The sequence below is a fragment of the Ixodes scapularis genome, unplaced genomic scaffold, assembly GCF_016920785.2.
Source record: "Ixodes scapularis isolate PalLabHiFi unplaced genomic scaffold, ASM1692078v2 PGA_scaffold3__209_contigs__length_174095766, whole genome shotgun sequence".
In the NCBI taxonomy this organism is placed as follows: Eukaryota; Metazoa; Arthropoda; class Arachnida; order Ixodida; family Ixodidae; genus Ixodes; species Ixodes scapularis.
The window spans coordinates 73,497,690-73,569,321 of NW_024609868.1; the positions used below are offsets into that span (position 1 = coordinate 73,497,690).

Here is a 71,632-nt window from a genome sequence, read left to right on the forward strand (position 1 = left end):
GCATGTTTTGGAGTCACTGTTACGTGATTTTTGAATGTACAAATTATTGCCGTTCTAGCTTCGATACAAAAATAAAGTTGTCTGGCAAATAAAGTTTTATAAAGTGATTATTGCAAATCGGTGCAATATTATGTGGCTCTTCTTCCTTAGCTTTATTCTGCAACTCTCGTTTATTATTCCAAGATACATAATACAACAGTTTGATCAACTTTGTAAATGTCAGTATAGAATAGAAAAAAAAATTGGATCTAAATTAAAGTATGAAATAGCTCTACTAAAATTGCGAACAATAGATATAAATCAGTGAAGATAATAAAGGTAAAGCAAAGAAGTGGCCGCGCCGCGCTGAGCTCGGGTGTGCAGCCACTCAGGAGTCTGCCCGTGCGGGCTCTGCTGACTCGCCGGCCAGCCGCACCCTCTTACCGGCGGCCAGGCCGCTGTGCCACCATGAAGTGGTCTTCTCTGGTAGCGTTCCTTGAAACTACGTCGTGCTAGAGCCAATGGGAGCCTCGTTCTTCAAAACTATGACGCGCGCCAGCCAATGGAAGTTCATCCATCAGATCGCTGCTACAGACGACAGGCTTCGCTACATTGGGACAGGGAAGTTTAAGCGCCGTTTGGCGCGGCTTCAAAAGCTGATAAAGCCGGTTCGCTCCATGGGACAGTTAATGCTTTCGCATTGAAAGTTGCGAAAAATATCGTGGGAAGCTTCAGAGCAGTTTGTTTTAAGTTTTATTTTTTCTCACAAACTTCCGATTTGCCAGAAAAGAGCGCTAAAATCTACTCACAGTGGCCGAGGCAGACCTTGTTGGTGTCGAAATCGATCAACTTCACGCGACCTCCTGGCATTATAATCATACTGAAAAAGATTAAAAAGCCAAAGTTGACGACGACTCTTTCGGGGGAAATGGAAGTGGCAGTGTGTACGGGTTAGTTGTTAAGCGCTTTAGAACACTGAAAGCGCGCAGAAGGACGATGACTAAGCAAAAAGATGTGTGTGAGATAAAGCTATGAAACCCTTTCAAAATTGCTCTCTTTTGGTGGATCTGAAAATACTGTACGGTGGCATCTGCATTGAGACACCGTTGAGCTCAACAGTCCTGACGTACAAGAGGGACACCCATTCGTACATATGTGGCTATAGGACTGCATTTTTCGCCGTGTTGACTGTTTAGTCATATATTAGGGTTTTCAAAGCTGTGAAGAGGGCTACCATACTTCTGAAAAGGGTCTATTACAGGTGATTTGCGCGTACTCACACCGCGGTACTTGGAACGCGTCTTTCATTTGTTTTTGTTGATAAACCTATAGATGTCTGCAAGCAGCCATGCTTCATAAATTTAGTCCCGCCAGAGTCGACGTGAAATGATGTGTTTGAGCACTTTTATGGCAACAGTGGGCACGCCTTATCAAGGCTTGACCATCAGACCAGCTACACATGCCAGCAGCAAGGTGGCGGCGCCCAGAGGACTTGTAAACATTTTGCCGTCCGTGTGTTGGAGTGCCCGGGCAACAAAATTTTTCATGGGACCCAGTGTTTTGTGCTATCAACCGTCGCGAACTTGGTGGTTTGTAGTAAGAGTGTTAGTGCAGAGGGCAGGCGGGGGCAACCATCGCTGTCATCAGTGTTTTGCGATTCGACGCTACTCGAGTTTCTGTTGGCTGGCCGACTACAGCTACCGCAGTACAGGCGTTGGCCGCATCCACCTCCACTGCTGTGCAACGGCCAGGGTCGCGAAAAGCGGCAGCTAGAAATTCAATTCTGTTCAATATAATTTTATTTATTCCAATTCATGGAGATGGAGGTAGGACAACAAGGTATTCCTGATGGCTTGACGTCCCTGTAGCATCACAACGTTCGTTGTGATGCTACAAGCCGGACAGCGAAGAGACAGACCTGGAAAGGTTGGGTCTACGTCTGTGGGAAGCACGTTTCAAGCACCGAACTCACACTCCTAAGAGGACGTTCAGCTTACTTGGACACCTTGACGTCCCTGTGCAGAAATCCCCGCAGATGCAGGTGCTCCAGGGCTAATATGAGCTGCGCCATTACTATCTGGACGTGCTCGATAGGCAAGTAGGCGGCCTTAAGGATCACGCGCATGACGTCTACTCCGGGGACATACTCCATCAGAGTGACGTAGGAGTCCTGTCAACAAAAACGGATGTAGCACCAGCATTGACAGAGTTCTTTTCGGGTGCTTGCCTTGGCGCAGAAGCAACAGTAGTACTTGACCAGGAACGGACTCCGGACGACGGACGCCACCACTTTGTCGATGCAGGCCTGCTTGTGGCGCGTGAAGCGATCCATGGCCACAAGCTTCACGGTGCACACAAAGTTGGCGGGAAGGAACTGCGCCTTGTAGACCGCCCTGCAGAAGGGAGGGGGAATGTCGACGTAGCGCGCTCTCAAGAGTGAACATCGTAGGCATTTGATTTGGACGCGCGTTTGGTAAGCTCCATGCCCTTGTTAACAAAATGCTTTGTGTGATGTCACCAAAAGGTTACACAGAACCTCTAGATAGTCACCTAAGCAAGCTGGAACTGACATTACTCAAACCCATATACACCGGACAAAAATCGTTGGTGTGCTGTTTACTATAAGAAAAAACAATCAATAATAATTTCACTTTTCACCTAAGTTCACGCAAGTTCACGTCACAAGTTCACGCCATAGAGTTAGATTTATTTGACAGTAGTTATAAGAACCTTTGAATTTCTGTGAAACTAATGAAAGCGCACGAGATAAATTTCTAGTTTGTTTTTGCAGTACCACAGCCATGTGACTCCTTAATTTTCTTCAACAGACGAAACTTTTCGTCAAGAAAGGAATGTCGTGATATTTACTGGGTTCTTCGGTGGCTTCTTTAACAAAAATCGATGAAGGAGCTTTGCAAGGCTCTTAAGTACAGCTGATTATTAATTCGAAGTCATTCTCATGAACAGTAATGAAGGAACTTAAATATGCTATAACTGCTCAACCGTTTTGATTGTACAGGCACCCTTTCGTATGGCACATCTATATAAGCTCATGTCGTAACTGCTCCAAAACGAAAGCATTATCAACTGGAAAGGTAAAAGCTAAATACGAATTTTACCAGAAAAATATATTTTCGTAACTGTTGTCCTTAGCGAATAACTAAAAAAATCTTCTTCGATCTTTTTGCCGATTACAGTACGAAGAACTTTTACCCGAATCCCCCAGCCCCTAGGAGCTTCATTGGCTTGAATTCTTTCATCTTCGGTATGAAGGTGGTGTACGATGGGATGCTCTCCAAGTTCATCTGCGGTTGAAGCAAATGCAAACCAAGTCAAAATCAGCATAATTAATCTGCATTATTACACCAGAAGTACAATTTTTATATTTTTTAAGATGCTGACTGATTCCGATCGTTTCTTAATTGAACAGATTTCTTTCGTTCTAAGTTAATTTGAGCACACAAGGGTAGTATAGTCACCGGCGGTCTAATAAACGCAGGGAGTGCTGAGTCCCCGGCATCTGATTATGCTCCGCAACCAACGAGATAGCGGCATTCGACAATAAGATGCCCAAGAACCAATCACCACACTCAGCTTTTCTAAAACTGTCAGTTTTAGAAAAGCTGAGTGTGGAGATTTCCAACCGGACTTTATGTATTTAGTTTGTCAAGGTGGGCTTAAGTACCTTTTCCGTTTTGCTGATCACGCTGTCGCCAATAGCCATCCAATCAGTGACGCTGACCTCGCAGATTTTCTCCAGGGAGGTGGCCAGTTCACCGACGATGATGGTCAGCTTGCGCACAGTAGTCCCCAGTTCTTTGGCTGTCTCTGGAGCTCTTTTCAGGCACTGTCGGAACCAACAATTTCATCTGCGTTTGTCGCTTTGCGTTGAGTAGCAGCGTGAAACATGGGTGCTAAGCTACAACTCGTACATAGGATGCATCATACGAAAGACAGTCTGCACATATATTCGAACTCGAGTCACCGCGAGATCCGTGCTTCAAATTACGCATGGCCTTGAGTTCAAGGAGAAAACTTGGCACGCGGCATTCGAACAACGGATATTGCGGTGACTCGTTTTTCCAGGTTGTCGTTTGCATAGCCTACGAGCGATGTGATCCCTGCTTTAAGCAGGGGTCACACTGCATATACATCATACAAAAAATTGTCTACCAGATATCAGTCACCGCGATATCCGGGGTTCGTATGTCGCGTGCCAAGTTTCTTCTTGAACTGGTTGCCATGCGGTATTCGAAGCACGAATCTCGTGGTGATTTGCGCTTGAATCTTTTTGCAGACTGTCTTTTGGATGACGCATTCGTGGCGATAAGGTTGGGTATTGCCGCCTGGTGGAAGTTTTTCACAACCCAGAGTGAGCACACTTCACCTTCATCTGCTGGTGCAATCAAGTGCAATGCCAAGCTTCTATGCACTCTGAACATCAAAACCACCGCGTGGGTAGCACGTGCACTACCAATAAGGAGTATTCACTGGGCGCCATATTTGTGGGTGCTGTCTAGAGCGCATGCTCAGAACGAGCCCACATAATTGAGCTGCTAAGACCGGCAATCTTGAGGTTGCGGAATGCTCTTTACAAAAGAACTGTGGAAGCTCGCCACCAGCACGCGCTCAGCAGACGCGCACACTGCTATGGCCGCCATTGAATACCTCCTATAGTGAGGAAAACAAGCGCCCATAGCGAGCTTCTCACCGTGAGCAAGCAGTGCGACCCCGGCTTAACAGTGTATATATTTACAAACAACTCACTGTTTTTTTTATCATCAGGCCAGCAAATGTCTCATGAGGAATGCTTAATCAAGACGATGGTTTGCTGGCTGAGGTTTGCAAGCTCCAGGGTTGCTGTTTGTGCGCTGTTTTATGACATGTGATACAATGACGTTACAGGACGACACTGCGACGTCATAACACAACACACAGGAAACCAGTGTTGGCGGTAACGCGTTACAAGTAATGGCGTTCCCGGTAACGCCTTACTTTTTTTCGGTAACTTGTAAGTACTCGTTACATTTCGAAAACAGTATACGCACTTCTGTTACTTATTTTGAGCAACGGGTAACGTAGTTACGTTACTCATTACATAATCTTCCCCAACTTAATAAAAATTACACTTATATTCTTTTGCGTTTCTAGACGCCACGCAATGTCAATTTCTGAGTTTTTCTCTTTTTCTTTGATATCTTTTCTTGTAAGTGTTTAGGTGAAACCGTAAAAAAGGAAAGGCAATTAGGTTCAGTTTTTGCATGGGCACATTATTTCTTGAAATGTGGCGTTCATGCACACCTGTGACGTCTAAACAGTAAAACGTCTGATTTCAGAATTTAAATAAAAGTAACACAAAAGCAACCCGCGTTACCTTTTACTGGTAACAGTGACAGGAACGCGTTCCTTTTATTTTGAGGTAATGTAAATCGGTCAAGCGTTCCTTTTGTTTGCGATTAACGAGTAACGTACTTCGTTACTTTTTTAGATAACGCCTACAACACTGCAGGAAACACAACCGAAGACCCGCTGCGAAACCTCGCCATTAACAGCTTTCGCAATTAAAATTTGTTTGTTTGTTTATAAGCGCAGGTTTCAAATGCACTGAATCCTGCATATGACGTATCCAGATATTTTAATCAGACGCTTTACAAAGGGAACTATTATCCGAAAACGACGTCAAGTGTCATTTTCACATATCGTGATAAGTGCAAGCTGAGGGCGTAATGTACCCTTAAAACTGAATTAAAACAGTTTTGACGGTGCGGAAGATCTGGCCAACGTTGGCTGGAAGCGCGCACGTAGCCTGCAAGCACACTGCTGTGGCCAATATTCACCTTTCTTTAAAATAATGGTTTCAGAGGTTTTGCAATGCGAACAATTAAACAGTTCACCTTCCATGAATTCAAGCACAAGCTAAATTCCTGTGCCGGTGCCCGAGGTATGCACGCCTGTTCTTTGCGCAAACACCTCAAACGGACAATTTATGAAGAAAAGAAAAAGGTGGATTGATTTTGAAAGACAAAAGGACCAAACTTGAGTGATTGCATTTCCTCAATGTCGAGTGCCCGCTTACGAGACTGTGCAGACCGATGAGATTCTCGATCATGTCCCGGATGTCCTGGAAGGTGATCACTTGGCGGTTGAGTTTCTGGAGGCAGTCCTGCGCCGCCAGGACCACCTGCTCCTGGCAGAAGTGCGAGAGGGGGTCTCGAAAGAGGGACACCTTGCTCTCTCGCTTGATGAAGAACTCCAGCAGCACCGTGGTCACCTTCGGAATCTGCGTGGGAGAGAAAAGAACCGAGGGCCCGCACGCGTTGCTGCGGTGCGGCCTCCCTAATGTCGTCTCGCGAGTGCTCACCCTTGGAAAAAGCGTAGTGAGGACCTTGGCTGAAGACTTCTTTTTTTGTTCTATCGCTGAAACGATACGTATATTACTAGAAAGAAAACGTTCGTTTCGGCTGGGTAGGTGAATATGCCCGATTGATGATGGACTTCGAGTACTTACTATCAGGGGTCCCTGGAAAGGAACAAATGGCAGCCACTACTGAGTTCATGCAGAAAAACAACTAGAACCAATACAACGGTTTTACGGGTGCTTGACCCCGCCACACGGAAGCATTTAATGACACTGCCATCAAACGACATTCGGTGATTAGTGAAGCAGCTCGCGATCCTCACTACGAGCATCGCGTGTGCACCAGCCTGATTGGCACGTGACATAATGTCAATCGATGCAAATGACATTAAATTTTACTGTGTCAAACAGGCACGTGAAACGACTTCGAAACGAAAATGTTTAAAACATCGACGAATCGGGTAATGATCTCTTACCTATTGGCTTGCGCTGGTTCGCCAATCTTTTAAAGAAGTTACTTTTGAAGTCCTTTAACCAGCCCGTCTGACAGGCGTATTAAAAGCACTCCTTTTAAAATTGACAAATCAATGATTGATATTGACTGTGCGCATGCTGCCCATACCACCTAGGTTGATCGAAGCCCATGCGATGGAATTTCCAGGTCATCCCAGTGAAAATGAGCGCGAACAGAAATGAGACACGAGTGACGTTTCAGTGTTCGTCCATGGGCCTCATGTTAAATCTATGCGTTCGTGCATAATTCAAACACGAGTCACCGTGAGAACCGTGCTTCGAATGCATGCATGGCAATGAGTTCAAGGAGGAAAGTTGGCATCCGGCATTCGAACCCCGGATATTGTTGCGGTATCTCGTGTTTTCAAACTATCTCTTGTATTATGTATGAGCAGTGGGATCTCGGCTTTAGGGTTCAGGATCGTCTGCAGATCGCAGTCACTGAGTTGATGCCATTGTTCGGTGATGACGTTCGAGAGGACGGAGGTTTGGGCCAGTTGGTTAGTTGTTCATGCTTGGGTGAAATAGTGCACGAGATTTACGCACAGAAGACAGGCACACAAAAAACACACACACAAAATAAAACAGTGCAATGTACGTGTGTTTCTTGTGTGCCTGTCTTCTGTGTGTAAATCTTGTGCGCTGTTTCACCCAATGATGACGTTCCACGCAAGTAAAGGAGGCTGTTCCTATGCTTTGAATATCTTACGTGGTGTGGGTGCTGCTTGGCGTGCGCTGGTTCGCCGATTCTTTTAAAACAAAAATATATTTCTTGATGGTCTTTCAAGCGCCATTGAAACAGGTGTAGAAGTTTGATTGCGAATTGCAGAGGGGGAGTTTTTCTAGGGCAATACTCTGACAGTGAAAGTCCCCAAAATATCGTCTAACGCGTGACAGGCGACTGCGATTAAGGATGCATGTCACTCTTGTTCGTGGTGGTTATTTATAGAATGTTCATTCTTGACGAACTAACGCAGGCAGTTCAGACTATAGCGAAATGTCGTCGGATGAAAATATTGTGTTGATGTAGACAAGGCAAGTGCAGCATCATGATACTTTTACTTCCGTGAAAGAAAAAACAACATAAATGTGTAATACCGAAAATCAAAACGTCAGGAGCTGTAGGCTCAAAGGGAACCACAAGGAGTGTGGAATGAGTAAGAACGTATTCTGTGTTCTTGTTTTGTTGTGAGCGTACTCTGACTGGCGATAAAGTCATAAACAAGGACGCGCGTCATCTATAGCGGAGGTTAAAATGTTGCCATTGTGATTGAATCGGCAATCAGGACTTGAGGCATTGCACCGACAAACACGCAGATTCTGTTAAAAAAAGGTTGAGGTCGACTTACCGGGTGATATGTCCGCCATGTTCGATAAATTATCTAAAAATAATAAGAATAAATACTAATGCCGAATTTAGGTTACTTTAAGAAAATAAGGAAAGAGATAGTGAAAGAACGCCCTTCTTCGTCAATTGATTCCGTTCTAATGAGCGCTGGTCTCGCGAATGGTCCTCGCGCTTTGCACCTCTTCTCGTTTTCTTTCAGTACGGTTCCGCTCCTAGTCAAACGTTAGAGAAGTGAAACGATATTTCAAACTATGGAGTCGGTGTGTTGAATATAGAGAGTCTATTCCTTTTGATTTAAAGGAGTCTGTCAGCGACGCCACGGCACAGATTTGCAATAATGATGCCAATCCCCTAGGACTACGTTCTGTGGCAGTTAAAAAAAACAAAAAAACAGTGCGATTTCACAGCTTTGAATGGGGCTTAAGTGGGGGGGGGGGGGGGGATCTGTGGCCGAGTGGGCTAGCGTAGAGCCACTCTATATGGCAGCGTAGCTGCCAGAGTAGCGACACGACGCAAAATTATCTAGATACACGACGTCAGAAGCGCCTATAGTGATCTCCATTTTGGGCCTGGGAGGTTTCTATGGTAACCGTACCGCTAGCGACGCCGGGCGGCAACCTTTATCTAGTTGATATCTCCATTCGTTAATTGAAAAGCGGAAAAAAACCTAAAGGACGCTTTGCATGGCGGTACAGCACGGGCCTCTGGAGGAGCGGTGCCTGTTTCTTCTGTGAAATGAGACGATTTTCAGAGTGGCTCTAGGCTAGCGCACACCAGCTCGAAGCACGTGGAGCGAAAGCTCGCGCTGCAGAACCCGGGGATCTTGGGATCCTGGGGGCTATGTTGCACGTTTTGGACTCCCAGGAGACGAAGGAGAAGGAAGTGACGTCAACGATACAGCAAACGCAGGTTGGATGTTGACAGAAGAAAACAAAATCAACATCCAATCTGCATTTGCTGCGTTGTTGACGTCACTTCCTTTGCCCTAGTCTCCTGGGAGTCCAAAAAGCGCAACATAGCACCCCAGGGCTCAATCCCCACCCCTGCTTGTTTCGGTCTGGATGAGCATCGTACGGCGTGCGGTCGTGTATCACTACTGCGTGGTACACGTTAAAAAAACGATAAACCGAAATTCGAATTAAAAAAAAAAAAAAGAAAAACGATGCCGGAGATGTAGGCGGGACGCTATAGTCTCTACAACACTACTCGTAAGCCGATACCTCGAATAGACCCTTTCCGAAATTCAGTCTGGCCACTTTGATCACTATCATCATCTGTGGAACGGCATCTGTGCCATACCAATGGCGGCCTTCTAGTGTCTGATAAAGGAAGACGTTGAAGATGCTCCTAAGCGGATCTTGCGAGGCCTGTACATTCGGGGGTCAGTACGACGTGACGTAGGAATGGAACACAAGAGCTACGTAAGCGTTTATTTCTAATAACTCAGATTCAGTCAATCTGTGGGCGGCACACAATCGGCTTTAAAGCACTTTGGTGTATAGAAATTTCTTGAGGCATCTCAGTGAGTTGGAGCTTTGTTTTGAATGCAGGTTCTTGGTAACCATCGAACTGAAAGTGATCGTGAAAGAACTCAAACTGAACAATTCCTCGCGTGCCGTTGACTTGCGAAAGTGACGGTGCCAATACAAGTTCATTTCCGCCATTGATATGGCAAAACCTAAACTGCTTTACAAACCACCAGATGGCACTGAATTTCGGAAAGGGTCTATTGGCGGCCGTATTCGCAACTTTCACGACCTATAGGGGACGCACTGGTGCCCACCAAAATGACTGTTATCTGGATGATCGTCGTAGAACAGCGGTACGAGGCTGGTTCTGCGACGCGTAAGTAATTCTAGCTTTGCTATATACGAGATGTATTCGAGCCTTACGTTATTGTTTCACCCCAGGAAGGTGTAGGCAAGCCCATTTATTATGAGGCCACTCATCCAGGAGCCAGGGAACGCGAATCTCACACCTCGGTACCACCATCGCTGGAAGTTGCGAATTTTTTGGAAAAAGAAGTCGAGATTGAACCAGGCCGACGAGGCGCGTGACGTAGAGATATCTCGTTTCCTCCTCTCTTCGCTTCGCTCCCTCAAGACGGCTAGGAGGAGAAGACGCGAGGCCGTTCCCTCTCCTTCTCGGAAAAAACATGACGTAAGCACTTCTGTCAAATGTGCCTTCTTAAAAAAAAATGCAGTTATTTGTTTGAGATGTTGCTGTATGAGTGATGTTTTGGTGTTTGTAGCATCCCGTTGCACGCTTTTGCCGCGTGCTTTGTGAAATCCAGATTTCGGTTCAGCATCCCTTTAAAGACCCCAGGCTAGCGGTTGTACTGGACTGGCTAAATTGCTCATCAACAGCGAGTGACTGTCGCAACTTTGAAATGGCTGACCAACTACACTCTGTCTAAATATCCACACAACCAGTCAAACGGTAGAGATGTCTTGTCTTGTCCGTTGTTTTTTGTTTATGCTTTCTGATATATTAATAATCACCAACGCGCTCACCGTACCTTTAACCCAAATTATTGGCGGTTAAGGCGCGCAAGAGCACGAAAATTATCCCCCCTCCCCTTCCACTCTCTCTCAAAAAAAAAAAAAAAGAAGAAAAATAAAAATAAAAGAAAAGATAGGGAAAATTGTTTATAGTTGTTTATACTCTATTCATGCTCTATTTCACCGTATGATGTACCGCAGGAAAGCCTACAAGCGCGAGCTCCTTGCTCTGGGGTCGATCATCGCGGCACCAGCACTCGTGCATCAAGGGCAGCTGCCAATGCTATGAGCTCGCGCTTCTAGCCTTCGCTGCGGTAAAACAGAAGGTGAAACGGAGTATAGACAGCGGCAGTTTAGTCTGCCAGAACATGACGACATTTATTATTATTCAGCGTATTTGACAAATTTAGCGAGTTCAGTACGACTGCTAGCCTCGGTTTTTTAACGTGCCTCGCGCAGTAGTGATACACGACCGCACGCGGGTACCATGATGATCCAGACGGAACCGGGTCATTGTGGGGATTGAAGCCATGGAAGCAGGATTAAAGTCCCCTGTGAAAATTCACGCCTACAAAGTAGGGTGTACTAGGATGCGGAGGTGTGCCGTCCGACGGACGTGAGTGTGTCGCGATGTGCAAGCATGCCAGTGAGTGCTCTGTGGGGCACAACGCGGCAACCCGACAGCTGACAGAATCCTGGCTTAGCAGTCGCAACAGAGAGGCTTTAAGGTCCGTTCACACTCTTGCAACCGAGCACGACCGAGAGAGACCAGACCGGTTTTTAAGCCTTTTGCGACTTCTCAGGACCGGATGCGATGCAGCGGAGCTCGTCCTAAGAGGTCGCAAGAGGCTTAAAAACCGGTCTGGTCTCTCTCGGTCTTACTCGGTCGCAAGAGTGTGAACGGGCCTTTACTCAGTTAGTTCTTGTCTTCTCGGTTGTGAGAAAGAATAAGTTACATCCTTTTTCAGACCCCTATGAAAAAAAGTGACTTGAGCGAGTGGCAGATGCCGTTTGGGAGCGATCAGTTACTTATACGAGTGAATGGTCCTGGGAAAATGCCAACACACTTATCTTTCGAATTTCGGTCAGGACAACAGGTCATTGTACTTTCGGGTCACGACAAAGGTCACTGTTTACGTTTCCAGTTTGGGTCATACTATTTGTGCTTTAGAGGAAGGAGAGGTTGTGTTTTTGTAACAGCGAAAGCTATGGACCATAGAGATTGCATAAAGTGGGGAAGAGGGACAGTTGAAACTTCTTTATTTTATCCTTTACCACTCTATCTTGCGCCGCCGAGCGGTAGGTTGATGGAATAGTATGGAATGAATACAAGCTTCCCAGCGACTACCTCCAGGAGTTTATTGATGCTAAGGTATTGACATTTGTCGAAGCAACACTTGTTTGCAACGTTTGTCGTAGGAAAAATTAGTATTGTTAGTAGTAATGACACTAATGCCAAATCCAGATGAAGAAAATGTTATTTGATAGCGTTTTTTTTTGTCCAGCATACGTTTACACCCGGATATTAACTATTTATTTTTAATAAGAAACACTGCGAAGTCAAACTTCGAATTTCGAAAAATTGGGGATGAAACAAAAATAAAATCCGGTAAACTCCCAATATTTGGTAAAAAATAAACTCCGAAAAACACCCTCCGAACTTAACGAAAAATAGACTCCGAAAGCACGGAAACCGACTTATACAGTCTCGGCTTTAAATATTTTTTGTTTCGTTTAGTTGTTATAGAAAGATAATAGTCTATCTCACCTTACATACCAGCAGTAAGAAAGCGAGGTTAGAGCATAATATAATATGCGATGCTTTCCTTTTCACTCCAGCTTTAAAGCTTTTTTAATTACTTTTTCGGCGGTTGTACATTTTGCGAACCTTTAAATACTTAATTTTAGTTCTGGTGTCAATACAGATTTTCTTATTTTTTTTTTTTGTATTGCAAGGATTAATGAAGCCCGCTTTTCTTGACTTCTACATTTTCAGCCGAACCCTATAGACATGGAAACGTCCTAATTGGATTTATCTAGTGAGCATGCATTAAACTAAATTAACACCATCAAAATAAATGGAGCACTTTAACTGCTGTCCCCCTCCCCTTCCCCTTCCCGTCGTCAGCTCCAGAAATGTGGTCATTCCACAGCAGTTTGAGCTCTTCACTTCGCCCAAAGACTAGTCACTCTCCCTTTAGGGTAGTCAAAGCCCTTACGCTATGTTGACTACCAGGATAGTCATTTTTTTTCTTAGAGTGTACTGCGCAATGGCGCCACCTCCCCTTGCGCGACTCGATTTGGATCAATACGTGCAACCGTGCAGTGCCCGGAGTGACCGCTGCGGGAGAAATGATGGCTTTGCGATCGCCTTTAGTTCGGTTCTTGAGTACAGGTAAGAGACGCTTTTTCAAAGCAGGGTCTATGGCATTTTCCCAACTGAGTTGTTCTAGTAACGTTGGTTGAAGTGCACTAAATTAGCCCGTCTGACTGGGGAACTGAGTTCATGACGTCAGTCTGATCCTCTAAACAACATAGAAGTGAACGAACGCGTTGATGACCGGCACCCTCAAGTCATAACGTTACCGGTCAGGTTTAGGAGTGGAAAATACAGACTCTCGGCATACGTGCTTCGCGTCACGCGTACGATGTAGGAGGCTCTCCTTGCCGGGAAATCCAGCTACAGCGAATATCAATTCACTGCGCAGGAATCCATATTATGTTTGGAGTAAGTCCGACGATGCAACAGCAATAGATAAAAGTGTGAGGAAAGAAAAATGATAAAATATTTTCTATTTATGCGCATGAAATTGTACGTTCGCACGGAACTACGACGCCGAACTTCTCCGTTGAACAGTAACGAGGATCGCCGACTTTGGACATGCATCATGTTTTTGCGATAGCGCAAATACATTCAGAGGTGGTCGTAGCATAGAGGTATTACAATACACGCTAGCGGCTCAGCTATAGCGACATAATTCGTTTCACCTTGCGATGTTCCGCGATGGACGAGCTACACGAGCCAATCCATAGTTGGCAGCTTGTTTCGGGACTTCGCGCTCCCCGCGCCGCTCCGCCCAACCGGACGGACACGTGATACCCTCCAAACTATGGAATGGCTCTGGTAGCTCGCAGCGTCCTCTGCGGTCCTTCGTAAGGTGAAACAGAGCATAGTGTCTAAGGGACTTGCGGTTGCAAATTGAAGCAGATAGCGACCAGACTACTTTTCCAGACTTCCTGTGTATTCCTATGGGAAAACGTACGTGATATTTTTCTCTTCGTCAGAAAATAATATTATTTCAGCGTAGTTTCTTTACTCGTAACGGGTACTACGTAGCTTTATGCACACTATAAATGTGTAATTTATTTAGTTAATGTTTGTTTTTTTTATTACTGAGCGATGTTTAAGTCGAAAATTGAGGCCCACGTCTATGTTGTACGGCATGATATGCCAATATAGAGCAACGACAATCGTATTTATTTCAGAGCAACGACACTCGGTTACTGCTTTATTTTGATCACTGATGCAGAGATTTTTTTGCTAATTCAGTACGTGTTCTTCGTTCCATAACTCCATGCTTCGTTCTTGTCGTCTCTTTTCATTGTTTTATTGAGCGTATACTAGCATCCTTTTGGTGTTTTGACAAGCTGATTCACTGTGTGCTTCATATAATTGACTATATGAGTAAATATGTGCCCTACAATAGGCAGTCTGCAACGTCAACACGTATTATGCACATGTCTTGGGCTATTTTAGCGCTGTATTCGACGCCATAAATTCAAAAAAAAAAAAAAAAAAAACGCTCTATCTGATACATATTTTTGTACATCCGATTGTAAAATGTTCCAAACTTTTTATTCTGTCACACCACTAAGCAATATTTTCTCTTATAAGCGAACGCGAATAGAAAACGCATTTGCGTTTTCCCATAGGAATGCATTACCGGAAGTCAAATTTAGACTGCTTGCTATCTGCTTCAAAATGCAACAGCACACTAGCGCCACCTGAACCTCTAGCGTTCATTGTAATAACTCTATGGGTGGTTGTCATGGAGAATAGAAGGGTAGGAGAGGGCATGACGTCAGCCGCGTAGCCTCCACAAGCCATGCTCCCTTGACGCCTCGCCTCTTTCGCATTTTCCTCCTTACTCTCACCACATCACGTGACCGTAGCTAGCCTTCGTCTAGCTATAATGTACTAGAATACACCACAGCCTAGCTTTCGATCTGATAAAACCTACCGGACGGAGCGCGCGCAAGCCTGCAAGGATCCTCCTACAATCAACCATCCATCTCGCACGTGACATGTCACGCGCACCAATCGCCAGAGAGATCTGCGGTCACGCTGGGCACAAAATCGTTTAAACTTTTTATGACTGGCTTCACCAATATTGCAACGTGCCCCCTCCGAGTACTTCTAACCTCCTTGGTGGTTGTACGTTGCAGACATTAGATATTTTTAGTAGATCGTGCACTGTGCACAGCGGGCCCAAGAAATGCGGGCTCAATCAATGCTTCAAAGTGACGACACGAGTTACCGCTAGCAAAGCGCAGCTCTAGACCACGGTCTACTAAAAATCCCTATTATCACAGCGGTAGTAATCATAACGTACGGTAGATCCTACAACCAGGAATGGGGCTGTTTGATAGTTTAAATTCCTCTTCCGGGAAAAAAAGAAAAAAAACACAACAACAAAACATGTTTCTCGTAGGGTGCTTGCATGTGCGCTTTGAGAGGGGAGCGATACGCGATAAAACTTTTGAAAAAGCCTGGATTGTAGAGATGGTTCATCTCGAACCATGGGGTGTGTTTGAAATTTTAATGGCGGACGCCACCGGCGAAAATTGGTCACCAATGCGCATGCACGGCGTTGTCGCGTGGCGAGGACGAAAGCGGGCGGAAAGGCTGAAACGCTCGCAGACGATCAACGCTAGTTCGTCACCTCCTCGCAGCTCGTATTGCAAACGCGGCCCATACACCACGCCAACCTGATCGAGCACTTGGAAACTCTCCGTAATGTAGGATCTTTCAAAATGTGTGGGTCGCTGGCCCGCCTGCTTGCTGCAGAGCCTCTATGGGGTCCCCAAAATGTTTTTCGCGGAATTTAGGCGCACGACCAATTTATCGGGTGAAAAGTGCGCAGCGAATGTAGTTTCAGAAACCCGAGAAAAAATATATAAAAAGCTATGTCACCTTTGAATACACGTGCAGCTGAGAGCGCGTGTGATGTGATGAAAATCTTCGCCGCCGCTAGGGGCACAGCTGTCTGGAGGCGAGTCGATTTCATCGCAACTCTGTGCATCCCTTTGCTCCCGCCCGACACACTTCCCCTTCCAGCCACCGTACTTGCCGCTTTACAGCAGTGCATGGTGCGCGTCGGTGCTTGATCAGCGCCAGACACAACAAGTAAAGCGGTCACGATGCCACCGTCGGTATGGTGGCTGGAAGGGTTCATCTCAAGCCTCATGGTTTTGAGATGAACCCTCTCTACATTCTAGGCACCATACCGTCGGTATCTCGCTGAGCGAAATCAGTAAAGTTGCCAGATACGCGAACAAGATACAGCTAATTGCGAAGAGATCCCCCATCAAGGCGGGTAGCGTCATGTTAGTGTTTGTGCAGCCCGAGGAAAAAAGCTCTTCTATCTCACTGGCATGTCTACGTCACGGCGGCTCCCACTTTGAGGCACTGAGACACTTTTGAGGCATTGAAGCACCATAGTTTCTCGTGGCCAGCCAATGCAAATGATCCACGTGTGTTTGCCTTCTGCTTTTGGGTCTTTGGAAGCATTAAGAGACCAAGCTCGTGCACTCAGAAGCAGAATTGTGCCTATCTCAAATACTCTACTCAAGATACTGTATTTCAAATAAATTATGAAGTATCTTGGTAGCTTGCAAATACTTTTGATCGAGAGCATTTGAAACTGTATTTTAATTACATTTCTGACTATCTTGTACTTACTATCTCAAATAGATTTTTGACATTCGCTATTTTCTGAGTTTTTAGGTATGAAGTTGCGTGGGCGTGGCACGAGCAAACGTGATGATTCGTTCGGGCAACCAAATCCTTTTGCTAGCACCGATAAGCTACGGTGACTTAAAATGAGCTCTTCAAAACATCGCTTTTGTGCCGATTGTGACTCATATTTCACCCCAAAGTTTGTAAAATGACGTTTTAACCCCGCCTTCCTAAAGGCACCTCTTGTTTCCTAAAGTTTCCCCCAAAAATCCTCAAAAAAAGGTGGCATTTTACGGAAGTAAATGTTGCCACACTGAGACACAATGCAGAACGGGAAACGACGCACGACAACAAATGCAGACTTCAGTGTTAAGAAAATAACACATAGAAGAAAATGAGAAGTGGACACAAAAAAAAAAGACAATTTTTTGTTTTTCTGGTTGTATATTTGATGCTCTACAACACAACGTCCAGGTTTCTTTTTTTGTTTCTTTTCTTTTTGTCGTCAGTCCGGCACTTATTTCTCTCGAGAACATGGTCTGTAAGCGAACATTGATAAGCAGAGAACAGGACAGAAAACGAACTACGAGCTGGATGACCTCTCAAGATGCCAACAAAGCGTCCTCCAACGCTGAATTCCTTTCTGAACGCTACCTAATTGAAGAAGGTGCGACCAGTGCCTTGGCTATTTATTCACACATTTCCGTATTCCAAGTTAGTTTATATTGAGCTCCGCACGTAGAGAATATGGAGTGTAGTTAAACGATGCGTCTAAGGTACACCGCAGGACGTGATATTCACCACATTATTTTGTCTAAAAACTGATGCAGGTATCTTCTTTTTTCTTCAACTCAGTTAAACGTAGGAGCTTCCAAAGCGTTCTTTTTCACGCGAACAGTGGCTAGAGCTGAAAAAAGAAACAATATTTGGATTGCTGTTATCCATTCTTTGGGCAAGTGGATAAATTATTATATTTTAAAGCAAAGAACTGGCGTTTGCCACAGTAGCTCCACAGAAAACAACAAAAACACAAATGTTTATGTGCCTAAAGCTTTCTTAGCTGCTTGAACTAATTGCTTTGAACTCGCAGGTTGCAATGTTAAGGCGAGATGCCGGGTATACTTAACGTTTATCTACAAACTTTTTGCTTGGATGTGCAACTTGATCAACTTGGAGCGTCCAACCGAATAAAACAAAGATCTAGCCAAACTGGAGCATGGAGCTGAATTGAAACTTGTAGGTGTACTGGGGATCTAGTCAAACTGAAGCGTGCAGCCAAATCGAAACTTCTAGCCGAATTGAGGATGTAACCGAACTGAAGCGTCCAGCCAAATTGAAACTTCTTGCGAATTGAGGATGTAGCCGAACTGGAACGTGCAGCCGAATCGAAACTTCTAGCCGAATTGAGGCAATAGCCGAATTGAGGCAGTAGGCGAACGGAGACTAAAGCCGGGTTGGGACGTAACCGTATCTGGCCTCGTACCAAAAGAAGGAGGTAAATCAGCGCCGCGCGTATTCGGAGCGGCAGTACGCACTCTTTCACATCCGCACCCTCTTCGAAGGTGGCAGAGAAAGCATGGAAGCTCTGTGCTCGCACCGGATTGGCTGCGGCGCAAGGAGGTAAATCCGCGCCGCACATATATGAGGCGGCAGTAGGCATTCGCGCCCAACGTGCTAAGCAAGCACTCAATAGGCTTCTTGCACTGACGTCACATCGCACACATTTGAACACCATGGAAAAGGAGGAGAGGGAAGCTGCTTTTGTAAGAATTTTGAGTGACAGGTTAATCTTCGATAATCTTCTGGGAGGAGAATGGCGACGCCTGTGCAAATCCGGGAGGCACAAAGGAGGATCCTGATAAGATGACGTGGCTTGCACAGGACGTCATTTCCGATGCCCTCCAAAGAAAAGGGAAAGAAGGAGCTCCCATCTTATCAGGATCCTCCTTTGTGCACAGGCGTCGCCATTCTCCTCCCAGAAGATTATAGAAGATTAACCCGTCACTCGAAATTCTTACAAAAGCAGCTTCTCTCTTCTCCTTTTACATGGTGTTCAAAAGTATGCGATGTGACGTCAGTGCAAGGAGCCTATAGGTGAGCTGCGTTTGGCAACTTCCGGTTTCTTAGGAAATTTTGTTTAGCTGTTGACAAACGACGACGATGATCTGGAGGTTTCGAAATTATGCTTGCACAGGCTTGCAGTTCATTGACGTCGTTTGTCAAAAGTGAAACAGAATTTCCCAAGGAACCGGCCGTTGTCAAACGCCGCTCACGAAATGATATTTCAGTGGAATTGCAAAGGAGGCGATGGTTCGGCTGATGTCGGTTGAAGGCCGGTCCTTCTTCTTCTTTGCCTGAGCACCAGTGAGATAGATGAGACAAAAAATATTCATTACAAAAAGTGACCATATGGCAAAAAGTACCATCGTCAACGCTCGTAGAACCAAAGTGGTATCGTATTTTTAAGTTAATTTTTCGTATCTGCCGATAAGACAAAAACTTACCGTTTCTAAACTTAACTCCGAGCATTTTTTATGGGCTTTTTTTGTATTAGAGCCACCATTACCATTCCCCTAGAGCCACATTCCTCCTTACAGGACTTCGTCTCAACGTCGAAGCACCACAAATTCTACAAATATAGAAATCTGAAAAATGTTTAAGTTCTTCAGTTGCTCACGTGCCTACGCGGAATTTGGTAAGAGTTCGACATTGCAACTGCTATCTAAACTGACCACGGAAATGATTATGTGCCGTATCTATTTTAATTTTCATGCTCTTGGTTGAGAATTTTGTTATATTAATCTTTACTCCAAAGTTGATTAGTGCATTGATCGACAGTGAAGTGTTAACTAGATTGAGTGAGCAATCTCGTGCGTTCACCGTACGAATATGTTGCTTTCATCGCAATTTTCACCCCCTAGGTTGAAACTATAGACACATCAAATTTTTGGCACCCCGACATAACTTTGAACCCGGCAGCTGGAAATGTAAGTCACTGCTTTGCATCGGAGCTATTGAGAAGGCTTTGCGTTAAATCCAAAGATTATATTTTTCCGTCGTTCCTGCACGCCTATTTTGACGACTAACCATTCTTTCCGTTAAAGTACACCGATAATTACTCAATAAAAACATCCACTTAGCATATAAAACTGCTGAATATCGTACTTTATTGCCGTAACCATGTGTCGTTACGAATTTAACTCATATATGTTGTCAAATTTTCAAACTGTCCACTTTGCTGCAGATATTTTGTGACTTAAACGCAAACCCTGAATCCCAGGATTGTCGAATGTTGAACGTTGCCAATTTATTGTCACACCGTCCGCCTCTACGAATCTAAAAAAGTTGTGTGTCATGTAAATGAAGAGGTCGAAATTCCCGGGTTACCTATTATTTATGATTTGAATTTAAGTCGTGGAGTCATTCCACAGTGCCCGTGGCTCCCGGATTTTGGCAGCATCTGCGCACTCTTGGCTCCGCAGCCGACCCCAGCCCCTCTTAGTTGATGTTGGCGATCGAGGACGGCTCCTTGACATTGGCGTCCGTCATCACGGTTTCGTGCAGCCTGGTGAACGAAGGGCGCTTGAGCCTCAGCGGCGAGATGGGGGCGATGGTGATGTTGATTTCGTTGGCACCCTTGGCGAGCGCGGCTTTGACGCCTGCGCCGTCCATGTTTTCCACGGGCGCGCCTTCTATCATGACTAGGATGTCGCCGGGGTAGAGGCTCTTGTTGGGCGTCAGGATCTTGGCGTTCGTGACCTGTAACCATCACGCGCGTTATAGACAGGGGGCAACAGTTTCGAGGGTTCGTGTTTAAGAAGTATTCCGCGCTGCCGTGAAGCGTGTCTCATACTGAAGAATAAGATCCCCCATACCGTCAAATGCAATGAAGGTGCGATAGCACTAAGTCGCAGTTCCTAAGCAACGAACCGGGGGGGGGGGGGGGGGGCAAAGTGTCAGCGCGCCTAAAAACAAAACAAAAAAACAAACCATCTTGTCATAGTGGGCTTTAGGGGGAGACACATCGATCCACGCGATTCTAGGTCAAAGTTTCGACATACTCGTAATTTTGCTAAAAAAAAAAAAAAAATACACGTGAGATACGCGATGTTTATTGCTGCTCATCAATACAGAAACAGAAAGCGGCCGAACCAGATATCGTTTTCGTCCCGCCGGAAGTTTGGTCACTTTTTTGTATACTTGGGTTGGAATGCCACGCATTTGTATGGTGTTGCATGAACTACCAGTCGATTAAAGCAACTAAAGTGGCGCAATCACTGCAGCTTCAATAGGTTACCAAAATGGTAACGGTTACACATATTGGGAGCGTGCTACATCTAAAGGGAGCGCACCACTTTGCCTTGAAAACGGGTCGGCCTCACCGACGTTACTAGAACAACTCAGTTGGCAAAGTGCCATAGAGTTTGCTCTGAAAAAGTAGCACCGATCCGTACTCCGAACCGAACTGATGGCGATCGCAACGCCGCTATTTCTCCCCCGTGGCCACTCGGGGTACTGCGCGGCTGCTTGTATTGGTTCGGGAGTATTGCATTTGATAGCATCCGCCGTGAATTTTCTATTTTGGCTTTAATCGGCAATTTTGGTGCTGAAGCAGAAGGGTTTTAGAGATGTCAACTCCCGTCTCCCAAGCAGACGCGCCGCGAGTTATCACGAATTACCGCGAATTACCAGGTCGGGACGCGCAACCTAAAATCGCCGGTGAGACATGGTTGTATAAAAACAATATCATTTCTGCTGCAAAACCTTGTAAACTAGAGACTAAAAAAAAACTCACGCCTGTGATTTTGTACTAATATCTCCTAGAGACTAAACTTTTTCCGTTTGCTTTTACGCAAAAAAAAAAGAAGAAAACTTTCTAAGCGTTCATAATGACCCCCAGTAAAAAAAACAATAACAATAAAAAAATTGAGCAGCCATTTTGGCGTTATGGAGCCTCGTAGTGTCCGTAATCTGACTCCAGTTCAGGCTGAGTCTTGCAAGGGCCTTAGGCGCTTTCTCGCAGTGCCATTTCGCAGTAGCTATATAAATTATCTTTCATGTTTTGACTCGTCACTCTTATCGTATTTAGTTCGGTTTCGGTGAAGCTTTGACACCTCGAAATTGAAAAAAAAAAAAAGAAAAAAGATCTACTCGCGTCTAGCGTACCCCTTTCTGTGGTTTGACGTCATTCGACACTCGGGAGTTGCTCGGACCTTGGGTTCAATCGCGTGTCCCGCAGTAATAAGCGGCAACGACGGCTACACATTGCCATGTTTTTTCATTTATCCACGCTGGAATAGGCCTCTGTGAAGCGTTTGTGTGCTCGACAGTCCGGAAATCACTACGAGACAACATTATTTAGTGCGCAGTAATTGATTCAATTTACACGACCAGTATCTTTCGCTCCTCTATATGATCAGATTGCTCTTCGCTCGCCGGCGGATCGAGTAGACGTGCTGGGGTTGAGATGATTGCGGCGATTTTCGCCGGCGCATGGAGGGGATCTCTGCTCTCAATATCCATGTATCGCGTAAAAAATAAAATAAAGTTAGCGTTTCTTTGAACGTTTTGTATAGCGCTGCACTTAAGTAAGCTGACATTCCTTAGAAGCCAAGCTTAAATGAAACACAGGATGTCTACGCCAGTCTGGTCGTGCTCAACGCGAAATGCTCCTGCTAGGAGCCACACCGTTGCGTCACTGTCTTGTCGCATGTAGCTTACGTCCAAACGCAACTAATACGAGCTAATTGGACATATCAAGCAGCGTCAAAAGCGCAAGTCTTATGGCCGTTTTTGTTTATGATTGATTCAGAAACGATGGAACGTGTAGAGAAAGAGGACGAACAACGTGAAGGTGTGCTTTTGACGTTGTCTGATCTGACCGGTCCCAGCAGCTCATAGCTGCGTCTTCCAATTGGTCAACGACAGCCAAGAAAACGTAAGCTTTGGCGAGTCCCGGGTGTATCTCATTATCACTGCGCAACCAACGAAATAGCGGAATTGGCCAATAAGAATAACAAGAAACGAACCACGAAGCAAAAAGCGCGAGCATAGTAAGTTTCTTGAGCTATCATTAATGAATGTTCGTAACACAAGCAGTGATGTGATTGCTACGTCATTTACGCCAAACTACTGAACCTGCTACATCCTGCTACATGTTGCTAAACTTCGAGGAGTTTGCCGCCAAGATTGCGCCAAAAGTAAATATCACTTACAACACTGAAGATATAATAGCTCGGGTCCCGCTGCTTGGCCAGATTATTACGGTAGGCTTCCGCGAATTTTCGGAACTTTTGAATATAGCGTCAGATGTTGTACTATTTGATTTCATATTGATGAAACACTGACAGTATGCTCGGAAGTTTCGCAATGTTTTTCATGTGCGTGGTCAGTTTTTGCAGGCTAGCTAGCTTCGTTGAGGGCGCTCCTCACCGCGCACCGGTGTATGGCAATGAATCAACGACCGCAAAATGAACATAGCGAGTTTCCGTATCTTGTTTCGCCACAGCGCAACCCAGTGCTAAGGGGAAAGCACCCTTCCAAAGCGGGGCGTGACACTCAATTTCTGAATTTCTGAAGTCGAGATTTATCAAGAATGATTGAGTATTACAAAAAGACTGGCATGGACTGCTCTATAGGTTTATTTTTTTATGTCATATATGTTGAATGACACAGTCAGGAGCGTTCATTAAAATTAAATTAGCTGGAGCAATGAATGGAAGATTGGAAACAAACTCAAAGAGTTCGGCGGGATTGTTTTTAAGAAGGCCTATCTATTACTCAGATGCCGATTTCTATTATAATTTCTACATATATAATGTAATCGATGTTCCTAATCAAATGCAGACGTTTTTTAGAAATCCTTCTTAAAAATTGAACTTTTCTTCGAACATTTAGAATTTGAACGGAACCTCAATTTGGGTTCTCTAAATTATGATAGTTTAACATTATTTCAGTGGAGTACATTATTTGCTTCACCCTTGATTCCGTACCGAAAGCGACTACTATGCACTCCAGTTCATACCGTCTTTTATCAGTTACCATCTTGTTGCCGTGTTTGGTGCTTCTGTACATAACTGAGCAGCTTATTTTCTGTTTGAGGAAATAAAATTTGCCGTGCAACGAATGCTAACAACACAAGTGAGAAGATAATGCAATTATGCAAAGGTGCAAGCGGCCTGGACAAGAATTACGATAATATTCCCTGGAGAAGGGGAACAAAATTGGACAAAAAACAAACACAAATCTTTAAACACATCTAGGTGACTGGTGCGGGACCGAAAAAAATCCACCTGGTCCTGGTATCGAGCCAGGGACCTCTTCATTTTCATTTTACCTAGCTGTGTTTGGAGATTTGTTTGTCCTCTGTCCACTCTGTTCCCCTTCTCCAGGGGGTTATTATCGACCAGTGTTGCGGAGTGGGCACCCCCATTCCATTCCAATTCCATTCCGGGGAATTAGAGTTTTCGATAATTCCATTCCTTTCAACTCCTAGGAATGGGGACACTGGGCCCATTCCCACTCCTGGAATGGCCGAATCGTTCCACTCCATTCCTCTAATTCCTAAATGTAAAAAGTGTCACTTGACAGTTGCATTGCGTTGCAGGGTTAGGCAGAAATATATATAAAAAAAATGTATTTGGAAATACAAATACTGGGGTAGATGAAGAGAGTTGCTAAAATACTTATACTCAAGTCTCAAATTATCTGTCAAAATGTATCTCGATACGTGTCGGAAATACATCTTAAAAAGAGGCAGAAAAGTCTTTGGAAATACAAATACAGGAATATGTTTTAGGGAGGGCAGAAATATAAATACTGATAATGCAATACATTTTTCAAATTCCTTTGAGACGTTAACTGAGATGAGGCTTTAAGTTTCAAGTGGAAGTTCTTTTTTTTTTTTGTGCCGAAATTACTTTCCCGCAGGCTTGGCCTTGAAGGCAGTGGTTCCGGACGAAGAATCTTCAATGGGTTCAAGAAACGTTCTATCAGGGATTGACCGCGGTCCCTTCCCTGGCATCTTGTCTGTCTGACCAGTGATGCGAAAAGACTTCGACCTCTAACTAAATTCCATGTCACCCTAAATCCCATCAAAACGTCACCACGCTCCTGTCCAATAAGGGCGCCCCGGTCACTGATCACATGACGTCACAGTGGGATGAACTAGTATTCTTGTATCTGTGGGTGTTGCCTTGAACATGAAACTTTACCATGCCATATATGAAAGAACAATACGTACTTTCGTAGTAGGTGACCTCGTTAAAGACCATTTAGGCAGGTGCATTTGGAATTTTCGGGAAAAGTGGACCATTTGAAGCATCGTAAAGAACATGTCTTACCTTCTATTTTGGTTGAAAAATCGATACGGTGGCATCCCTGTTGTGACGGTCCTACCTTCCGACCCTCCGCCTTCAACACATGAATGGCAGTCCTCAAGTTTCGCCTAGCATCATTCAAACAGAGACCTCGTGGATTGCGACCTGAGATGGCTGGCTGAGGTGCGAGCTCTCCAAGAAACAGCGCGCTCGAGACGAGTCGCAGGTGTACGAAGTCTGGGTCCGCACAGCGAGGCCGTGCACGTACGTCTGGCCTCCTTCCGGGTATCGTCTCACCAGAGCAGCGGGTCATGCTCACGTCGACTGATGACGTACTTTTGAGCCGTGCAATATTACAGGCGCAGACGCATTCGGATATGTGTTGAACTTCACTGGTGAAAGGCGCCACCGCCCCCCCCCCCCTCCCCCCTTTGTTCTTTGCTTTGACGCTTGTTTTTTGTATTGCATTTTTTGCGTATAAGTCTGTGAAGGCTTCACGCGGATTTGCAGTTTCCCGCTCCTTTTATTTCTGAGCAACTGACTAGCTGACTGACTCGGTATAGCTGAACGTAAAAAAAAAAAATAAAAAAAAAATGAATGAAAAAGTATAAAGAACCTGGCCCATTCCATTCCCATTCCATTCCGGGCAAAAGGCATCTAATTCCATTCCCATTCCATTCCCCTCAACGTTGCCGCCATTCCATTCCCATTCCATTCCGGGGTCGCGAAAATGCGGAATGATTCCGCAATCATTCCAACTCCGGAGTGGCAACTCCGCAACACTGTTATTGACAAGTAAGAAGTCAAAGTGGACGTTGACTTTTAGTTCGACTTGTCAACACACGAACCTTAATTTAATATTTACTGCAGTATGAATGAAATCCAAGTGTGTGCTTGTGCTCTAAACCTTGTTCTTGCTGCTTTTAAATGAACTTTCGGCGTCTCCAAAAAGTTCTCCAAAATGACTTTGACCATCACATCAAGTCACAGATGAAAGTAACAATAAAAACAAACGTGAAGATGCTTAAAGTATCGCTGTTATCCTACCTTCTGAATAACGTGGCAGTGAACGAGGGCCTTCTGCTGCTCGTTCCAGGCCTTGGCTTCAAACGCCTTGAAGCCAAAGTTGCCGCTGCCTCCGCAAGTGGTCTTGATGACGCCCAACTGCAGTGTGTCCTTGCCCGCGGCCTTGAGGATCTGGTCCATGTCCCGGCGAGACTCGAGCAACCTGAAGGCGCTCGAGGACAGGACGGTGAGGACCAGCTGGTCGCCGCTGTCGTTCATCCGCTTCTTGACCTCTGCCAGAGGCAACGTCGAGACCTCTTGGCCGTTGACGGCAATGATGACGTCTCCTTCCAGGACATGCGAGGCTTCCGCAGGACTGCCCTTGGTCACTTTCTGGGCAAAGAAAAAATAGTTTCGTTCGCTAAAATGGTTCAACTGGAAGGCTTTTAGTCAAGTGTTTTGACTTGTCGAAGCGTTTTTTTAAAGAGCCTTCCCTAGAGAGAATAAATAAGCTACTCTTCAGAGCAACGAGGCTCGAGCCATCTTGGTGCTTGAAATCAATTTGCCAGTTATCTGGTGATTTGTTTATAATCACATGGAACGTTTTTATTTATTTTTTGTCATTTTCATCCTCTTTGTTTAAAACAGGTTAACTTTAACCGCAGAAAGTTTACCGCATTTATCTACGAGGGGGGATCTTAAGTCACGTGACCGGAAGGGTAGGGACGGCGGGGAAACATGGAGGTGCCCCTCCCAGCGATCGCCGCACGCTTTGAACTAAAATGTCGTAGTCGCTGCACTATTGGCCACGTTAGTCTGCAATGAATGATGCAAAAGGCATTCGATTTGCCTTACCTCACTTAAATCGTAAATTATGAGCAATGTTCTTGCCACAGTTTTTAGATCGGTTTCGATTCTGGCCATTCTTGAGCCTAAAGGGACGCGGTAATTGTCGACATAGAAACGTCTTTGGAATCCTAGTGAATTGTCTTGACTCGACCGGCCGGTTATTGATGACACGCAGAAGCAGACCGCGTACCAATTTCCACTGGAGCTGAAGTTGGCGTTTTTTTATTTTATGAAGAAGGTTTTATGTACAGTTCTTACATGTTGGCCAACCATGCTGCCGGTGTGCTTTCACCGTTCCCTTCTTCTTCATTGTTTCGAGCTCTGAGTTTCGTATCCTCTTTCACAAATGGACGGAAATTTGAACGAGGCTGTCTTGACATACATCAGACAACCAAACATTACATAATTTGCCAAGCACGGGTTGATTTCGTTTTGCCCGACACATTATTTGTACCATGAGCAAGAAAAAGTGGTTCTTAGGCTTATATGTATGCCACGCTGCGTCACGGCAAACCGACAGCGAGCGTACCCGGGTCCCTCCTTTTCAAAAAGTTTTCTGTAGAAGCCACTAATATTCACTACAACCAGTAGGAGACACGAGCTACCACCCCATAGTATAACATGGAGCTACCTCGCATCCAGCCCTCATCACACATGGCTAGGCACTTGCACATACCCAGTAGGGAATGGCGGTTAACGTTTTGTCGCGGTTAAAGTTTAGCGAAAAAAAAAGTTAAAAGTTAAAGTTAAAAAAAGTTAAAAGTTAAAAAAAAGCGGTTAAAGTTTAGCGACTTTGAGCAAACGGGCCCAGAAAGGTTAGGAAGTTTGCGACAGGAAAAAACGATATCGTCCGAGCTTCTTGACGTTGTGTCTGCAGAAAGTGAAACTTTTTTTATCCTTAACTATGGCCAGCTGCGCCTACTCTGCTCTAGGCACTGAAATGGCGGTACCTTCAAAACAATCGGAGAATGGCTAGAAGCGTACCTCATGTATTATCTCTAACCAACCCTAGAGGCGCGGAAAGGAAGCACAGCTATTCCCAAAGGGGCTGAAGAAGAAGAATTAAACCTTAAGTTATATTGAAGTAACTTGAATGCGACGATCTATTTTTTAATGATTAGATTGCGATGGCACCCTATCTCTGGCCGCGGGGATGTTCCCAAACCTTTGACGTGCCAGAAGCGCCACGACTTTCTTTTGTAACCAAATGCTTGCCTTTTTTTTTGGCAGCTATCTTTTTTGTCTATTTCGAACAAACGGGCACGGAAACAAAATTCTGGAGCTCATTTCTTTGTTTCAGCATGATGTAGGTACTAGTAGAACCTCATAAACATCGATATTTCATTAGAAAACGAAAGAAAACAGAATTTAAACTGAATTGAACGATAACCAAGAACCGCCTGGTTATTCGTTATTAAGCTTCAATGGAATTTTGTTACGGCATCGGTCTCCGACGGCAGCGTTACTGTATGGGAAGTACGCTCACAAGTACAGACTACATAGGCCAGAACGTAATACCGAAGATTTGGTGAAGAAAGCCAAAGCAAACTTGGCCACCTTAGATTCACACCGCCTGCCAATAACTTCTACACTTTCTTTGACGTCACTGATGCCAGGGGCTGACGAACTATCTTTTTCAACATGGCGCGCGCTTCTATCAACGTCGTTCTCACTGAGGGACGCCGGCTTTACATCTCAAAGCTGTGCCGGTATGCGCTTTTGTGCGCGGTAGTTTCTGTGCGACCATGTAAGAATTCAGCGATCGCCTCACCGTCTAACTTAGTCACCGTCGATGTGCTAAATGCCCCCACCTGGACGATCGCGTAAGCTTCGTTGGACAAGACGGACTAGACCGATGAAAACGGTGCCGATGGCCTCTTTTCATTTGTTTAGTGTTCGCCATCAAGACAAGCCGCGTTGCAAAAACGTGGCGATGCGAGCCATTTTTCGTGATAGTTTTTGTGCGACGATGTGAGAATTGTTCAGTCGTGTTTTCTTTGCTATGTGCCTTTGCTTTAAAAATCGCGTCCCGTCAGGACCAGCGCAAGCTTCCTCTACGCCGATGCCTTCCCTTCGTTCGTTTAGTGTTCGCCTTCGTGACAAGGATTGTCGCAAAACGCGGTGTCCGCGGTCCTTGACGGTGGCGTTACAATGCTGCGGTCACACCACTATCGATGCGATACGCTGCGTGAAGTACTCGAGTGATGCCACCGCCGTGCTGCCTCACCGGACTCGGCCTGCTTCCCTGCTCGCTTTACTAAATGAAGGGTGCCCACTTTTATGGTGCCTTAACAGCTATAGACCCATCAGAGAAAAAAGCGCCACCTGTCGTACGCAACAGCAACTAGTGGCAGCCGCCATGCTGCAGGATAGTGCGCGCCGCTGCATACGCTGCGTTGGCCGTAGACGCTAGTCAATTCCTGCCCACAATGCCAACGTACTGCTGCGTACCCCTCTGTAAGCAGAGTGGGTATCTGGACAAGTCTGGCATTAAGGTACGTATTCGGAAATGTACTCGTTATCGGTTGACGGCGGCGTAGCCGCGCAAACGTTTCCCTGCTGAAGTGCAAAAACGGAACACGAACCGTTTTCACGCTACGCTTCCTTGGGTGTTTGAGTCAGGTGTTTTTAATCTCACTTTGTTGCGTTTGGAGGTAGAGTTTTCAAGTTTCAGCTAGCTTGAAGAAATCAAGGCGTCAAATACAAATATAATGTTGCTCGTGGTATCGCTTGTGGACGAGACAGCTTCGCGAGCGCCTAGCTTCTGGTATGCACGAGCTCGCGGTGCTTCAAACTTGCGCGTGTAAATTATATGTTAGGTACGCATGAAGCCATACGACCTGACGCTTTAAACTGCCTGTAGCGCAAACATCTGTGCAGCGCGTGCTTTATGCAAAGCAACATGCACGCGCTTGCAACTTCTGCTTCACTGCAAAATTTGCTGCTCTACATTTCCCAACTCTAAAATCCCCCTAAAGAAAAAGGAACTCGACGTATCAAGTAGGAACTTGTGTCGAATACGTCCTTTACTGGTTAACTTGCGCATTGAAATTTTAGGTCTTAATTCCAAGCAAAAAAAACGCGATTTGACGAGCGACGAGTCAAGCGACGGCACAAGCGACGAAAGTCGGCTACGAGCAACGAAAATGTTTCACTGTCGCTTGTCGCGTCGCTTGGTTTGGGATTTCTAGAAAACGACGCTCATCGCCTTGGTCGCTCGCTCGTCGCTTTTATGCGGTGTGCTTCATCTCGCGACTGTCCGAGCGACAGCGAAGCGGTACCCCTGCGCCTGTTTTGTCGCACATCCGGAGAGTACTGGCGACTTCTAACTACAGCCCGTAAATTATAACCGGTTCCTATCATTTTTTGATGACATGTTTGATGTCGTAACTACAAAGATCTTAGTAATTACCTTCTTTTTGCGTAGTTGGCCTTTATAGATGCGGCGACCACGAACCCCTCAACGAGAAAGTTGTAACTTCTGTCGAATTGTCGTTCCGAGTCCGATCGGCTCTTGAAGAAGCGATATACCTCATCATCTTTAACGGCGGGGAGCTGGTAAAGGTCGTTTACCCAACCCGTGATCGGGAAAACCCTACCTGCAGCCATACAGAGGCAAAGGGATCGACGAAACAATAACGCTACAGTCAAAACAACCATGCCGGCCGCAACAGGGTCCTTCCCAATGGCGCCGGCCGCCCAATGTTGTTGGACTCGTTCAGCGGATTTTCGCTGTTGCCAGATTTTTTGAAAGGGGTCTATATTTATTTATCCGTGAAACTGGCGCCCTTGTTGAGTCTGGTTGTTGTGATCAGTCGGTGGTAAATCAGGTAAGCAGCAATTGCCTCCTCTTACCAATGTCACACCTGATCCCGCCGTCACATTAGACAACGTGAGGCAGTAAATCTACCAGCATCTCGCGTCGCGCGAGATAACAGAGGTACCTTAGCCGCCTGGCGGCGATGTCGCCACGTTCAAAGAGCAACGAGCTCGCGCCCGAAACCGACGTTGCCGATGTCGTCATATCGGCCAAGTCGCGGAGCAGACGACGCACTACGTTTTGTCATAGCGCGCACTGAAGTAACTGGATAGCGCGCACGACTCCGCTGGCTCCGCAGCCTCCCTGTGGGATGTTACAGCCCGTTGACACTGTGAGTAAGTGAGGTAGCCACGTGTTGACGCCACCAAGTGTCAACGCTCATAACTACGACACGCTTGGCTATAGGGAGGCCGAGAACATCGCGTGCAAGTTGCGGGTTCAGATATCCTCAGACCCATCGCGCTCTTCGATGGTTAATTTTGAAGCGCTGGCCTGAGTTGAATACTTAGAACGAAAAATACAGTCATCAGTCTAAACTAAAAGCGTGCGATTGTCATTATCAGATAGAGTTCATCGTGTTTAACTTATCTCTGAACATGAGAAGTATATATTAACTTTAGAATCAGTACCCCTTTAAAGCCTGAAAGTACCGTAAAGAACCTGCTCTTTGAAATTAGTGCCAGTGCCCCATATCTTTTCACAAAGAAAACAAGGGTGCTCTATCAAAACGTCCTGATTTCAAGTTACAAGGTACAACAAGTCAGCTAAACTACAAAACAAAATAATTTTTTTTCAACGTAGCGTGAATTAAATAAAACGTTGCACCACTAAACAACGCGTCAAAACGTTAGTTGCTTTTGCTTCAACGTAACCTTATATGAGCCACCTTAATACCCATATTGATCGCAAATGAAAGAAAAAGATCGAGTTTTATGAATAGTAGGCATAATCCCGCACTCACCTCAACCATTATGAACGGCTTGTTTTGCTCCCCTATGACATCAATAATCTGGACACCGAAGTTCCAGTACTTTCCGAAGCTCTTCGTTCTGAACATAATCAAGTCCATTTTTTCTTTGGCCGTTATGGATTTGTCTGCCGATGCAGCAGCTGAAAGAAACGTGAATCGTGTAAAGAGCGCGGGGAGCGCAGGACGCGCGAGCATTTGAGCCTACTTCCGCTGAAGCCGCTTATTCCGACGTTGACGTCCATGTCGGACGCTTTCTTGTAATCGAGTTCTTCAGATTCCATGCCACTTGTGTTGAAGAAAGATTCCTTGAGGTTCACCGGACCCTTGGAAGTCCTGGCCTGCGAAAACGATGAATGAATAAGACTTTGCTTATCCCATGTTTAGCGGTTATATACTTATGACAGCTACAGAAACGCAAGACGTGACGAGTCCCGTCCCTATTAATATTGCTCCGCAGGTCATGAGATCGTGGATATCGCCGTTAAGAACGCCGAGAAACGAAGCCCGTAGCAAAAGCCCGTGAACATCGGAGAGTCGAAGGCCCTTGCTCAATCCCCAACTTTGCTGTCGGTGTAGCTAGGTGTAGCATGTATGCTTCCTAGATCTGGTGACATGAGCAAGCTCGACGGGCTTGCAAAGACGGAGCGACCGGACTCGCCTCTCCTGGATTCTCCACATGACTCGTTTGTACTCGGGAAATGGAGACTCACGATAAGATAATGAAGAAACTCTCGAGGTGAGCGGCATAAAAACCAGCCTGCGGTCACAGGAGGCTGCACAATTATTACTATCAAAAGTTCAGGTGTAATCTGGAGCTGCATCTGATCTTTGTCTAAGATGCCTTGAGCATCGAACAAAAATGTACTCGCACCACAACTGAATTTCGACTTCAGGTGGGCACAGCACCAGCAACGTGCAATACGTCAACTGAGGTGGCCAGCCTGCATGTCGCTGAAAAAAAAGTATGCGAAACACGGCTGCACTAATAAATATGAGGGATGCATCCTGAGGAAAAACTAGTAATGTCCCTGGAATATGTGCAGCTCATCGCCTATTTAAATAAAGAAAAATGTATATATATTGCCACCCGCAGAGCCGAGAAGGCAACGCTCGGTCACGGTCTTCTAGAAGATTCCCGGTCATTCTCGCAGCAGACGTAACTTTCGTTCTGCTTTGTTATTCTCGAAAGTGCCAGTTCATCTTCGCCCCGAGCGCGCGACCACGTTACGGAGAGCGACCTAGGGACATCGACGAATACCTCCGCCGTTCGTGACATTTCTGGTGCGAGAGGTACGGGGATCGATACCCCGCACCTCCACCAGAAATGTCACGAATGAAGGTGACGAAAAGCCGAGCAGTGAACTGAAAATAAAGATTTAATGGGCGAACTTGTGCCAACCAAAAATAAATAACGAAAGAGCGTCGAGGTAGCAGAAAAGCTGGCGGCGGTTCGGCGGCACTACAGAGCGCTAGCGAAACTGGGACTGACTCGACAAGGTCGCGGGAGCCGCTTATCTACCCTGCGTCACTATCTCGAAAGTTCGGCAAAGAAGGTTCGAGCGTCGCGCGCTCGGGGCGAAGATGAACTGGCACTTTCGAGAATAACAAAGCAGAACGAAAGTTACGTCTGCTGCGAGAATGACCGGGAATCTTCTAGAAGACCGTGACCGAGCGTTGCCTTCTCGGCTCTGCGGGTGGCAATATACATCCCGTGGTCGTTTCATTTTTACAAAAGGGGACAATCTTTAATTTAGTTCAGACAATTTGCCTTTTAAAGGGAAGCTACTGAGGTTCTTGAAAAAAGTAAGTTAGAAATGAATTCTGATGTATTTTATCCCCTGAACCCTAATACCCAAACCATTTACTGTGAAAGTATTGTTAAACGCGAGAAAACGCGAAAGACAGTTGCTGTACGTGACGTCATCAACGGATCTTTTGGCTGCCCAAGGCTAGAGAGGCGGGGCTTCAGTCCTATTTTGAAATGGCTCTTATGGCGCGTCGCATTGAAACATACTTGTGATATCTGTTATTCTAAAGGCCAAATGAACGCAATACAAGTGTTGTTTTTTTCTGAAATGCAGAAGTGCCCATTTTCCCTAGAGTTTAAGAATGAAGAAAGTGTCCCTCTTATCCAAGGGACATTCCTCGCGAAAAATTAAGAGATGTGTCGTCTTTCTTCCATTTAAATGGATCATTATATATAAAAAAGGATGTCCTCCCTATTGAGTGAGAATGGCAGAAGGTAGGAAAACAGAATGTACCTGGCTTGTTTGTGGGCAGTGCGTGTTCATTGCCTTCACGTTTCCTGGTTTTTAATTTGTTCTTCGGCGTTAGTATCAGCTAACGCCGTGATTTTATTTGTATAGGTAGTTTACTGTTCTTTGAAAAAGCCACACTAAAGAGCGATAAAGAAAAAGTATTTGTGACTGTCTTACCGTATTGATCATTTTCTTGAAACTCGGTGCCGAGTAGGTGTACAGCGGCCTTTGCGTTGAAGGTTCGACGTCAATCATGTCTTCCACCTTTTGCAACTTCCGCTTCAGCGTATTGCTTGTGGCTCCGACAGCTGCGTCGAAACAGAGCGTATATATTCCAAGTTCCATTGACGCGTTATACACAGAGTGTTGAACGAACTGTTGCCGCGATGCAGCTCATCATTGTAAAGAATAAATTTGGTTCTCCTGCTTTTTTAATACAGCTGGTCGCGTGAGCCTCCATTCCTGGCGACTATTGAAAAGGTGATTTTAACAGAAATACTATATTTCGTTCAATAGGTTGAAGAAGCATGTATGTTGCTTCCAAGTGGACAAATACTTTTTTTTATTAAACAGTTTGAAGGAAAATCATAAAATAAATATCACAAAACGTTAATCTAATACCAGCAGTAAAAACAAAAATTAGAAAATTTAAAAGTCCTTACAAATTATTTTGGTTCCAAACGTAATTTAATCGAAATGAATGTTCAGTGCAATTCAAATAGATTGTAGCTACCCATTTTTCCCCGTGTTTTTTTTTTTTGTACAAAATTAAGTCAAGCAAAAAGCAAATTAATATAGCAACTATCCTGGCGAGCAGAGATATGATTGTAAACACAAAAATTCAGTCGAGAAGTCTTTGTTATTTCCCTTGCTGAAAGCGCTAAAGTATCCGTTAAGTAAAGGTTTTACAGTGTAATAATTTCACCCAGTAACCTGGCTTTTTTTTTTCATAATTTCTATAAAAAAATTGGAGGACGCTTAATCTTCTCCTTTAAGAGTGGAACGCGATAGCGTTATTGGCGCCGTTCACATCGCCTCCACATTCGTTTCTCATTCTTTTTCTGCCAGTGAGCAGGGGCTGCGGCGGAGGAGTCCGCTTCCGGCTGCCGAACAAAGCGGACGTGCGTTGAATCGCTCGTCAGGAGCGGCGATAAAAACTGGCTTTGGCCGGGGTGATTCGGATAACAGGAGGATAATAAAGAACAGCGTACTGCTGCATTGTTACACCGCTGGACGGCCTTACAGGGCGGAAGATTTTGTGCCCCTTTAAACCGGGCGGGAGTGCGGCAAGACTTGGCCGGTCTGGGAGCGTACCAGATGGGTCATGTCTGGCTCGCCACAATGAAGACCTTGGAGGCTAAGAGCAAGCTGCTCCACGCCGGCGAACTTCAGGTCAAAGGTCGTCGCTGCCTAGTGATCGACCCATACCGGCGGGAAAGCAAGGTGAAACTTCACTGGGTCACCTTCGACGTGCCCGTCGACAACGTCCGTCTCGCCTTCTAGCCGTACGGCGAGGTGAAGGACGTCGTCTATGAGGTTTGGAAGCTGAGCGGGCTCGTCGTCGTTGAATCTACGACGCTAACTGTCGCCTTGACCCCCGCCAAAATTTTGGGTGAGGCAACTTTGCAACTTTGCAGAGTTGCCCCACCACCTTAATTTTTTGGACGGCTCGGTACTGGTGGTGGTTCCCGGGCGCTCGCTCATCTGCTTCCGTTGCCGGAGCACGGGTCACATTCTGCGCGACTGTAAGGAGCCCTGGTGCTCTAGCGGCCGAGGTTTCGGGCACGAAAAAAGGGACTGCGTTAAGACGTACACCCGCGTCACTGGCAACAGAACCGGGCCGAAAAGTCCGAGTTAATAATGAACGAAGACGAGACTGAGCGGGCCGCAGTACCGGTAACACTGCCACTGCAGCTAGGGTTCAGCCAGGCAGCTGTCAACAGCGGGATTTTAAGCAAGGCGCGGCCGGAAACGCCTCCTGTACAACCTTCCCAGAAGACTACTTCCGAGCGTATCCAGGACGCCATGCCCACGACAGTAAAGGCCGCTCTAAGTGACCCCGAGGGAACGGCGAAGCACGGAAATTCTGCAGTCTCCAAGCAAGGCGAGGTCCCCAAGTCCATGGAAGTCAACGCTACGGGGACAAAGCGTCGCCTAGGCGACACAGTCTCTGGCAGCGAGGAACAACAGCCGAGGCGCTTCGAACGAGAATGGTACGGAGAAAAAGGAAATATATACTGTGTTTCATACTTTGTGTGCAACGCTGTCACAGCTACTGGCACGAGCGCGTGGCTTCATCTATGGTTTTGTTTGCGCGAGAACGCGTGCAGATGATCAACGAGATTAAGCCCCACACTCGCGCCAATAGCTTTGACAGCGTTGCACGCTAAGTAAGAAACAGAGTATAGGAAGATACAAGCCTCAAAGCTCGTTCACACAGACCCGTTTTCTTACGTTACGTTAGGAGAAGTCACCGGGAAATATGTGCTTCGTATTAAGCGTGACTACGAATTCGAGATAGCCTGGCACGCGACATTCGAGACAAGAATGTTTCGGTGACGACGAGCTAGGACGGTGAGTTACCGTGGCAACCAAGGACACAAGGCTCGTAGTAACGTAACGTAAGGAGTTGAGCTCGGTTCAACTTCTCACACAGCACCGTTTTCTAACGTTACGTCTAAGTCAAAAAAGCATTCTTGTCTCGAATGTTGCTTGCCAGGCTATCTACTTGAATCGGTAGCCACGCTTAACACGAAGCACACATTTCCCGGTGACTTTTCGTAACGTAGCGTAATAAAACGGGTCTGTGTGAACGAGCCTCTAGTCTGCGTCTCCGACTCAGAAACACGAGCAGACGAAGTGAGTTTTTCGTCACGACTTTGAACGCCCCCTTTGTAAGCCCTGTATTCTTCGTCTGTCCTCCCTCTAATTTCTTATGACTTTCGAAAGGTCCTTGCGTGTGAGCACTTGGAACGGTTTAAACGCAAGGCGGAAGCAATGTCAGCTGAACAGCCTTTTCATTGAGAAAAATCTTGATATTGTCGTGGTGCAAAAGTTAAACATTGAGAGCGAGGCCGAGACAGGGAGCATGGTCCTCCTATTCGGGTCGAGGCACAACGTGTGTGTCAGTCACGTTGTTGGAACTTCGAGGGGCTGCCTTTTGTTTCTCCAAAAATGTAACGTAACTGCGAGGCCGGACGATTGATAGTGTGTGATTTTTTTTTTTTTTAAGTTATAGTTTTCCCGTATTGTGCGTTTATGCTCCGAAGAAGGTAGACAACAGATTAGTATCTTTGAAAACATTAACCAGTATGTTACGACTGACCGCCTTGTCGTTTCGCTGGGCGATTTCAATTGCGTTTGCGCTCCAGGCGACCAATCAAACAGCGCGAGTTAATGTACAGGGATGCCAGCGGCATCTTCTTGAGCGTCTTGGTCCAGCTAGGCGAATTAGAAGACGTCGCCAGCTGTGCTTTAAATGCGAGCTGCTGGCAGTTCACCCACTTTCAAGGAGCGCGTCACTCGCGCTTGGACAGAGCGTACGTCTCTCTGGAAATCATCGGCGCTTGCAAGTTTTATTCAGTAGATCATGTTTCCCTCAGTGACCACTGCCTTGTTTCGTTTATGCCATGGTCACTTAGAGAATCTCCTAAAAATTCTAATTGGGATTTATGAAAATTTATTACAAAGCTTCTTGAAGATGATTTTTTTAATGGGGTTCGGCAAAGTTTCGACGATTTCGCTAGCAGAAAAGTGGGAGGCTTCGGAGAAAGTGAGAATTATTTAAAGGGGTCTTAAAAATGAGAGCACTTGAACGGTCCAGTGTATTGAAACACGAAAAAGAAAAAGAAACGAGAGTTAAGCCGACTGCTACAAAGGCTGCTGCAAGAAGAACGTCGTACGCCCGGCATTTTCGCTGATGACATAGTCAGTTTCAGAAAAAAAACTTGAGGCTTCGATACTGAACAGTACAAAAGGGCCATGGTGCAAGCGCAATTAAAACGGTTATTCCTTGGCGAGATTTAAACAAAACGAACCCTCGGAAGAGAAAAGACGTACGCCAGTACGAATGAGATCAACGAAATTTTATAGCACGGAACTGGAACCAGCGATGAAGAAATAATTAAATGCACAGCGTTACGTGTCTTATTGTTTCTTTGTTTTGATTTGGTTCTTTGCAACATTTACGCATATTGCACGTTATCATTTATTGCCTTTGCTACGTTGCACAGCTCTACTGCAAGGGGAAGGGGGGGGGTGGAGGCAACACTTCCTAGAATAATCAAAGCATGTGAACTAGACTTTTGACGGCATCACAGCAAGATCGAGAGAATAAAGAGATCGAAAACGAATGCTGCGACAGTGCTCGGCTGGACCTCTTGTCCAATTAGCGCGTCGCAGTACTCTCGGATTGGGTTCAACTTTTGAGTGGCGCCCGCCATCAGACTGTGATGACGTTCCATGGAGGAAGGGAATGTCGTTCGCGGGCCTCGATTATTCTAGGGGCGTTGGCACGGGTCCTGTCAGGCGCATGCCTTTATCTCTGCTCTTTACGCGAAGAAAAAAATACGCAAAACAAATACAAATAAAAAAAAATCAAACAAACAAAGAGCTTACTCAGCTTAGATGCCGGCTTAGGAGGTGGCTGTCCCTCCTTCTGGGTGACACCTCCCATGCACTCTGCGATAGCCGGGATGTTACACAGTTCCTTGGTCGTGGCCAGTCTCTTCCAGTTGAAGTTGTCGAAGAATGGGTGTCCCCTGATTTCGGAATAGTGGACCGACCCGAGCCGTTCGACAGGATTCTTCTTGAGCATCTTGAAGACCATGTCCTTGGCTTCCGGGGTGGCGGAATGAGGGTGCTCCTCCACCTTGGGCCATTTCAACGGGGAGTTTATTATCTTGTCTCGGAGTAGCTCCTTGGTCTCGCCACGAAACGGCACACGTCCGGTCATCAGCTTGTAGAAGGTCACTCCGGCAGACCACCAGTCACAGGAGCGGCCATACGGGCGTCGCTTCAGGATCTCGGGGGCCATGTACGGGATGGTGCCGGCGGACTCGCCGTCATGGAACTCGAAGGCCGTCTTATTGAAGTATCCCTTGCAGACGCGCTTGGAGACTGCGAGAGAGACGGCCATTGCTCAGAAGAGACAAACTTTTGAACCTATAAAGTCACTATTTCAATGCAAAGGCATTAACTGTCCCATGGAGTGGAGCCGCCGGCGCGTGTAACTGCGGTAAAACGCGAAAGAAATGCACATTCTCCCATTGGCTGAGTAAAACGGCTCCTAGATAGCCATTGGCGGCCGCTTCACGAGAGCGTGCTCCCGGCCGTTGCTTTCGAGGCAGGCGTTCCCTTATATGTAAAGAGTTCGGCCATTCGTTGGGAAGTATAGGAGACAAACGAGGAGGCGCCCTTGGCGCCTGGAGCACGCCATTGGCGTGTTCCAGGGAGTCTCAATAAATTTCGAATGGGGCCAACCAGAAGCCGGAAATAATACACTGGCGGTGGATGCAAGAAACAAACTTAAAAAAAAAGCTCCAGGTACACCTAAGCATTTCTCTTGAGTTGTGAATGCGAAAGCATGCAAGCCGCCCGTCAGCTCCCTTTGTCGTCTGCTGCGTACTAGCGCGCGCGCTCTTCGGGATCTCGGAGGCCATGGCGCTGCGACCAATGGGAGCCCCGTCGATGCGCGCCAGCCAATGGAACCGAAGGCGCCGGGAACCAGGAGCCATTTTCGCGCTTCCAACTGATGACGTCAGCTCGCTCCATGATACAATTGATGCTTTCGCATTAATTGTATCTACTAATTTGCGTCGGAGTAACTCTCGGTGACTGAAAATATAGTGCACGTGATGTTTCAATCACGGTCATTCAAAATCATGGTGGAAGAGTGCGGCTAGCTTAACGATCGACATAATTCCGTACGCTAAGCGCCGAGGGCTGAGAATCTGCACTCCGAGCGGTCACACACTGTCCGAGCAAAACAGAGTTGAACGGCACATTCGTTTTTTACATCTTTCTGCATGATCGTGACCGAAACATCACGTGCACTCTATTTTGAACCATGAAGGGTTACTACACTTCACTCTTACGCGCTTATTAAAATCATATACCACATATACCTTTGATTAAAACAGTTTCTTGCTACCACCGCTAGGGGATTCTTTTAGGCTTCTGGTTGGCCAAGAGAGCATGTCAAGCCCACTTTCTGCGTCTGGTGTACACCCTGGCTCTGCCCGCGCCTCCCATTGACCAAACTCTCTCTATACACGGCTCTGGTGGCCGGCGTCGCAGGAAGGGAGGGAGGGGGGGGGGGGGGGGTTGCTGCGGCCGCTCTATCCGCTGATTCACACTGGACGCGGATCCGCGTTCGCAAAGCAGTTGCGAACGCGATTGTAGAAAGATCCAGTACAATTGCACGCGCACTTGATGTCATCGAGAGCGCGTGCAATATGGTACTGGATCTTTATACAACCGCGTTCGCAACCGCTTTGCGAACGCGGATCCGCTTCCAGTGTGAATGAGCGGCTAGAGAGCCGGCGCTCTGCCGCTGCTTTCTTGTCAGGCGTTGCCGGAGGGAGGTGGGGGCTGATGCCGCGTGTGCTACTCTCGGCGCCAAGGAACATGGCGGCGCCTGGGGCATCTATAGACCAGTGTCCGCGCCAATTCCAGGGCGCCGCCATGTTTATCTACGCTCGCGCCACCACGCGGAGAGAACTGGCAGGCAGGAGGGGGGGGTCCACAGTGGGGGGGGGGGGGGGGGGCTGTGTTGGCGGCATTGCTTTGGGGAGCTGGATGCGGCAGGTTGTCCGAATGCACCGGCACATCGTGAAAGATGTCTTCACCAGAAGCCTCCGCGACCCGTTCTTCAACAGATAAGATGTCGTGAACATTCGAGAACCCATCTCGATCGAGAAAACAAGAGAAAACCTTTTTTGTCTTAAATGTTCTCGGTGTCTGCTGACCCTTGACATCCCCGTTTCAGTCCGGGTTCATTGCGTAGTAAATATTTCGCTGCCACTTTCTTGTAGCTTTCAAATGCTTGATTGTCGGCTTGTATACGACATTACATTCGTGGCACGTTTGAGACCGATTTTCGCGATCTGCTTGCCTTTCTGCGGCAGCGCGGCTCTGCCGAGCCGAAATAAGTGGGAGGCGTTCACTTGATCGAACGCCGTTTTAGCGAATGAAAACGAGACCACGACGTTTCATCGAAGGACTAGCGAATGGGTATAGTTCCATAGACAGCTCGGATTAGCTTTCTTTTGTAATGTGCCACCTTGTCTGCCGCCGCGAAGCGGCGAAAACGAGGGCCCCGAGTGTGTTAGCACGCGTCCCCCCCCCCCCCCCCCCACACACACACACACACACGCACGCTGCGAGCGCCTGGGTTCGAAACTATTAATTGCCAGTTCTAAAGGATGGTACTTACTTGAAGTGGGAGCTGGAATTCTACGAGGTACCAGGAAACACTAACTATCGGGCAACGAAGCAGGGTGCCTGTGGGGACGGAGTCTAGGAACGCTACTGATTAATATTGTGACAGGCTATCAGTTATGATAACAGACGAAACTTCGACTCGTTTGTTCAGAAGTTCGTGGTGATATTTTATTAGCCCTCGTTATAGCACACCAAGGATCTTAGGCAGTGAAATTCACATCACACAGGCTCGTCCGTCGTAGTCAAATGAGCGCAGTCGACGACGAAATGTAATGAGCTACTAAGCTTCACAAGGTAAATGCCCGCGAGAAAGAGTTTTGTGGCAGTCCAAAACACCGATCCAGCAGACGCACGTACGTACGTTTACTCCGGACTCCATGAACCCGACGGCGCAAGATCAAAGCGATCAAAGAGCACCGCCGCCATCGCCACCGGGTTTTCTCTGCACTTTGCGCGACAACGGCACTGCAACGGAGGGCACTCACCTCGGCGTTAACAATCTGCGAAATAGATTAATTTCCCACTGTTGAAGCCATTCCAAATGATAAATGAAAATATCTCGGCGTTGTAGAACATCTGACGACACAACTGTGCCGAGCGCCTGCTCGGCGTCGTTGTTGCTTGTGCAGGCCTGCTTATTTGTAGTTGAGACGATGATTCCACATCTTTCGTGCCACTCGTGGTGCCTGCGATAACTTCGAAGGGCAGGGGAATCTTTTCACGAGGACGTTGAAGACACTCAACACCGGAGCCACCAAAGCAATCGCACAAACCGTCGCCATGTTTGCTTCTTCGTCACTCGCGGCGCGGTCAACTCGTCGCGAGATGTTTTCTGGCTCGGCTAGATGGAAACCAACAGCGGCAAAGTGGCGTATGGACACACGGCTCTCACATTACGGGCACTATACTCACATACCGCGGTAAACAGGACCGATGCCGGCGAAACTGCAGTCGGCACACCAGCGAAGAAGCCTTCAACGGGATTATTCCCGTTCGAGATTATTGTTGGCTTTTGCCTGGGTTCGAGATTATTGTTGGCTTTTGCTCCTTGCGGTCGAGGCTAAAAAGAGCACTTCCGGACAAAGGTCTATATCGTCGGCTGCCGGAACCTCGGCAGTAGCGAAACGTGCTCCACGGCAGTACACCGCAGACGAACTAAGGGAGCGGAAGAACGGCATTCATTCTTTCAAATTCACAACTCATAAAAAGTGCTTAGGTGTCCTTGGAATTTCGTTTTTGTATATTCTTGTGGGCGCCACCATTTCGGTGAAGAGCGGGTGCGACAGACTTTCTTGCAAAATCCCTGGAGACATCGCGGTTTACCCACATTACATCGTGTGGCGCGGGGAATCATGGGGATCTTCCGCTGCACTTTCGGGCTGACTCGGACGCTTCGCATATCCCGAAAGCCATTCGACTTATTATCGATTGTCATTGTGCGATGTGAAGACACGAAAACTAAAACGAACACAAAACAAGATAACCACGTATACTGCTTTGATTTTCTTCTTCGTTAGCGTTAAACCAACAAGAGCTTCGTCTTCCACTCCTGGGTTATCCTTTTCGTACCTAGATGGGATTGCAATTACGTGTCAAGCAAGCGGTGGGAGCGCCACATATTTCCGGAATGGTCTGTTGCCAACTGTTACGATTCGAGCGTGCGACTTCCTTTGCTCAGACACGACGCGCTAAAGGTCATGCGATATCGATTTGCTCTAATGCGAACTGTTTCGACATTTCTAAAGGGCGGAAAAGCGTCTCCTGTGATTTCGAATGAAGCTTTCAGAAACTGGCAACAATGGTCTTAACCTCTAAGGTGGCCGAGGTGTCGTTACTCACAGTGGCCGATGCAGACTTTGTTGGTGTCGAAGTCAATGACCTTGCACCTGCCTCCAGGCAGGATGAGCATGCTGGAGAAGGCAGACGAAGAGATTTCTGGTAAGAAATTTTGATGGCAGTTCCAGATTTATTATATCTCATTAAGGTCAGATGCAATAACAGGCGATGACATCGAGAGGACGCTGTTAGTTACAGTTTTGCTTAAAAAGTTTTTTTAAAATTTATTTTAGATATGCTAGGACTATTTGTCCCTCTACAAAACGAGAAGATTACAAAACATCTTTTTTGTTTCCTACTTATGGCTCGAACTCGTGTCTTTAAGGCCACTTCACGGCGGTGACAGTTTTCCGACGTTTCACGCGCAAGTTTTGGGCATTTGGCACACACTTTGTTTGAGCATAGTATATGAAGTATTCACTGGACACCATATTTGTGTGTGCTCTTTAGAGCGCATGCTCAAAACGAGCTCACATCAATAGGCTGCTAAGACTGGCACTCTCGATGGTGTGGATTGCACGTTGCAAAAGAACTGTGGAAGCTCGCCATCAGTACGCGCTCAGAATTCCCGCACGCAGATATGGCCGTTAGTGAATACTCCCAATAAGCTCCAACAGCGAGCTCTGCGCTTTGAAGGGCCTGCTGGGCACGAAATGCGGGAGTGGACGAGGGCCACATTCTCGTGCTTGTAGGTTCTATTTTGCACGCACATGCGATTGAACACAAATAGACTCTGCTTATGGGCGGTTACTGCCCGCAGTTTTCACATGACTACACGCTACTTTATCATCAATAACTCGGTGTTTAGTCGGTAGCAGGTTAAAAAGCTTTCTGCCTTTAACCGCACTTCAATAGCGAAAGATGGGCTAGTTGGTACAATGTTACTTTTAACATTAGTGCCACAAGACAAAGACATAAGGTAAGAGACACAGCACAAGCGCTTGTGCTGTGTCCCTTACTTTATGTCCTTGTCTTGTGGCGCTTTTGTCAAAAAGGACCACACTTCGTCGTGCGCAGCCAAAGCCCGGCGGAAAACAATGAGTTCGCGCTGGCGGCGGAGCATCTGTACTGGGTTTTCCTTAACCTGTGCGAGTGCGTCACTTCGCTAAGTATCCTATTTGCACGAGATCACGTGCAAATGAAGCGTATAGCTCTATCTACACGCTCGGGCCAGCGGCTGTAACAGCGTTAAGCACTAGGTGCGAGAAGAAGTATAAAGGCTGGTTCACACATTTGCAACGGTTGCGTTCGCATGCAACCGAAACGACCGAAACGTCCAAAACACCGCAACAACCGTGACTCATGGATTGCTTCTCGAGGCTACCCTTTGCATCGCTTGCCATGCTGTGTACGGCGAATACTTGTCCTGGTGACTTTGTCGTTACGGTCGTTTCAGTTCCATGCGAACGCAACCGACGCATATACGTGAACCAGCCTTAATGCGCGAAGATGTGTACTTCTATATAAAATAAATGCAAAAAAGGACCATACATTTTTTTGTTTCTTTAGTGATTGATAGACAACACCATTAATCTTTTTGATGTATATAAGATTTCTCACATGAATGTAAACTTACGTCCACGGGTCATCCGTGGTTCACACGTTGCGTTCCAAGCTTTGAATATGGTTCCCACGCGGCATATGAGGCACGTATGTTCCGGTGACTCCTTTGTGACATGACGTAATAAGCCCCTTTTGAAAGTCACGTGTTCGTTGTGTCGGAACTAAAGGCGCTAAATATAAAACACGCTTAGAGACTTGTGGCCTTTTCGATGCAATCCGTGTAGAGAGTGAGCAATTGGAGATTGCTACAATTCTAATTTTTCCTGTGCTCCAGAAGCGTCGTTACGATTTGTTTTAACACTTCTGGAAAACGTAAAGAATTTATTGCGATTTCAGATAAATCTTTCACATAGCTGGATACAGTGGTCTTAGGCAAAAAGGTGGCTGTAGTGTCGTTTCTTTGGAGCGCCGCTTAATTAGGGGCTCTAGTCGGAATCAGTGCTCAATGGCCGAACAACCGACACCGAGGAAGGCGCATCTAAAAGTACAGGAGACGGGGTGAGGTGAAACTTGCAATTTCTAGGTTTTTCTACTAATTTGCCTCATTGCCTAGAACTTATGGTTTCTAGGCAAGCCCTGTGCGAGGATTTCACAGCATACAATCGAGGACATACTTTCGAAAGGGGTCTATTCGTCAGAACGTAGCGAAACATGGTCCAAAGGTACCATGATATTATAGTCCTTTAAGTCCGCAAAACGTAGTCAACCGCTACTATTCAACTAATCCCTTAATACCTAATACCCTATATACACGGGCATCCTTAACAGGGGTAAAGTCTGACCTCAGTCACACTTGACTGCGGTTAAGGGTGCCCGTGTAACCGGGGTATTGCTCCTGCAGCGTAGTCAAGCGTAGCCAAACGGTACTATGTGAGTAGTTCTATAAGTTACCAGACCGTTGTCAAACGTAGTCAAGTGCTACTGTGTGAATGATCTCTGAACGGGTGGCTCGCTTCGCCTCACAATGCTAACTGCGCCACTTTGGTGATGTATTAAGACCAAGAGAAGGATTTCATTACTAAATAGAAACAAATGTGAATCTCCATTTAGAAAATGGTAGACCCCCCCCCCCCCCCCCCCCCCTCAAAGGACATTGAATGTAACGAAGACATGTGTACTATATGCTCACTCACTTGGAGACTTTGATATCCCTGTGTAGAAATCCTCTGAGATGCATGTGTTCGATAGCTAGAATTAGTTGAGCCATCACAATGCGGCACTCTTCCGTGGGTAAATAGACTGCCTTGTCCACTACTCGCATAAGGTCTACACCTTGGATGTATTCCATGATGGTGATGTAGGCATCCTGAAACGAAGTTGAGAGATGAAAACGTACCCAACTCGATTATGCGTAAAAGCTTTTTTTTTTTTTTGCTTTATTTTGTCCTGAAAGTTAGTAGTTGTTTTTTCCTGAAAGTCAGTCAAATCCCCAGTCATAAAAAAAAATTGAATAACTGTAATGTGTTTCTATTGCAAATTTAATATCAACCATATTCCAAGGCTGTTCTTTCATCGTAAAAATTTTGTGTTTCGCGATACATATCCGTCTTTAAACTTGCCTATTAACCCTGCTAATTAGGCATTAAAAACCGGAAGCATCGGCGCAAAAGCTCATTCCGGTGCGACACAGGTCGGTGTGTATGACATTCCTGTCACAACGAGACAGAGCTTATAGCAGTTCCTCTCTCGCTGTCGGCTGGCGAAGAGCTGTTATTAGCTCCGCTCCCTTCTCATGTGCATTATGCGATGAGAACGATGAAGAACAGATCACGAAGCAAGAACCATGCGTTTCTTAAAGCTACCACTGAATATAATCTTTTGGAACATAAAAACGGCGGGATAGGATTCACTCCCAAAGGACACGGAATTATTAATGAGCTAGCATCAGGACCCACACGAGAGGAAAAAAGCTGAAGCCGTCCAACTGCGGACAAAGCAATGGAAAGGGAAGCGCGCCGCGCATTAGGAGGAGAGTGGTGAAGGACAAAGGCAAGAAGGAGGCGACGTCACGGGGCGGATGCCAATGCGCGCACGGGAAATCAACGAATAGCGAGAGCAATGTCAGGCATTGGATGTCGCTGCTAAGCGGTCAAGGCAGGCGAACGAGACAGAGGAGCGAAAGCAGCGCCGAGCTCGGCTGGCCGAAACGTGGCGCAAGAAGCGGCCAGCAGACGCGGGTCTGCGTGCGACAGAGGCTGGGGCAAGAAGGGCTCGCCGTGCCCGCTTCACCGGAGAAAAATAAATTTTAAGGAAGATCCCTTGGTGGATCCTCAGGGAATGCGTTAGCATTACCCTTGGGAGACGCCACACACGTCCTCCTTTTGGAAACACTAACACTGACCCCGTAACGAAGCCAAAAAGAGGCAGTAGAAATGGAGGAAGCAAAGAGGAAGTCAAAATGGAAAAGTGAGAGGGTCAGCGTTAGCGTTTCCCAAAGGGGGACATGTGTGGCGTTTCGCACGGGTCACGCTAACGCAATCCCTAAGGATGCACAACGGTTCCTCCGTTCATTTTTTTTTTAGTTAATATTGCGCCAAGGCGCATTTGAATTAGGCAAGGGTTGTTTTGTAACAAACTATCCTAAAAGAAAAAAGAAAAACGGACGCGTGTTTTTTTGGAGCGCAGCTCCTAGGCGCCCGTTTCCGGCTTGAGCGGCGTCGCCGTTGCGGGGTCGTTACCCCGGCAACGTTTCGGCATGGTGACGTTTTGGCCCCGTGCTGGAACGTCCTCGCGGGTTCACGTGACGTCATAGGGGTCACGTGACCTCAGGGGGTCACGTGACCCCCCTGAGAGTGTCCTGAGGGGGGTCACGTAACCTCAGGTGTGTCGCGTGACCCCCGTGAGGTCACGCGACCCCCTTAAGTCACGAGGGCCACGTGACGTCACGTGACCTCACGGTTACGCCCACGACTACAGCGACGCCGACGGCGCTTGGATGGAGGAGTAGCAGGCAGGATGAGGAGGGAGGAGGGGTATACCCTCCCCTCAGTACCCTTCCGTCCTCCTCCTCCTGAGGAGCTGCGCTCTAATTCGGCGTTACAGAAAGTTGTAAACGGCTTTCATTTTTACTTTTTTATTTAAGTGACTTTAAAAAAATGGTGTGTTCGTACTATGGTGGAAGAAAATAGAGGCGTCCGAGCAGCGTTTCCACTCGACGGAGCAAGTGAGTCAAAACTTCTCTCCCCATTTCTTAGACAAGTCGTGAGATGGCGCAGCCTGACAGGAGCTCGGAGGAGCTCGAGCAACCGTGTTTGTTTGCGCAATCATTTCCAAGGCCGCAAGGCGCGCGACCTCGCCTGCACGCGGAGCCCCCAGAGCCTGCAAGAGTTGCTAGAGTAATTGCATATGCTCCGCTTGCGAAGCAGAGTATCGCAATGGTGCTCTCAGGGCGGCCATGTTGGATCCAAAGCTGCACTGCGGGAAACGACCGTCGCTTATGGCGTGGCTGTGAGGCAGCGTGCTGCGGCGTGCGGAGCAGAGAAGATATAGTGCGACGACACGCCACGCGTGTGATGCCATCCCGTCGTTTTTTCCCTGTTTCTCTATTCCCTTGGTAGAACGTAGAAGCCAAAGAAAACGTCGTCCTTTCGCAAGCCGTAGCTGCGCGTTGTTGTTTTTGTCTGAGTGCCCGGATAAGCCGGTCGCGTATCACTCAGCAAGCGCCGCAGACACGAGCAACGCGATCGTCTTCCGTGTCGTCTGCTTCCCAGACTTTAGGAACATGTTTTAAAATATCTCTGGCGTTATAAAACAACGCGATTATACTGTACCCAGTGGCTACACATAATGTTCAATGGGGAAGGTTCCTTCCCCATTGAAGGAACCTTCCAGTTAGTTCAAGTTTAGCTAGGATATATATTTCGCAAACGCAAAGCATTAAACATGCTCCGCCCGAAACGTTGCGCTATCAAGGTCGCGTTCCCGCATGATGGTTGGATCCAGCTCGGCGCACTTGACCGCTTTTTCACCAATGCGGAGTTGGCGGCGCAAGCAAAAGGAAAGCGATACTTCGGCTCTGAAAGCAGAGCCTATACAGTTACTCTAGGAGTCCCAACCCGGCAGCACCCCTACCGGGAGTTACGCGACCGAGTGGAATCTTCTCCCCTTTCTGACCTTGTTACGACACCTCTTTCTACTTCCACCGTGACCCGTACTAACACCACCCATAGTAACCGATAGCATAAGAAACGCAGGGCGAAGCCTAATATATCGGGTGTTTCTGCGAATAGTTTCGAAAATCACCTATGAAAGGATGATTGAGAAAAAAAGTAACCCTTTTCGGGAAAAGACTGTCAGCAACGGCAGACGTTAGGGGTTGCAGACAACGCTCTGATTAGACAAATAATTACCCGAAAATGACTGAACAACTTTTTAATTAGTGAAAATAAACATATGGTTTTTATTAGAAAAGTTGCTCAACGTCATCAAAGAAACCCAAATCAGTCAATTTTCGGGAGGCTCGAAGCACTTGGGAAGCGCGAGGGTGCGCTAAAAATCCCGTGCGTGCAGCAGGCGGAACGTCGGCAATGTGAGAACGCGGACTATTTTCTTGTCATCTGAGTTCTCACATCGCCAGCCTTCAGCATAACGCACGAGTGGGAGCGTAGTGACGTCGTTTCGTTTCCGGGAATTTTGGGGATGGAGGCTTTTCTGTAGATATGTTGCAACAGCGTTACAACATATCATAGATGCGCGAGCATTGTTCTCTTCCATAGTTTAGTCTGGAAAGGTGTGCAGCGTGTACCTTCGAAACGTAGCAGGAATAATACTTGACGAGGAAGGGACTCCTGATGACAGAGGCAACCACTTTGTCAATCACGGCCTGTTTGTGCCTTTGGAATCTGTCTGTGGCAACCAGCTTTACCGTGCAAACGAAGTTCGTTGGTTTGTACACGGCCTTGTACACGGCTCTGAAAACAATTGGCAGCGTTCATTCTTGTTGAAAGTAAGCTAAGTATTTAGTGCTCCATGCATTATCAGTGCTACTATCAGAGGGGCGGGGGGGAAGGTCAATTTAAATTTTTACTGACTGAGTCAAGCTCACGTGTCCGGCTTTCGGGGGAACCAAGAAATTTAAGAATTGACATTATATCTAAAACTGACGTGCACTCATGCGTCGAAAAGTACCTGCACACACTTTTATTATTATTTTTGCTTTGTTTCCTAACATTTTTTTAATCTTTCAGAAAATAGAAAGCGATGTTTCGGTATCCTCTAGATACTATCAGCTTAAAAAAAATTCACACAGAATTAAAAAAAAGAAAAGGTGAAAAGTAAAATATTTTCTCTCTTCGGCTTAATGACTAAACGCATAGAACATTTTACTGCTTGCAAAAAAGTAGCACTTCAGAATGCGCTAAAAAAATTCCACTGGCGTGTTGTTCCCCGTTGGGCAAGTGAACGGTCGCGAATTTCAATTGTCTTAAGGTTATTTTATGATATAACACGGAGCTATTTTAAAATGCGAACAAATTACGCGTCTTTGCTTTTCGGGGAGAGCATCGCAGAAAATATGATAAACTGTGGCCATAGCGGTCACTATAGGAACCGGCAGTTATGTTCCGTGCACCTCGTTTGTTATCTTTTAATAACTCGAAATAATAAAAATGGTTTGTTCCTGGTTGTAACAAAATCTTAATTAATGTTATTATTGAACTGAATAATTAAGGATCTTTTCTAGGCTTGATATTTCCATCATTTAACCTCATATCACGTCGCCGAAAATGATAGAAAAAGAGAAAGCTATTGTGGGTTCCGCATTCTTCACACGCAAGGAATTATATCGATTGTGGGCAGTGTTGTAGGTGTTATAAAAAAAAAAAAAAAACAAAAAAAAAAAAAAACGAAATACGTTTCTCGTTACTTGTGCGTGTTACCGACCTCCGTTACTTAAAAAAAAATCGTTAGTGTTATCGATAAAAAAAAAAAAAAACGCACGTTACTTTTGCGTTACTTTTAATTTATGCATTGACGGGAACAGCGCTTTTTTGCGATTGCGTTTTTCTACACAGGAACAAAGTGCGTGGGCATTTTTTTTAAATAGGGCTATTTGCGTGTAGAGAAGACAGGCAAAAATTTGAAGGTTTGTGAAATGAGTGCAATAATGAATGACACTGCGACTATACTTCGTTTCAGTTCAAGTTCACAAGCAGCCGACACTACGAGCTGATAGGACCAATCACTCAGCGTCCAAAGCGCAAGTTACTGGGCCATTTTTTGTTTATGATTGGTTCAGCAATGGTGGAACACGCATGTTTATAAACATGATGGCACCCTTTTAACGCTGTCGTATAAATAAAACGAAGTATGGAAACAAGAGAGACATTTAAGTGTACTTTTTTTTTCCGGTCTTGGGAAAAATATGTAAGGACTAATATGTAACTACGTTACCCGTTATTTGAAATAAGTAATGTAAGTACGTTACCCCTTACTGTTTCGAAAAATTAACGAGCACGTTGCTACGTTACTGAATAAAGTAATCCGTTTCTGCCAACACTGATTGTGGGTAGAAAAAGAATTTCAAAAGTATTTCGCGAATGGAAAAAAAAAAATGTACACATGAACAATGCCGCAAGTGACAATCAAACCTTTGTACGCATTGACAAAAAAAAAAAAAAACAAACAAACTTGCGTTATAAGGGTGTCGGTTACCACTCTAACTACAGTTTTTCAACTTACTTTTGATTTATATAAAGCACGAAAACACATAAAATATAAAACCCAAAAGCGGTTAAAGGTATTCGAAATCACTTATAAATTTCCCGTGGCCTCGGAGTGACCACTGAATTAACCCTATTACATTAAACTTCCGCAGTGCCTAGAGAAGGTTAACTTCTTATCGAAACCTCGAGTGCCTCTCTGAGACTTCTAGGAGGCTCTTTTTAAAAAGTTGAATTCGACAAAATAAAATGAATCTCAAACCGCGATCGGCTCACCCGAAACCACCGGCGCCGAGGAGCTTCACGGAGAGGAAATCTTTCATCTTGGGAATGAACGAATGGAAGGGCGGAATCTCGGCCAAGTTGAGCTTCTCGGTCTTGGCGACGATGGTGTCGCCGATGGCCATCCAGTCGGTAATCGGAACGTCGGACATCTTCTCTAGGGAGGTGGCCAGCTCGCCCACGATGATGGTCAGTTTTCGGACGCTGTCGCCCAGCTCCTTGGCGATGTCGGGCGCCTTTTTGAAGCTCAGGTTGTGCAGACCGATCAGATTCTCGGCAGAGTCGCGCACGTCCTGGTACGTGATGACCTGCTTGTTCAACTTCTCCAGGATATCCTGGGCGGCCAGCACCACCTGCTCCTGGCAGAAGTGGGACAGGGGCTCCCGCGATAGCTCCACCTTGCTTTCGCGCCGGATGAAGAACTCCAGGAGCACCGTGGTGACCTTGGGCACGCGGGGGAACAGCGTGGTCACCACCTTGGCGGCAGACCGCTTCTTCTCCTCTTGGGCTGCCGCTGGAAGGACCACGCGACGCGTTTACTGAAAGGGCTTTATCAACGCCTCCTAGATAACAAGGCCGTAGTGCTGTATGAGATGGCGCAATCAATGCTGGGCACAGATTGGACACGACGACTGCGTCAACGTTCGGCTCAAACCTGATTAGAAGCCGAGCGCTGAGCAGCACTCGTTTCCAATATGTCTCCACGTTGGCCTTCTCTGGTGACGCAAAAATGTCAGCACTACGGCCTTGTCTTGGGACACGCTTACTGAAGGGAATCCCGGACAAAAGCTCGCCGGACAGAAGCTCACCGGACAAAAGCTCACCGGACAGAAGCTCACCCATTTTTTCACAGACCCGGACAAAAGCTCACCGGGAGAAAAGTTTTATGTTGGTCTTAACACGTGTGCGGACAACTTAGATGCATGCGTGCGACACTACAATGCAACGATAAATTAAAATGTGACAGGCGCATTGTCTGTTGTTTAGAGTAGAAACAAGTTTATTTATCAATTGGTTAGAAGCGAATGCAGTTCTTTACTAGCTCCAGCAGCCTTGGCAGATCTGGGTGTACCTGTAATCCCTCGAAAATATTTTTCACACGATACTGTAGGCGCAGTGTGGGCTTTCGCACCCGCTTCTCTGGGGCTTAACTTCTGCAGGCTTGTGTCAATGCCGTGGCAACGAACGCCTGATTTTACTGTGGACATTCAGTCGGCATCCAGACGCTTGGATGGGCGTGGGCGGCAAACTTCTGGAACCCGGTATTCCATCCTTCGCAGATGTATGTCCGATGTCTTAAAGAGTGGCGTCGTACATATTCCACCGTTCCGGGGAAAACCCGGGTCATCGTCGGCACACAGTCAGGCAAAGGGAAGGGTTCGTTCTTTGTGCCGCCGCAGGAGCAGAAGCATAACGGAAGGGGCCGTTGACATACGTGCAATTAAAGTAGTGGAGCAGGTCGCCGATGTCACCGGTATACCTTTCTCTAATGTAGGTTAGTCCTTCGGGAACACGCTGGGAGGAACGCGAGCCTATCCAAAATCTCGCACAGATTTCTCAATTAGTCATCTGTCCAAACAGCAGCACTCCCGTTTTCTTGAAAATATCTTTAAAACTTCGCGACTCAATGGTTTGTATATTACAGTTTTGCTTCAGTTTCCTTTTCACAACACCCTGAGGTAATCCTTTATTTCAAATACATTTGCGACGCTCAATGACGGAATGAATTTAATTTTCCTGACCCGTCACTTTAAATATTAACCTGAACCCCAAGAAAACCCATGCATTAGTAATGGAGAGACATTGTGCCTAACCTTTATGTGCGCGTTTAGCTTGACATAAGCAGACGACAAAGGGTGACCTCGCTTCTTCGGTCACTCATCGGGTTCAAGAACTTCGGTTCACTAAGTTTTTTGGGCTTGGCTCAAGGGTGCTCCAGCATACCTTGAGTCAAGCAAGCTTGATCTTATCAGCTCCACTCAGCTTCAGTGACTCAGATTTTGGTCCCAAATTGTTGCTTCTTTGCCTGTTATGTCTTATTTGTGGACACCTTTGCATAGGATGTGATGCCAGTTCTCCTAAAAATGGTGCAATATCCATCGCATCCGCACTTTATCCCAGCCCGTGTTTCGCCCAAAGTAGCAAAAAAAAAAAAAAAAAAAAAGAGGTGAGTTTTTGTTTGGGTTTGTAAAAAAGAGGGTTAGCTTTTGTCCAATGAGCTCTTGTCCGGTGAGCTTCTGTCCGGTGAGCTTTCGTCCGGTGAGCTTTTGTCCGGTTACCTACTGAAGGGGCTTCATCAGACTTGTGCCTATCTCAAATACTCTACTCAAGATACTGTATTTCAAATACTTTTTGAAGCATCTTGGTATCTTGTAAATACTTTTGATCGAGAGTATTTGATACTCTATTTTAATTACATTTCTGAGTATCTTGTACTCATTATCTCAAATGCATTTTTTACATTCCGCCATTTTCTGACTTTTCGGTATGAAGTGGCATGGGCGTGGCACGAGCAAACGTGAAAATCCTTTCGAGCGATCAAATTCTGTTAGCTGCGATTAGCTACGATGACTTTGATTGAGCTCGTGTAAACATCGCTTTTTTGCCGATTGGGACTCATATTTCTGCTTAAAGTTCTTACAAGGAAGCTTTTCCCCTCGCCTTCTGAAAGGCGCCTTCTGTTTCCTAGAGTTTCCTCCCAAAGAAATCCTCAAACAATAGGGGTGGCTTTACGGAAGTAAGGATTGCCACACTGAGGCGCAACGCAGACCGGGAAACGACCTACGACATCAATGCAGACTTGAGTCTCAAGAAAATAACAAATAGAAGATAATGAAAAGTGGACACAAAAAAAATACTTTTTTTTTGTTTTTTTTTTGTACATTTGACTTCGCTACTGCGGAACGTCGAGGTTTTCTTTAGTTTCTATTCTTTTTGTCGTCAGTCCGTCACTTATTTCTCTCGAGAACATGGTCTGTTAGCGGCTATTGATAAGCAGAGAACAGGACAGGAAACGAACTACGAGCTGGATGACCTCTCAAAATGCCAACAAAGCGTCCCCCAACGCTGAGTGCCTTTGTCAACGCCCTACTTTAAAGGAGCGATGCAACAATTTTTGTACTGTGCACAAATACCGCTTAAAACGGATCCCTAACGTTAATGACCTATGAAACACGCGTTCGTTTTTCACCCCACATAATAGAAGTCCCAGAAAAAAATTTAAGAAAAACGAGCAGCGTTCACCCCCTCAGCTCGCAGCCAGAACAAGCGGCCACGTGGTCTGGAGCCGATTATATGCCGCCAGTGTTGATCATAGCCACGCGCTGGGGTTGGCAAAGCGCAGGACACGCGCTGAGTTCCAGACATTGTTATGGCTCGGCTGTGGTCGTCGTTGCAGCGATTGGACACGGGTCACAACCCGAATGCTTCTCGAGCTAGCAATTGTCACGAGCCCAAGTCGAGTGCCCACGCAATGCTCGGGTCCAATCTATGAACCGCATTCAAATATCGTCACTTGGGTGTACTGCGATCCCCGAGTTACGTCATCAAATTTTGCAAAGGAGAGGTTGAATGAAAATGATCGCTTTTGTCCTTGAAATTACACCTCGACAAAGGAGTTTCTTGGCCAATGGCGTCGCGTGTGAGTATCCTTGAGTCCCAGGTGTGCCTGTAAGCTCGTGTAGAGAGAAAAACATTCCAATTGAATATCGTTGCACAGCTCCTTTAAGAAGGTGCGACCACTGCCGTGGCTATTATGTGGGTTCTATTTGTTATCCCACGCACCTTAGACGCATCGTTTAAAGGACCGATGCAACAATTTTTGTACTGTGCACAAATACCGCTTAAAACGGATCCCTAACGTTAATGACCTATGAAACACGCGTTCGTTTTTCACCCCACGTAATAGAAGTCCCAGAAAAAAATTTAAGAGAAACGAGCAGCGTTCACCCCCTCAACTCGCAGCCAGAACAAGCGGCCACGTGATCTGGAGCCGATTATATGCCGCCAGTGTTGATCATAGCCACGCGCTGGGGTTGGCAAAGCGCAGGACACGCGCTGAGTTCCAGACATTGTTATGGCTCGGCTGTTGTCGTCGTTGCAGCGATTGGACACGGGTCACAACCCGAATGCTTCTCGAGCTAGCAATTGTCACGAGCCCAAGTCGAGTGCCCACGCAATGCTCGGGTCCAATCTATGAACCGCATTCAAATATCGTCACTTGGGTGTACTGCGATCCCCGAGTTACGTCATCAAATTTTGCAAAGGAGAGATTGAATGAAAATGATGGCTTTTGTCCTTGAAATTACACCGGAACAAAGGAGTTTCTTGGCCAGTGGCGTTGCGTGTGAGTATCCTTGAGTCCCAGGTGTGCCAGTAAGCTCGTGTAGAGAGAAAAACATACCAATTAAATATCGTTGCACAGCTCCTTTAACTACAAATCATATTCCCTATATGGAGAATATAGGGAATATGATTTGTAGTTAAATGATGCGTCTAACGTGTGCCGCAGGAGTGATATTCAGCGATGTCACTATTTTCAAGGTGCTCTTACCCGTTTGTTGCCTAATCATGTCGGTGTTTACCCAAAACAAGACCTGTGCACATTCCCACAGGCCTTGTAGGCGCACAGTGTAATGTACAAATACTAACAATAATCAAAGTGACGTTAAGTGCCGGATCTCTCCCGAAAGCAGTCGTCAGAGGATGCGAGCTTGACCCACTTGGGCTTTTGTGCTGAGCTGGGCCCCGTGTATGCTGCATTGTTTATGCAAACCGTAGTGGTAACAAATGAGACCCTCTTCCCCCTCACTGGAGAACACACATTCCAGCCAAACGCTGACGCCGCGCTCGGCAGCCGAGCACTGAGTCATTGTATTCGTTGCCCCATCCGTGTAGTCATAAAGTTAACCGCTTCGGGTGCCACTGCCTGATCTCCTCCCCAATAGCTAAAGCGACGTCTTTCTTGTGGTTTCAGAAATGTTTTGTAATATGTATCCGGTAACATTGCCACGCGTGTTGCTGAGCGAGCGCGTGGCAGAATTTTACCGCGCTTGGCTCTCGCCGGGAGGCTCCGGGTTCTATTCCAGGGAGCGGGCTCCTCCTTTATTTATATTTCAAGTTGGCATTCTCGTAAGTTGGCGTCTGATCGAGTTACGAATGTTCTACGAGCCCAACGTTTTACGCCGAAGGTTCCCGGAACCCATGCAAGTACAAAAGGTTCTCCGAGTGGCGATCCAGAGTCAGTCTCGCCCCAGCGCTCGATCCTGCTGTTTCGCCGACATCGACGCCTGCGGCGGTAGCCTTTTTCTATTTTGTTTTGGGCAGAATTTCGCCCCACTAAACGTCCATAATCTTCAGTTATTTGCCGCCTCATCATTCGTCATTTGTTACAATATACTGCTCCTTATAGTTGTACTGCATAAAATAACCCCGTACTTTCCCCGCCCCCGTTGTGTGCAGTTGCATGCTAATAAACCATTCGGTAAATCAGATCTGCGCAGCTTTATAATTGTCGTTGTCACTGATGTCGATTGAAATTAGGCAATATGGAAGTATCTTCAAAAGTGATTGAATTACATTTCTAGGTATTTGTACTCTACTCAAGGTACTTTAGAGTAAAAGTAACTTGAGTAGTATTTTAAATACGTTATGAAGCAGGTATTTAGTAACTTAAATACTTTTATCAAGTATTTTGTCCAACACTGGGCTTTATAGACCTTTCCAGCGCGTATCACTCGGGCGATAAATGCTGAGTCACCAAGCTGTGGACCCACGCGTAGCGCAGCGTCTGATATACCGCACTACAGAGCTACGACGCTCGCTGAGCAGCAAGACTAGTACAATGTCAGCCAATGTGACATCAATGCAAGCCATGTACACTGCGCGAAACTGTTAGCGCGAAAACAATCTTGATTTTACTGAAACGGGCTATTGGTGTGCACATATATTTATAGAGCTCAAGCGACGTTTTCGAAAGTTAACTTTTTGAGTACTAGTTTTTTTTTTTATAAAGTGGATGGGAAATTTTAAACTAAAACAGAAAACGCGGGCGATATTTTGTTCGCGCTTATATAGGGGGTATGCACTGGACGCCATATTTCAGGGCGATGTCTGGAGTGCATGCTCAGAGCGAGCTCACTTAAATAAGATGCTAAGACATAAAATCTTGGTGGTGTGGAATGCCCGTTGCAAAAAAACTGTGGAAGCTCGCCGTCATCACGCGCTTAGCAGTTGCGCACGCAGCTATGGCCGCCAGTGAATACTAAACATAGCTTGCAAGTGTCGCCATTACTGCGTACTGACGCGGCTATTTCTACTTACTAGTTTCTTCGAACTACAACTTCTTCGGTGTGCAACTAACACCGCGAACAGAACGCTCGCGGCGCATAAAATACTGACATGGCCGCGAATGACGCCACATGCAAGCTATGTATACTCGAGCTGTTCACTTATCGTTGACGGCACCAGTTTGGTTTGTATTCTCTAAGGCAATGGTTCTCAACGAGTGATGTTTCGCGGACCCCTTCTGGACAGGTGGAGATGATAAAGGACCCCGTTTGTGATGAGGAGAAGGGAAATGTATAGGTTATGTATGATGATGATGGTAATAAATATATATAACCAAGACGAGAAAACTCGACCGAAAATTGGAACGTTTTTTCTTAATCTGTAAAAAGTAAGCTTTTATTGCTAGGCTTGACTGATGCGGTAGGGCTTCGCGGACGCCTAGAATGCTTTCGCCGACCCCCATTTGAGAAGCACTGCACTAACGTATAAGACATTCACAAAATAGAGGGTATACGTTAAAAATAGGGTCGAGTATATTTGCGCGCAGCGACGAATGATTGCATTTGAGCAAGCTGGTCTAAATCCGGTCATGAAAGATGAGTGCGGCGTACTGCTGCTTACCGTTCGGAGGACCCGCCGCCGCCGCGGCTCCTGCAGCGGCAGTCACGGGGGCGGCCATCTTGCAGGACGAGACCCCGCAAGTTTACCACGAACAGCGTCGCGCCCTGGACGCCGCCAGCCCGTTGCTCTTTTGGAACAAGCGGCTACAGCTCGAGCGCAAACTCCGCGCGGGTGGCTAGCTTTCTCGGGCCGACCTGGATTTGGATTGGCTGCCCAGCGTACGGCTTTGAATACAGGTAATTTGTTTTGCTAGGCGTGGGTGGGGTGCAGGCCATCTCTAAACTAGTCTAAACGTCTTTCTTCAGTTAATCTCTTCTTTCTTTTGTCTGAGACTTGGATTCCTCAATCAGCAGCATAGCGAGGCGCTCACTGAGGTTAGCTTCTTCGTCTTCGGGAGGCGCTTTGTGGCCACTGTACTGACGACGAAGAGACCATTCTCACCATAATGAAGACACGGTGTTTGAAGGTATCACATCATTGAATAAATCAGTTTGAGTTGAAAACGTTGCCTGGAGATGATGCTTATTGCACATGCAGCACAGATTTTGGCGACGATGGATGATGTGATTTCTGAATTGTCCTTTGCTGGGACGGTCCACGTTTAACGCTGAACTGACGCCACTTCGCATGGTGCCACAAAATCAACCAATGTATTGCGGAGTTGGAAAAGCACCAGTATGCTCTCAATTTTAGAATTAACGATGGTCTATTCGGGATTTAAGAACAACTGATTCCGATTGGTGTAATCCTTAAAGGGGCCCTGCAACAACTTTTTGTCTGGTTTTTAATTTGCACCGAACCTGAGCGCACTGAACGTAGTAACTTAAAGGAAGTTTTCTTTTCTCAAATTTCGCTTCATTTTAAAAATTATAGGCACATTAGAATTACAAAAACAAGCAAGAAATAACCTCCTTCATGACGTCGTAGTTCCTGGCTTGAGTGGCCGTGAACTAGAGGAGGAGTAGTGAGCTCATCGAGCGCTCACGGCTGCCGACGGCTCGAGAGGGCGCATGTCGACGGCTCGAGAGGGCGCCACTAAAGCACGTGTTGGATAGGCTGAATGAAGCGGGCGGCCAGGGCGGCTCGCATTGCATTTGCTGCGCGATTAAGCACTAATTCGGCATAACACTTCATTGGCCACAAACGACAGCAAACACGGGGTAAAGATCAGTTCAGAACGGGAGCCACTTCGCGCTGCCATACCGCCAAATGGCCGAATCGCCAGCCAAGCCCGCGCCAAAAGCCTTCGGAACACTAGGAACCGGTCGGATCCTCGAGCCGGTATTAAGGCCACGGTTCCACTGAATGTGGCAGTTTAGGTACTTTTCGGCAGGTCATTACTCATCTCCTTTTAAATACTGTTTTGTGGGATTGATGTCATTCGAAAGGCAATGCGATCCCCTTTCATTTGATATTATGTATGTGTTGGTTTTTACTGTACATGCGCATTTGTAGCGTTGCGAATATGATGGCGCGGACCCTCACTTGCTCCGCTAGTTCATGTTTTATGAACGATCCATTAAAGATAGCACTGTTCCAATAGAGCAGTTTTGTTAAGATGACGTCGGAGCAGAATGTAACGATACACTTTTTTGGTATTTGCACAACTTTGTTTTTTTCATCCCTCCAAATATTGCCCTAAAATTGGCATTTTTCAGCACAAATATGTTTTTAACAACAAACGCTAGGGCAATGAAATTAGCTACAAATGTAGTGCCTATAATTGGTAATATGCAGAAAAAAATTTAATGTTGTGTAAAAATTTTTTGTTTAGATATTTTATATCAAACTTAGCACTTTTTTGTGCTTCGAGTCATGGTACTTCAAATGCCGCTGAGGAAATAATGAAACTATGATAAAATCTTTTATAAGATTTAGAGCTAGAATGGTTGCCCAAGAGGTGGACGATGGCTTTTTTTCATTTTCAAAGTTATAACGCTCCAGGAGCCCTTCAAACTTACCTGTTTTTGACGCATATCTTTTTTGGACATCAAACAGATTTATTGGCATCTAATAACCTTTATTGTTTGGAATAGATACAAATTGCGATGTATTAAATTTCCACAATGATCCTGCTTTGGTTTCTTAATAGGTGAAGAGCTCAGCTAATTTTAAAAACAATTAAAAACTGTTTGGGTGTTTTGTTGCGCTACCTGGCGTATGGCAGACAAACTGCTGATTTCTAGTGTTCAAAAAAATTCCGAGGGCGGCGTTGGCGTCTGTATCATCATCAATCTCCGTGTCTTTTTACCTTCACATTTAAAAAATATGTTGGAAGATTTACTATCGATAAATGAATGGTTTAAGTACTGGGTCAGGTTAATAAATCTAAGACAAATAATTACACACGCGTAGCGTGATATAATGTGTTCATTATTCGACATGATTGAAATCAATAAACAATAAAGACGAAGAGGAAAATAATAACCCGAGTTCATTTCATGCCTAGAGTCACTAAATGAGCTTTAAAGTATCGGCACTCCGTTCCCCAAAATTGTTTTGGGCGCCGCCATTTTGAGTCTTGTTCAGAGCAAACGCAACTGCCGATCGTCATGATCCAAAAGTACGACCTCCTCAGCATTAGATGCGGTGCTAGGAAACTGATGCAATATTGCAATGCTCTGTCGCGGGTTGTTTAAACATTTGTGGGGGACGGAAAAGCGTTTCCTGTGATTTTAGATAAAACTTCAGGCAACTGGCAACCATGATTTTAAGCCACAATATGGTCAAGTGTCGTTACTCTGAACCGTAGCTAATTTACAGGCACAAGCGGGAAAAACGAGAAAGAGGCAGGTTTAAAAAGGTAGTGGCTTGTGGAATCCACGGGGCTTACGTCATGGCCCCTCCAGGTATTACTAAATCCCCTCGATATGTTTGCGTTTGTCCTGCAAGTAGCGTCAAATGCGCGAGTGCACGAGACCCGCATCTCGAGCGGCCCTTGGAAGCGAATGGCGGCGCAGCACTGAATTCGCGCGGTTCCACAACAATGGTTGGCGGTACTTGTAAAAAACGCCTTTATCAAGGGGCTTTAGGTATTACAAGCCTCTTGAACAAGAGCATGAATAGTGTCATTAAATAAGCTACGAGTCAGAGTAGCGACACTTGGCCATATTGTGCCTTAAAATCATGGTTTCCAGTTATTTGAAGCTTTATCTGAAATCACAATCAATCAATCAATCAATCAAGAAACGCTTTTCCGTCCTCCACTGTAAGCAGTGTGCGACAAAGCAAAGCAACATTACGTGAGCTTCCTAACACCGAATCTAATGCTGAGGATGTCGCACTTTTGAATCATGACGATCGGCAGTTGCGCCTGCTCTGCGCAACACCAGGACGGCGGCGTTCACAACACTGTCGGGGAAGAGAGTGCCGATACTCTAAGCGCAGCTAATTTATTTGCTCTAGTTCCCGCGAAACTCCTTGTCCCTGACTGAAACTGAAAGTAAATATGAATAATACACCATTATTCAACCAACTACATATAATGAGGGGAGGAAGCGGCCGGGTAGGAGAAACGCGGGTTCTATGTGCGACCGTTCTAGCCGTCTCAAAAGAGAGAACGCGCGAGCTCGCGCTGGTTTAAAAAAAGGCATCCAAAGAAAAGAGGCGGCACGCTGTGCTCTTTGTTATTATGCGTCTAATTGCAAATTGTTGTGTGTATGTCTGTACAGCCGGAAGTTAGTCCGCCTTAGTGGGTGTCTGACTCTCAGCTGTAGATGAGCAATTTAGTGAGTGCGGTACAACCGCAAACCTGGTGTCTTTAACGTGCACCTCGCAGTAGTGATACACGACCGCACGCCGGTACGATGCTCTTTCAGATCGAAACGGGCAGGGACGGTGTGGCTTCTGCAGCGCGAGCTTTCGCTCCAAGTGCTCCGAGCTGATGTGCGCTAGACCATGCACTCGGCCACCGACCCCCCCCCCCCCCCCCCCTTTGTGCGTCGAGACGTCGATCGTCTCGAGGTAATGTAACGTAATAACATTACATAAATAATAAACTTGTTAAAGGACTGAACGACTCAATTTTTCAATTCTTGGATTGTAATATGGCGGTAGCCTATTGTACTTACTGTTGATGAAGAGCAATATGAGGTGACGAGGTAATGATTAAATGATGAGGCTCTATAAGGACGACGACATTAGTGGGTGTCCCACCACAACGTACAGTGCCAGACTTGTTTCAAGTATCGTGTACCCAAAGACTTTCTTCACCCGCAACAGAATATGGTAGAATCAAAGAGGATGCTGCTTTACAACTGTACGTGGAACAGGAAAACTGCACTGTGCAGAAGTGCGGCTTATTCGTTAATAGGAGGGACGGATTTCTAGCAGCATTCCCTGATTGACTACTTGGAACAAATGGCCTTGTTGACGTAAAGTGTCCCCGTTGCAAAAGATTCTTGAAGCATACTTAAACCGCAAACGAGTATGAGGCGAAAAATAAGAAAAAGGAGGCTGGTGTGAAAGATCCCAATCACCACCATAGCTTCTACTATCAAGTACAAGGGCAGTTACACAATACACAAAGAGAGTTTTGTGATTTAGTTATATTTACACTCAAGGGCATTGATATTCAACGTATTCAGAGAGATGACACCATCTGATCAACCAACATAGAGCCTTTCCTACTCAAGTTTTACATGGAAGGCCCTACTTCCGCTGAAATTCCTTACGTTGACGAGTTGTCCGACCGAATAAACTGCAATTACTCCCGATCTGGGAATCTCTCGATCTTCGTTAGTAAGCCATAGTATCATGAGATCGAGGGGTGTGGCCCTTCGTCCGCCGAATATTGCTTCGGCGGGTTTTTTTTACCGTGTAAGATAAGACCGTCGCGTGCTGCTGGAACAACAACCTGGCGATTCTTCACTAAACTGCTTCTTTCGTAAGCTTCAGAAGGGCTTTTTTTTTTTCTTTGCACACCATTTGTTTTGCATGCCCGTTAGTTGCAGGATGGTATGGTGCACTAATGTGATGTCTGATGCCGTTTTTTTTTTCTTCACAAACTTGTTTATTTTGTTTGAAGCAAGATTTGGCGCGTTATCAGAGAAAAGTATTTTCTGTAGGGCAAAAGTATGTAAAAGAGACTGTAGAACGTCAATGACCTGTTTGGACGTCGTGGCAGGCATCGTGTAAACTTCCAGCCACAATTAGAGTACGCATCGCCCATGACTCCGCAGATGCGGATACGTTTCACCACCCACCGATTGAATAGTGGATCGTTTTCAGTTACTGTTCATGATGGCGTTGGACTCAAGGAGGACTTCGAGTCTTTCCAGAAAGTTAGCCTAGGTGCCAGGACTTTTGTCGAAAGCGGTAAATGTTCGAAACGTCAACAACGTCGGTAGCCACGTGTTGTGCTTGACACTGGACACTTACCATTCGCTGAGAAGAAACTTGCTTGTTCGTCAGCCACGAGTCGTCCGATATCAGGTCATCACCGTAACACCATCTCTCGACAAAAACGCATGTCCATAGTTAGCAATCACGTGAACTTATAAATTCCCGAACGCTCATAACTTGCCGTCGCTAAACGCCGTTCATTCATAGCGTCATCATTGCAAATAAACGTCTTCCTATTTCTTCTGATGGTTTTCATCATATTCCTCATAAGCTGTACTTACAACATTATATGTGTCGGTACTTCCGAAAATATTGCAACGGCGTTTGTTTTCTGGGAACTATAATGTAACAGCCTTTACAACATCTTCCGGACCCCGTGAAACACAATATTTCGTGACGTTATTTCAGTCGTCATTATAATGGCGAGGTAAGTACCGTAAATCGCGAAGCAGTTTACTTGACGTCCGCTTCCACTCGTGTCTTGGAAGACTGAGTCTACTGAGCGTGCATTCCTGCAGAGGAAATTTTCATTGATAGAATATTGACACGTCAATCAACATTTGATTCCTTCTTGGTAAGATTTATTGCGAAAGCCCGTTACAGCCGCCGAACCGCATGTCCCTATATCAGAGAACAATTTACACCCAGCCTGACATTCTCGCATACATCCGTTTGATGGGCCACGCTACTTGAGCTAGCTGAGCACAGCCAGCACAGCTGGCAGCGGCGCGAGCAAGGCCACGAGGGGAACGTGATGGTGCTCGAGCCATCCCACTGTGAACCAATCTTTCTGCCACCCCACGGGTGCGTGTCGCCATCTATTGGTTGAACTAACGCCTTGTTCAAGATGGCTGCCGTGGGACCGCAGCCTTAAAGTCGCTTGATAAAATTCACGCTTTCAAGTACCGCCAACCATTGTCGTAGGAACGCGCCAGACACGTGCCACGAGAGGGTGCTCCGCCGCCATTCGCTTCCTAGCGCCGTTCATTTCAGTGCTGCGCCGCCATTTGCTTTCAAGGGCCGCTCGAGACACGAGCCTCGTGCACTGGCGTATTTGACGCTACTTGCAAGACAGACAGAAACACATCGAGGGGCTTTAGCCGGTATACGACCGCAGCGCCGCCGCGTACATCCGGGACCTTTCTACGCTTGCCCTTCGTCAGCGCCTGATCCCACTAGCCCTTTCTAGTATGCGCCGTTTTTTCCGCCGCTTGGTGGCAGGTTTGTCGACGGGTCTTTTCTTGTTTTCGTACTTTATAAACTGCATTTGTTTCTTTTCTGACCTAAAATACTAAACAAAACTTATTTTATACACAATTAAAACGGTTCGCGACACTTATATTTTGTATCTCGACTTAAAAACAAGCTCTTAGCGGAGTTGACCAGTAGTAAGGCTAGGACCAAAGACATCACATATCGCGCTTTCGGCAACGCGGGTCGCCCTCGTAGGTGGAAGAGGTTTCCGCGTCGTCCGGTTAAAATATGACTCACTGATATTTAGTTACTCTCTCCGTGCCCTCTGGCTTGCCCGAGCACCAAGAGACGTGGAAGCCGCAAAAAAGGTAGACGCTTAAATATGATTGCAGGGCCCCTTTAAGGTGCAACCCCACCGTGCATGACGTTTTGGTGCTTTTTTGACGGTTTATAACTTTGTTTCTATGTACCCTACAATTATAAAGTTAATGCCAAATTAAAGAGCTGTTTTTAAACAATACTTTAATGTCCCTATTTTAACGTTATGTTTAGTAGTTAGCAATTTACTCAGCTTTTAATAGACCACAGTCTCTAATATACAAAACTTTATTTCTCGAGTTATATCGTCCCATCGTCCACGATAATTTCCGTGAACGTTCGGTTGGATATAATGTATTAAAAAGGTAAGCAACGAACTGTACAAATAGTGTATATTTTCAAATAAAAACAAAGATTGAAGGTTTTATTTTAGGGAGCTATAAAAACGGAATCACGTCAACTAATCAAAATTACGAGACATTAAATTATGAAACATCCTTTGATATTACATTTCCCTGAACTTCCATATTGATATATTACACGTTAAGAATGTTATTAGACCTCAAACTTTTCCCATTCAGTTATGGAAAATTACAGTTTCCTAATACAAAATACAGATGGCGACACGTGTTCAAGAATATCTTGATGTGCATTTTCCGTCGTGTGCTGCTTGGAACGCCACGTGAAAGGCAGAAAAAGCGCGATATGTCAGGGTGCCAGAAGCCTGGATGCCCGCAGTGAGCGAGCAAGAGATGTCAGAACAACAAGCGCAAGGCTGCGGGTGCACCACAGCTGCTTTGGCGCGCGTTCTACTGTGCGTCTGTACACATGCCTAACGCGACCCAAATGAATGGGGGCCATGAAGGGATTCCACCATTGGGGCTTCCGCCACATATTTGAAAACATTTGAATGTTTTATCACTTGCAAAAATAATTTTCGCAGTCAAACTATGCTTGTCGGAACCACTTCGGTGGCTCTTAAGTGGCAATGATAGTAAAACTAAACACAAAGTATTAAAACGACTTATCTGAGCCAACGCGCTGGCCCGTGAATTCATATTTGTCGGGTTTAAATGTCGGCCGGGGTGCCCGCAATCGTACGGAGGCCAATCTGAGATTTCGGTTGCACGTCAAGAGATTTCCAGTTAGTCAAAATAAACCCGCAATATTTTTTTTATTTGGGCGTGTTAAGTGATTTGTGTTGGTTTGGCTTCTAAAACCCAAACATATGGATATTCGCTTTGCTGTACCTTAGTTCGGAGCGCAGCGAACACTACGGGCTGATGAAGCCACTGAAGCAGCGCCCAGAGCGCGAGGTCAAGCAGTTCGTTCTATCTCTGTGCCTGTGCGTTATGGTTAAACTAGAGCCACTAAATAAGCTACGCTGCATACACATCTTGGTGCTTAAAATGATAGTTGTCAGTTATCCAAAAGGACACATGCGAAGAAAAATAAATGTTTAAACAGCCGAGGGGAAAACGAATGTTATAAAACGAATTTACAACGAAGGAAAAAAAAACGAATTTGTAGCTCGTGCTGCCGCCGCAGGCTGAGCGCGGAAACGCGTTTAAAGTTTCAACGCGTTTCTCCAAGCGCCGCCGCCGCGCAAGTTCGTCTGCTCCGCGGCGCCGCCGCCGTCATCTGACCGGCGCACACGCTGTTTGCGCATTTTCAGGAGCTTCTTTTGGTGGCTAAAAGTTACTTATTAATCTTCGTTTTTCGTTGCACTTGAAACAAAGATGTATAAATAACTTTTAGAGCCCTTAGGAAGTTTTCGAAAGTGCGCAAGTACTACATGACAAATAGCGGCCAGTCACGTGACAAATCGCGGCCACTTTTCCGCGGCGCCCGCGGGCGCCAACCACAAATTCGTATAGCGCCGTGAATATCGCTCTAAATTTTTTTTTAATTTTTTGTTGTAAATTTGTTTTTCACTCCTTTTCCCAAGCAGGCTGTTTAAAAAAGTGCTTTTTTCGTTTGCATCTGTCCTTGAAGCTTTATCTGAAATCACAGGAAATGCTTTTCTGTCAAACACAAATGTTTAAACAGTTCGCGACAAAGCAAAGCAATATTACGTGAGCTTCCTAACACCGAAACAAATGCAGAGGAAGTCGCACTTTTGAATCATGACGATGGGCAGTTGCGTTTGATTTGCACTAACCATCAAGATGGCGGCGCCCACCACAATATCAAGGAAAAGAGTGCCGATACTGTAAGCGCAGCTCATTTGATTTCGCTCACAGGCTGAATTAAGTGCGGTGGGGGATTGTTAGCCGAGTCTGTTGTGGCACCGCAGAATGGAGAAATTCGCGAGTGCGACCTCCGTTCAATGAACGGAGCTCACGTTGGGGGTGGGTGGCCGAGTGGGCTAGCGCGACGTTACTGGAGCAAGCTCAGTTTCACAGCTCCGCCTGCGACGTGGGCTCAGTGGCGGTCACGAGAACTAGCAGCGTTGCAGTCGAATCTTGCTTCCGGATTGTCTAAGCCGCCAAGTTTGAATAGCAATATTTGAGCTTCGGCGGGTTGTTGATTCATACTAACACTTCACAGCGTAAGGAAACAGACGCACATAAAAATAAATTTCAAACACTTAAAGAAAGAACACTCACAATGGGCTGACTCTGGTCTCTGTGGTGTATTACACTTCATGATGATGATGAGGATGCGGCTTGTTCCCTTTGAAACGGGCGAGCGCAAACTAAGTTCGTGCCCAAGCCTGGGCACGAATCTTTTTTTTTTTATTTTTGCTATTATACACATGGAAGTAAAAAGAAGAAAAGAAAAAGAAAAGGAAGCTTTCAGCTAGGCACGTAGCCAGGGGGGGGGGGGGCTCCCCCTTCTGCCTCATACAGCATTTTGTCACGGGCAGGACCCCCCCCCCCCCCCCCCCCCGAAACAAAATCCTGGCTACGTGCCTGCTCTCAACGCAGTGGCAGCAGAAAACGCGCAAGGCAGGGAAGCAAGATCCGACTGCAGTGCCGCTAGTTCTTGTGACCGACACCTGGGCCACTGGCCTCTGCAGACGAGAAACTGAGCCGCTATACTTCGTCTCACCTTAGCATGGACTATTGTTAGCCGCGCGTGCCAAAAGCCCGAGCTAGTTGCTCTGGATGAAGCCTCGGCGACTGCACGAGCGCTCCAGCGAGTGCTCCAGTCAAGGCAGTCGAAGCTAGCCGCTCGCGCTTGCACAGCCTTCGCAGTTAGTCCGTGAAAAAATTGGGTTTTGTGTGTGTTTATACAGCCTAGAACTTGGTCTGCCTCACAGGGGCGGCGAGTCTCCCAGCTGTAGATGAGAAATTTAGCCAGTGCGGTACAGCCGCTAGCCTGGGGTCTTTAACGTGTATCACGCAGTAGTGATACACGACCGCACGCCGGTACGATGCTCATCCAGATCGAAACGGGCAGGGGTGGGGCTCGAACCCGGGATCCCTGGGTTCTGCAGCCAGTTAGTCCGTGCTAAGGTGAGATGAAGTATAGCGCACACTAAAGTCCCTCTATCCTGGGAAAAGTGGCGTCATTCATTGTTCTGGCAAGAAGGTAAACATGTTTGAGAGAATTCTCTCTGGTTGGGTAAATAATAAAGAGATAAGATAATCCGCCAACCAAAAATTGAAATAGTAGCGACCCTACGTTTTGAAACCGTTCGTTTCTTCTTCAGGGGGATGAATGAAGGACAGCAGCTTCTTCTTCTTCTAGATGTTGAGCGACTTCTTTTTCTTTTTCATTGGTCTTAGTAGGCTGGTCGTGCCGTGCGCAGTCTGTTATAACATCTTGGAGGCCGGTAATATATAAAGTTGGAAGTGCCCCTAAGGACCTATTGATGTTGTTAGAGGTTGTTTGTATGTACCATGACTCTACGAGGTGTCTTCTACGTAGATTTGATGCCGTGTCTAGGATGCTTGCGTTTTCAAAGGCAATGCGGTGGTCGAGGGTCTCGCAATGTTCAACGAGAGCACTGCGTTCTCTGTCGAAGTTTCGCACGTCGTTTTTATGTTGGTGGAGTCGATCGTGGAAGTTCTTCGATTCGCCGATATAGGAGGCGGGGCATTGGGAGCATGGAATCTTATAAATGACGCCCTGGGCCCTGTCCTTCGGTGGCTTGTCCTTTGGGCGGGGTAGGAAGTGCCCAAGAGTTGATACCGGTTTGTGTGCAACCATAATAGAGAGTATTAGCTTACCGCCTACCGGGCGACCGGGGGGTTACCGCGACCGTCACTGCAGAACTGCGCATGCGCCAATTATGCCACGCTACTCGGTTTACCGCGTTTACCGTCAATGGCGACTGCCGGGCATCGGCTCCGACGGCCGGCGTAGACTAATCACTTACTGTTTTGGAATGGCGGGGGAGGCGTCTAGAAACAATCGTCGCACCACATAACATGGGAAAGGGCAAGTGAAGCGGCTCTGGTTGGCCTATAAAGGCTTTCGCCTACCCAAGGTCCATAGCAAAAATCCGGGCTTCCATGGCCGCCGGACAGGCCGGTTGAATAGATGGATGGTAACTGCTATGCCCCTTGTTTCGGGCGGCAACCTGAGCCACCTAGCCGACATTAGAGACTGGTGCTGATGGCAATGGAGCTGCGAATGCAAACAAGCAGCGTACAGGATGATGCTGTTTGTTTGCATTCGTGGGAGAACGGTGGCCGAGTGGGCTAACGCACCACAGCTCGGAGCACCTGTAGCGAAAGCTCGCGCTGCAGAACTCAGAGCACTGGGTTCAAATCCCCGTCCCTGCCCGGTTCGATCTGGACGAGCATCGTACCGGCTTGAGGCGCGACCAGTATCCAACAGCTTAGCTGACAAATTAAGTTACTTGGTCGTATACCAAGGAAGTACCACTATAACTACTCGTAATGAGGAAAATATTTTTTAAAAGTGGCTTTTTATACGGCATTTGTCCAAATAAATGTACCGCTTTAAAAACGAACCACGCCGGTATTCACTATCATCATCATGACTTTTTCCAGCCGTTGGAGAAAGAAGAAACTTCCATAGGCGCGGTCAGGCGCGGTTACGGTATGCTAAAACGTTCTTTACCCGCTACGCTCTCGGTCCGGTACCGGCTCGATGGTCGCGGTCACCCCGGCGGTCGCCCGGTACGCGGTAAGCTAAAACTCTCTAATATGTTCCTTTGCGAATAGTCTGGATAGTAGTTCGCTCGTTCCTTTCACGTAAGGGATGCTGACACGTGCTAGCGGTTTGGAAGCTGTTCTTGCAGGTTGGTTTATCCTATTATGGTTCTGACGGCGAACCACATGGCGAATGAAATTACCGGTATAGCCATTCTTTTTTTAGGTCGCTGATGATTGTTTGTTCCTCTTTTCTTTTGTCGTTTTCAGAAGAGCACACAGCCTTAGCTCTCGTAAACAGTGTGGAGACGACAGACGCCTTGTGGCTAACCGGGTGGTTGGAATCGAACCGGAGGTAACGTCCAGAGTGAGTTGGTTTCCTGTGCACGGTAAATTTTAGGGCATCACCTTGTCTTCTGACCAGCACATCGAGAAAGGGCAAAGTGTTGTTTTGTTCGCGTTCCACGGTGAATTGTATAGCCGGTTCTATAGAGTTGAGGTGGCCGAGGAAGTTGTCCACTTCTGATCCTTGTATGATGCAGAAGCAGTCGTCAATATACCGTGGGAATATCTGGGGTCTGGATGCAAAAGATTGTAGAGCCTTCTGTTCGATTATTTCCATTGTCAGGTTGGCCATGGCAACGGAGATGGATGCGCCCATTGCCGTGCCACTAGTTTGTTGGTAGAATTGTTGTTTGAAGGAGAAGTAAGTATTGTTCAAGCAGAATTCTAGGAGACGACATATCTCATCGATGCTGAGGCAAGTTCTTGTGTCTAAGTCTTCATCCTTCTCGAGAGCTTCTCTTGTTGCGGTGACAGCCAGAGGAATCGGGACGTTTGTAAAAAGGGATACAACAGCGAATGATACCAGACACTCGTCATTGTCGACCCTTATTTGCGATATGCGTTCTACAAAATCGCTGGAATTCCGTACGTTAGTCGGCGTATTCCCGGCGAGAGGGGATATTACTCTGTGTAAGTAGTCTGACAAAGCTCGAAGTGGTGAAGTTGTGAAGTCAACGATGGGTCTCAGAGGAACGTCGGGCTTATGGATCTTGGGAAGTCCGTAAAATCCTGGAGCGAATCCATTTCTGCAAATAAGTCGAAGGTAAAGGTTCTTTGACTCCGGGTAGTTTTT

At 46.4% G+C, this 71,632-nt stretch overlaps 2 protein-coding genes across 2 annotated transcripts; both read right to left on the bottom strand.

Annotated features, from left to right (window-relative positions):
- Positions 1–1,972: 1,972 nt before the first annotated feature.
- LOC121048607 (microtubule-associated serine/threonine-protein kinase 2-like) lies at positions 1,973–8,218 on the bottom strand. The gene is made up of 7 exons (XM_040505123.1): positions 8,200–8,218; positions 6,341–6,396; positions 6,056–6,259; positions 3,665–3,826; positions 3,193–3,284; positions 2,207–2,372; positions 1,973–2,149 (listed from the first exon to the last, which is right to left on the bottom strand). Exons 1-7 carry the CDS (start codon positions 8,216–8,218, stop codon positions 1,973–1,975), a joined length of 876 nt encoding a protein of 291 aa, XP_040361057.1.
- An 11,679-nt stretch (positions 8,219–19,897) lies between these two features.
- Positions 19,898–58,628, bottom strand: LOC8052918 (microtubule-associated serine/threonine-protein kinase 2). Its single transcript, XM_029990429.4, has 11 exons — positions 58,571–58,628; positions 51,656–52,175; positions 49,465–49,630; positions 45,854–46,026; positions 43,161–43,231; positions 38,496–38,996; positions 34,056–34,186; positions 31,832–31,958; positions 31,612–31,760; positions 26,024–26,374; positions 19,898–20,417 (listed from the first exon to the last, which is right to left on the bottom strand). Exons 1-11 carry the CDS (start codon positions 58,626–58,628, stop codon positions 20,157–20,159), a joined length of 2,508 nt encoding a protein of 835 aa, XP_029846289.1. The 3' UTR covers positions 19,898–20,156.
- Positions 58,629–71,632: the final 13,004 nt, after the last annotated feature.

What these genes read in the sequence shown, in the direction of transcription:
- LOC121048607 (XM_040505123.1), bottom strand. An exon ending in TGATCAGCAAAACGGAAAAG is followed by an intron (nt 3,285 to 3,664) that starts GTACTTAAGCCC and finishes CTTCAACCGCAG; the next exon opens with ATGAACTTGGAGAGCATCCC. An exon ending in ACTGTTGCTTCTGCGCCAAG is followed by an intron (nt 2,150 to 2,206) that starts GCAAGCACCCGA and finishes TTTTGTTGACAG; the next exon opens with GACTCCTACGTCACTCTGAT.
- LOC8052918 (XM_029990429.4), bottom strand. Translation starts at nt 58,628, where the DNA reads ATGGCCGCCCCCGTGACTGCCGCTGCAGGAGCCGCGGCGGCGGCGGGT. An exon ending in AGCCGTTCATAATGGTTGAG is followed by an intron (nt 26,375 to 31,611) that starts GTGAGTGCGGGA and finishes TTCTTTGCCCAG; the next exon opens with AAAGTGACCAAGGGCAGTCC. An exon ending in ACTGCCACGTTATTCAGAAG is followed by an intron (nt 20,418 to 26,023) that starts GTAGGATAACAG and finishes TGATGGTTACAG; the next exon opens with GTCACGAACGCCAAGATCCT.